This window comes from Fundulus heteroclitus, chromosome 9 (genome assembly GCF_011125445.2).
Source record: "Fundulus heteroclitus isolate FHET01 chromosome 9, MU-UCD_Fhet_4.1, whole genome shotgun sequence".
In the NCBI taxonomy this organism is placed as follows: Eukaryota; Metazoa; Chordata; class Actinopteri; order Cyprinodontiformes; family Fundulidae; genus Fundulus; species Fundulus heteroclitus.
The window spans coordinates 22,330,978-22,403,066 of NC_046369.1; the positions used below are offsets into that span (position 1 = coordinate 22,330,978).

At 40.1% G+C, this 72,089-nt stretch overlaps 3 protein-coding genes across 3 annotated transcripts in view; 1 reads left to right on the plus strand and 2 right to left on the minus strand.

Annotated features, from left to right (window-relative positions):
• The first annotated feature begins 4,530 nt into the window (after positions 1–4,530).
• si:ch1073-396h14.1 (disintegrin and metalloproteinase domain-containing protein 10) lies at positions 4,531–42,591 on the plus strand. The gene is made up of 15 exons (XM_012877852.3): positions 4,531–4,753; positions 6,925–7,072; positions 7,587–7,705; positions 8,155–8,310; positions 14,522–14,601; positions 15,401–15,523; positions 17,557–17,649; positions 17,967–18,135; positions 27,481–27,644; positions 32,456–32,627; positions 32,713–32,857; positions 34,130–34,313; positions 37,434–37,533; positions 37,871–38,091; positions 42,445–42,591. The coding sequence occupies exons 1-15, from the start codon at positions 4,693–4,695 to the stop codon at positions 42,547–42,549; spliced, it is 2,040 nt and encodes a 679-aa protein (XP_012733306.2). The 5' UTR covers positions 4,531–4,692; the 3' UTR covers positions 42,550–42,591.
• A 3,053-nt stretch (positions 42,592–45,644) lies between these two features.
• LOC105936851 (lipoprotein lipase) lies at positions 45,645–54,855 on the minus strand. Its single transcript, XM_012877853.3, has 10 exons — positions 54,553–54,855; positions 53,036–53,232; positions 52,728–52,907; positions 50,273–50,384; positions 49,927–50,160; positions 47,891–48,133; positions 47,505–47,625; positions 47,032–47,244; positions 45,882–45,986; positions 45,645–45,797 (listed from the first exon to the last, which is right to left on the minus strand). The coding sequence occupies exons 1-10, from the start codon at positions 54,650–54,652 to the stop codon at positions 45,776–45,778; spliced, it is 1,527 nt and encodes a 508-aa protein (XP_012733307.2). The 5' UTR covers positions 54,653–54,855; the 3' UTR covers positions 45,645–45,775.
• A 14,445-nt stretch (positions 54,856–69,300) lies between these two features.
• The window catches only part of lpl (lipoprotein lipase), an 8,258-nt gene continuing 5,469 nt past the window's right edge, over positions 69,301–72,089 (minus strand). The window contains exons 8-10 of the mRNA XM_012877826.3: positions 70,890–71,072; positions 70,685–70,792; positions 69,301–70,592 (exon numbers count right to left, since the gene is read on the minus strand). Coding sequence (XP_012733280.2) covers positions 70,541–70,592; positions 70,685–70,792; positions 70,890–71,072 — 343 coding nt within the window. The 3' untranslated portion in view covers positions 69,301–70,540. The remainder of the gene's footprint in view (positions 70,593–70,684; positions 70,793–70,889; positions 71,073–72,089) is intronic.

Sequence of the window (72,089 nt, forward strand, 5' to 3'; positions counted from 1 at the left end):
ACATCTTGCAGGTATTCATTGTACAAGCGAGAGATTTACATTTATGTAGCTTGAGATAACGGCAGAAGTAAAGGCAGGACTCACTAAAATTGTTCATCAGTTGAGCAACAAAATATGAGTTTCACTTCTTTTTACAAAAAGGGCAAGTAAAGCCACGTAATGCGCTAATATGGAATCATATTTGTACGTGTGTGTGTGGGTGGGGGTGCCAGTCGGGTGAATGTGTGGCTGTGGGTGTGTCTGGATCCGGGTGATTCCTTCTCAACCAATCAGACTGAAGAGGGAGATTTTTTTTTTTTTAGGTGGGGGGTTGTCAGTGAACGATTAAAGGCTGGGGGAGGTTAAACTCTAAACCAGGCCGTAAAACGTTGACCCTCTGAAGTGAGTTGTGTAGTATGATGTCTGTCGTAGGTCTCCGGCCAACATCTTGTCTGCTTTAGCTCAAGTTTAAAATCAGTCATTAGGTTGTTACATGTGGATTAGACACCAAACTGCCCTGTTGGTACAGTATGAAAGTCCAAATAGTAGTACTGCAGACATGGATGTCACATCTCTTTCTTTCTGACCCAAAAGTCACCAAGACTATTCGATTATTTTTTTAAATCTTCCGCTGTGTGAATGTGAAAATGGATTTTTTTGTCAACTTTGATCTTGAGTTTTGACAAATTTCTGAGGAATCATAGCTTTGTTTTCACTAATTTAAAACCCAGAGCCTGTTGTTTTATTTTAGGAAGGCAGTGCACAGAAAAATTTAAGCACCTTATAAATATATTATAATATTATAAATAGAGTAACAGTGGTCGTCTGCATTGTTGATGGCGTTGCAGTAATCCCTCATACTTAGCATGCATGAAGCGACAGTGGAGAGGAAAACTCCCCTTTAACGGGAAGTAAAAACCTAAACCAGAATCAGGCTAAGGGTGAACGGTCATCTGCCTCGACCGACTGGGGGTTAGAGAAGACAGAGCAGAGACACAAAAAGCACAGAAGCACACATTGATCCAGGAATCCTTTCAATGCTATATGGTAATAGCGGATCATCTGTCTTCCCTGGATGGTGTCACAGCTAACAGAACGCCAGACCAGGTGTACCTACTATGAAGAAGAAAAAAAAAAGACAGAGAACAAAAAGGTAAAAGTTGACATAACAACAGACAATGCAAATTGGAGAACAGTAGAAATCAGCAGAGTTAGAAAAATAGGCCCTGATGTCCTCCAGCAGCCTAAGCCTATAGCAGCATAACTATAGAGGTAACTCAAGGTAACATGAGCCGCTCTAACTATAAGCTTTGTCAAAAAGGAAAGTTTTAACATTAGTCTTAAAAGTAGACAGGGTGTCTGCCTCACAGACAAAAACTGGGAGTTGGTTCCACAGGAGAGGAGCCTGATAGCTAAAGGATCTGCCTCCCATTCTACTTTTAGAGACTCTAGGAACCACCAGCAGACCTGCAGTCTGAAAGCGAAGTGCTCTGTTAGGCTGTACAGAGTGTGTCAAATCCACAAAGAAGAAGAAATCTATGTTAAAATGCGCTATTCAGATAAAAGTTCTTCAATTAATCATGTATTTAGAAAATGCTGCTTCACAACAGCTGCTGAAAAAAGGAAACATCTCAGAGAATTTTATTAAAATCTTGTATATTTATTTACTGGGTTGCAAAAAAATTATATCTGCTTCTGGAGGCCAAAATACCATCAGTGATTTGCAGTGATGGTTGTGCTCACCCAAAAGCAGTGTTGGTATTGCCTTAATATGACTGATTTGACCGCCTGCTCAGGGAACCATTCATCAGGGGGCAGCATGGGTACTTGGAAAAAAATAGAAAAATCCCCTCAAAAGAGTGTTTTACAGCTTATTTGCAAGGACAGTCCCTATAGAGTGGAAGCCTCGCAGTGGGGCCACAGAGAAAGGATTTTAGGAAAGTATATGCTGCTGGGGCACAAAGCATGAAAATACTTATACCTAACTGCTTAGGCCTAACGTCTAACTTGGCTATTTCTTTCTGGCCTAAATCCCATTTTGCAAGACACATCTATAACCGTTCATCCAAACAATGATTTGTTCATTTTCATAAGAAACCATTTACCCATAAAATTATAAGGGCAATTGTTTAGCATCGTGTATGACAAACACTATCACCAGACCTTCTTATTCTTTAAATATCAATATCATATCATATTTTATTTTTGTTTTGACACAGGAGTTGTGTTTTTGAAGACCATTCATTTCAGATGCTTGTGGTGAGATGATTTTAGTTGTAAGCCGCTGAGATTTAGTGCCTTTCAGCAAGGAATCCAATTTATGAGGGAGAACCATTTCCATCCTCGCATAAAGACAAAGGAAAAGAGTTTCCATGTTGCAGGTTTACACCCCAGATGCTTATTTTACATCTTTTATTCTGAGTAGTAATCTACAGTTCCTCAGAAACGGTGACCTTTCTTGGTTTGCTCCCATCATGCCATTTTACTGTTTTTCTAACAATGACCGTTTATTGAATTGGATTGCATTTACTTTTCACTTTCTTCTTGTTTACCATTGAAAGTACTTGCCTGAACAGAGCACAGTCCACATGCCTTGTAAGAGCACACAAGTGACCTCATTGGTGCACTTTAAGATGTTAACCAGGAAGAAATAAAGTTCAGTTTCACTGGTTGTTGGTCAAACTCCTGAGTCAAAAAAACGAACATGAGGGTACATTAACGAGGAATTCAGAGCCAAGCATTGCAGTTCCACTTTATATAGACAACAACTGAATGATTTCAATGTGAAAAGGGTGAACTGAAAAGGATAATATGTCCCCTTTAATCTCTTCATAGTCATAAGTATAGAAAAATACAAAAAAAAGGAGATAGACACCCTTCATCCCAATAAACGTGCTCTATACAATACAGAAATACATCACAAGTGACTTTATACTCCGACTTCATGATTCACAAAAACATTTTGTCTCTTAATGTTTAAAACCACGTAAAACCCATTTTAGAAACACCAAAAAACTTTGTAAAATATGTGGTATACTACCATGCAACACAGAGACAGAGAGGAAAAGAAAATAATAAGTCTCCTGCCATAAATGTTAATTTGGCTGATCTAACACCTTTACGTGACTATATCTGCTCCAGTGCAGAAAAAAAAGGATGTTTGTGCTAATGAATGAAAGATGTAATGCGTTTCCTACTGTTGCAAAACATCTGCTATCTATTCCGGCTGAAAAGAAACGAGGTTTCTATAATTTAAGGTCAAAAACCTTTGTCTTACTTTTTCTTGACTTCCTTCTTTAGTCAACCGATGTCACATTTCCTCTTTTTGGTGATATTGGGACGTAATTATCCAAAAGAGTCACACTTTGTTTAGAGTGAGGCGAGAAAATACCTTTCACATAGTGTGAATCACACAACATAGTACTTCCTTATTATATTTAGAGGCATGTCAACACTTTGTCAATCAGTTATTAATCAGACGTGTAGGAAGGCTTTGTTTGACACAGGTCACGGGAAAAGAAAATAACTTTCAGAATTAGTTTTCTAAATTTTAGCATAACTTCAACTGCTTTCATTATTTTGCACTGTGGAAATTTAGTTGCAGTCAGGTAATGTCTTCAGTCTTTTCAAGACTGGTGTTTCAATGCATGCTGATAAGCAAAAGTTAACACTATACTATGATGGCATGCTTGTACTTTCTATGAAGTCCTAGATGTGTCCCAGTGCAGCTTCTCAATTTCTTAATAAGGGTCGCATGTTACTGTTTTATGCTGCCAATATGAAAGTTAAAAAGGCGTCCAATGTCTTAACCTGGAAGGCTTGTGCAATTTGAAGTCAGATGTGCGTCTAGAGCATTTTTGCAGTCTGCGGGTGACACCTCAGAAACACATTACTTTATAAACCTGCACACAACACTGCTATGTAATGTACATAAATGCTGTGCAAATGTCCTAGCATAATCTGACAGCAACCTTTCCTAATCTAGCTATGCTATGCAGACACTCTGTCTGCATTAATGAACTTTCTATCACCTCAACATGCTGAATGCTTAAAAGAGGCAAATAAATTCTATTCATTCACTTTTTGAATCTTTGACCACTTGGGGGCACATATAGACTGTATGTAGAGCATTTGGACCTTCATCTCAGCATGGTCACATAATTAATTACTGTGGAAATAAGAAAAAACAGAGGAGATGAGGAGATCATGACAAAAAATATATTTTTTGCAAGTGAGGTATTTCAAATAACTCACTATGTCTTATTTGAAACAGGGACACGTCATAAATGACTCTATAGACGTGGTGGGACAGGGATTTGGATCCACGCTGAAAAGCCCCGTGAGATTCAGCAGCCTATAAGGACAGAAACAAAGAAAAGCTGACATCAGTTTTAAAGTTGTGTGTTGCCTTTCTTTTAGTCTTTGGAGTCATCCTCCAAGTTAATTTCAAAATCTTGCTTTAACTGTGTAACATGCAGGCAAACAAGTCTGAATATGCCCAGCCGCAGCGTTGATTGTTCATTGCATCAAGTTTAGTTGTGGCTTGAATTCCTATCCAGACACATTCCAGCGTGGTAAGTCTGCAGGTATGAGACTGTTGAATAGACAGGATAGGAGAAAGGGGATGAGAAAGCAGGACCGAGACGGGCTGAGGGAGAAACAGAAAAAAATTATAAAAAAGAAGGAAGACGAAAGCACTTCAGTAAGGAGAACATGGTGGTCCAACACTACTGGCTGATGCTGCTGGTGTTCAGCTGCCATCAACGGATTACAGGTAGAGATTAGTGTGCTTGTCTGACTGCGGGGGTTTTACTCACACTTAATCTTGAATAAGTGAAGCAGTTGTTTCCACCTGCCTCTGTCTGTCTGTCTGTTTGTTGCGTGTGAGCGTGTGTGAAATGACTGTTTTGCAGCAGTTCTGGCTGACTGACCTCTTCTAGCACTGGACATGTCGCAACGTGTCCTCACAGGGGTAGAGAAAAAAAAAAAAGGACCCACGTGCAAAACTGGTCAACAAGAACTGGCACAATAATTTCCCTACGGGGCAGGGATTCAAGTCCTGCATGCACTTATTTAAGGATTTGTTCTAAGATTCACTGTGGTCAGCAAGCACCACAGCAACGTGGTCCAGAAAGTGTAAACTTCTCTGAAGGGTTTGCTTTACAGCTGACTAAATCAACTAACACATCTGTATGTTTGTCAGATTAGTTTCTAGACTGACAAATGTTTTAAATTACTAAAAGTTTGCAACTTTTGTAGCAGTGATTAGATCTTTTTGTCAGATTTTTCTATGATATACTGGGGTTGAATAGTTGATATTTAATTAGTTCAAAAGGGATTTTATTGAAAAATACGTAAAATGTTTTCAAAGAATCAACATTTACAGTCAGTCTTTCTTGTATAGGAGTTCTTCGATCTCCCCTGCAGAACGGAATATTAGCTTCTGGGCAAAATCCTGACAAATGGGGGCTTATGCTTGATTTATTGATATTTGGAATGACAATTTATTATTGTTTACTCACTTTAGGTTTCACCTTTTCAACGGATATAATGACTTTACGCCACTTGTGTGCAGTTCATCCTCATACTTGCTGTAGAACAGGGTTTTGTCAGACTCCAGCTCTTTAACTTTTAGATGTGTTTCTGGTCCAACACACCAGAATCAAATCAAGTGTGCAGTCAAGTTTTCCAGACCCCTGCTAATGACCCAGTTATCTGACTCAGGTGTGTTGGACCAGCGACACAGAAAAGTTGCGGGACTCCAGTCCTCTAGGACTGGAGTTTGACACCCCTGCGTGTAGAATGTCAGTCTAGCCTTTATGTGTTTTTTTGGAGAGTTGCTTCTTTAATACCCTTCTTGAAACCAGGTCAGCATCTAAAAGTATTTGTTTCCCCATGCCTGCAAAAAAAAAAAAACTCACATCTGTCTGCTGCCAATTCTGAGCAAGTTCTGCAGTGGCGGCAAACGGGTCCATTTAAAAATAAATTCTCTTCATGAGACGTCCTGGTATTAGTCGGTCTTTCTTGGGTGGTTTGAATCTTTCCTTGCTAGTGAGTAAAAAAAAAGCACACCTTGCTGGTGTGCTATTGTTTAAAGTAGGTAAATTAGATTGTTTAGCAACCAGATTGTAGATGCCGCTGCAGACTTTAGACAATCTCGGTTGATTTCAGCTTTAATGAGTTCTACTCGTGTCTGAGTGCTCTTCCTCTTTTTCATAATTCCTGAATAATCCACCATCTGTCACTGCAAGATAAATATTTTCAAAATATGTTGTGATAATTACCTTTGGATTAAGGTCACTGACAAATGTTTCTATTCTTAGGCTTCACAATATTAGGAAGACAAGTAATGGCAATATCGTAGTTTAGTAAAGTGATTATCATATCACTTGTTATTAACCCACGTGTTTCCTTGTTATTCTTGTTTTCCATCACTACTATTACCCACCACTTTTTGTGAAATAAAGCATCTTGTCAAATCTGTATTAGGTTTGTGCCTCAAGGGGAGTGAAAAGTCTCTCCAATTTACCAAATATGCATGTTAAATGCATTCAAAGTATTGATGTCCCTTAAAATATACTGATCAAATATCCTATCCAATTTATACATGTATATCACACACAGATGATTACAATTCAATGTATTGAGCAGCCCTACTACATACGCTTTTTCTACTTCTGTTTAAATGTTAATTTCTCTTCATATTTCATGTCCTATTTTTTAGTTTTTACCAGTACTCCTAGTGCTGAGTTGACCCTTTGATCTCACTTAAAGCTGTGTTTCCCTGTAAATTATATTTGAATAACAATTATGTTTGTATAAAAAAAAAGAGATTGGTAATTGGAAAGTTGAAGTCGACGCCTGGGTATGAAAACAGCAGTGAATCAGTTGTGGTTGTATTTGCTCTGCATGAATTAGGAAATAATGTTTATTTTTTTCTTCCAGGTACTGGAGTTAGCATCAGTCCTTTTATAAAGCATTACGAAGTCTTGTCATATGACAGAGGGGATCTCCACAGGAAACACTTAAGAGCCAGGAGGGCCACGCATCCTCAGAACTATACACTGGATTTGGACTTTACTGCTTTTCATCGGTAGCTTCACATTTTATTTTCATTATTTATTGTTGTTTAATAATTAAAAGCTTGTGGAAGTAAAACTCTAATTTCTAATAGCATCGAGGCACATCCTGTAGCACAGAATACAATGCAATCATTGGAAAGAGTTAACAATTAATGACAAAAACACTTTCAAAGATTAGGACCAGTAAATAAAAAGTGAAACTGAAAACAATTGCTGTAAAGAAAGAGTTTAAAGCTTTGTTGCAACACATTCCTGATAGCCGAAAGGCAGATTTTCCCTGAATGCTTGAGTATATGAGCCATGGCGTTACAGGAATGCAGATGTTTAAAATTTTGCTTAAGAACTAAACCTCAAAGTTATCAATCTACGTGTTTTAACACTAGCATCGCCGATCATTGAGTTATCGGTCCCTTTTTTCCAGCTAATGAATGATTTGCACGCTTGGCATTACACCACAAGGCTTTGACCACATCTGCTAACTCTTTGTGTTGTTTTTTTTTGTGTTTTTCTTTTTGTTGCTGTCAGAACCTTTCGCCTGCTTCTGAGGCAGGATTCTGGTGGCTTTTCCGAAGAATTCACAGTGTTCGGTGAAAATGGCCCGGCATCGGTCGACCTGTCCCACTTATACTCAGGAACAGTTGAAGGTTGGTGTGATATGAAGCCTCCAGACAGTCGACTTTTAAATCACAAACCCTGCGATCAGACCAGTAAGAGAACTAAAAGTTTGAGGCCATTGTGCAGAAACAACATGGACCGAGTCCACTGAATGTTTATCGATGGGTAGGACAAAAGATCTGGATGAAGATATATATATTTACAAAGGTACTGCTTATGAGGCTGAGTTTACCTACAACTCTTCAGACGGATTCTCTCGGAGGAACTGTTACGTTTTTATTTTTTTCTACCGGGATTATTGAGATACATCAGGACACATTTACATTTACTGACTGACCTAACATACATAATGCATAAAAAAAAATCAAATCTTCACAACTTGCTGTGTGAAATAACACTCATAACACTCCACTTTTATGTCCCCTCTCACAATTTCTCTGACGGTGCCTTTTTATCTCCCCCTTCCTCCGTCTTGCAGGCGAGTCCGGGTCGTCTTGCCACGGCTCTGTATTACAGGGACAGTTTGAGGGAACCATCCATTCGCACAACGGCACTTACCACATAGAGCCTCTTGACAGATACGTCAGCAGCGCCACAGAACACCACTCCATAATCTACCACGAAGAGGATGTGGGTAAGGCCCATTGGGTTGAAAAAGAAAGCTTTCTGGGTGCGTTCAGGTTCCAGATGGCTCTCCAGCTGCTGTCAGTCAGCATCCAGGGCTGATCTATGTGCATCTAGAGGTAGAACGCGTCCAAGCTGCGGTCCAGATCCCATCGCAGATGACGGGAAAGAGTGCAAACAGACATTCTTTGCTACATTAAATATAATTTATATCAGCAGCATTCTTGGAGGATTCATTAAAATCCAAATAAGCAGCCCAATATAACATCTTCCCCTGCTGTTACATGCATCAAATGCAGGGGTATTCACCTTTAACATTTGCCACTGGCTTCAGCTTGATCTTACGTGACAAGATGTGTAAAAGAGTGTGAATATTTATGCTCCAGTATTATGCAGGGCTTGCAGGCGACAGCGCCAGCCCAGCCTAGGTTACTGGGGGTCAGTGAACTGGGTAGCAGGGGAGGAGTTACAGGGTGCCAGCGGTGCCTGCACAGGGCTCCAAGTTAATTTGGAGGCTCTCTCCATCTGGACGCCGGCCAAAGAAGAGATAAATTGTAGATGTTGTAATTTCTGTAGGAGGAGGAGGAGGAGTGAAGACACGAGAAGTACTGCTGTGCAGAGGAATAAGAGGAAAACACATTGTAATGTGAGTTGATAAAACAAAGAGGAAACATAGGAATGAGCAGCATGTGAAGCTTCTGCAGGCTTAAGACACAGTTTCTACACCAGAATGAAATTAAATGTCACTTTCAGTTGTTCTCATGACTTATCCAGACGAGAGCGATTAGGAAACATCAGGATGTAAAGTCCATGTCGGTCTTAACGTGCGTGGGATTCTTTGGCTCCACACGCGTGTTTGCATTCATTTAACCTGAGCTCCAAGAACGCATTTTACTGGAAACGCCGTGCGGGCTGTGCCAGAACCCCCCCCCCCCACCCCCCACCCCCAACTCCCACATGTTTGTCCCTCAATCTACTCTGCCTCTGCCTTCCTCTCCACTCCTCCCACAACTTCTTCACGCCGAGGTGTAGTAAAACCTCGCTTTGGTTTGCCGGCAACATCCTGTTCCCTCAGTCGCAGGGCGGCATATCTGCAGGAAACTGGGAAAGATTTACCATGTGATACTACAGTAAACAATCAGGACCTCCACAGAGAATGCAAGATTGGGACTCAAGATGGTGACATAATGTGTGTATTCTCACTTCCTGCAGTTGTCGTCTAGAGGCCTGAGTTTTGATCGAGCAGCTTTTGTTCTCCTGAGGGACGATGGATGTCATGAGGTCCATTAGATGTGGGACAAAGGCTACGGCAAAAATATCCTCATACCTGGACAGATTGAACTCACACCAACAAGTCTTTTTATCATACAGCGAACAAGAAAACATGTTTTTTGAAGTTATTATCTTATTAGTTATTAGAATAAAAAAGCAGTTTTCAGATGGGGATTAATGCTTTGAGGGGTAAAAACAGAGTTGCCTTCTAAACAAGTTGCATAACCCTTAGTAGCAGCAACTGCCACCGAGCATTTACAATAAAAGGCAATAAGTCTTTTACAACACAGTGAAGAAAAAACGTGGCCATCTTTTCTACGCATAATTGTTTTAATTCAAGAACACTGGATGACTTTTAAGCATGAATGGCCTGTTTAAGGCCATGCCTTGGCACCTCAATCAGATTTAAGTCTGAATTCTGGCCAGGATTCACTAAAACCATGCCACTCAAAAATAAAAGCCTGAGTAAATTTAAACTGTTTAATATGCACTCTTTCTTTGAGTGACATCGTTTTTTTTAGATGATCCGAAACATTTGCAGATTGCTCAAGCACGAGCCACCAGAATTGACAAAGACTCCTGGATAGGTGTCCAAACGTTTTCAGATTTAAGCCTGTTTGCTGTTGCGATGACCTGGATAACTGAGAACTGGCACAGGCACGTTGATTAGGATTAAAAAGCAAAGACAGAATATATTGGTAAGGGGTTAACAGTTTTTAATGGCAGTGTTCATTTCTGCACAAAAGTGAGCTCCCAGACTTTATCTATTATAGCAAATTGCCGCCTTCAAGCTCACGGAAATCTTTGCTGCTGCACACATGGACAGGCCAAATGTCTCCCAGAGAAACTCTTGATGCTCAGATGAGACAAAGATGAAGCTAACAAGTGCATTGATGCTTCGTAAAGGTGAATATAAAGTGGATCTCCAGATTCTTCAACTTCACTTGAAATCTACAACCAGATGGCGGAAACTTGGACACAACTTGATGATCAGAGACAGATGCCGAGCCACATCAAAAATGGTATTATAATGGATGAAGAGAAGGCTAATGTTGAACCTCTGGCCCTGAAATCAAATCTTTGAAGAATGCATGGCCGGTCCTTAAAAACCAGTCATCTGCCAGGAAACTAACTAGTTAAAATAAATGTATCATTTCTAATGAGTTTAGAAATCAAAAAGCCAGAAACTTGTTTGGTGGTGGCGATGAAGATCGTTGTTAATAAAATCCAAATTTTTGCACCAATTTTGTGTTTAAGCTTTTTAATTTAATTTCATTCACAAAAAGCATGCTTTAAGTAAACCATTAAAATCTAAAATTGAATGTGACATTACAAACATCTGAAGCCACAAATCCATCATTGGTAAACAGCTACTTTGTCAGTTTAAAGTAAAACTGTTTTTATAGCCAGGAAAAAAACAAACTAAAGCACAGGTCTTCATCTATCACAACATTAACCTGTCCACCGTGTAAAAGCCTCTTTCAGATTCCTATTCCTTCATATTTCGTGCTTGAGAAATGGTTCAGGCGCTCGCTGCCCTTTCAGTGTTGCGAGAACAAGAAGCTTATCGGTGTTTCTGGAGTTGTTCCCAGCTTGCAACCAGGCAATAGATCACACACAAGAACAAAAGAATCAGGTTGTCAAAGATAAAAGGATATCTTCGTGAATCGTTCCACAATTATAGAGCAAACTGGAAGGCTACTTCGTGTGCAGGAAATCCCTGTGAGGCTGGCTCTCTTTCTGAAATATGCAAACTGTATGTTTGAACTGTCATGGGGAATCTGCTAAGAAAGAAACCTCTTTGACACAAACCTGTTTTCTTGCAATTCAGGGTCTTTTAAACTGGCAGTAAAAAAAAGCATTAGGTGGATTGACTGATGAGACATTTAAACTGTTGTGGAGATTTATTTCTGGGTTAAATAAATGCACTTACCCCAACAAAGAAAACAAGCTTTTTCTTTTTTTTACCAGCATCAAATGACCCCTAAATGTTGCATAAGAGTACCAGTTCACCTTTTTATGTTTTGGTGAGACATTCTCCAGACTTTATAGCCAAAGCTGCTTTGAGACTTGAGGTTTTGGCATCAACGTTCTGCACCACGCTGCTCAGCAGGAACGGCTTTTCAACAGCTGCTGGAAACATGACTCCTGCAGCTCGTATGTGTCCGATTCCTCGTGTGGGAGGAATCCCTTTTCTTTTACATTTAGAAGAAGGAAACAGACTCCATAATTAATCTCAGATTAGCGACCGTCACGGGCCTCCAGACTCAGGCACAGTTTTCTGCTTGCCACAGATCACATTTCTGATTTGTTTGGAAATGTTTGACTTCACAGGACAGAAAGACTGGATTCCTGTTGCAGGGGGGGAACAGGGGGGGGGGGGGGGCAAACTGAGAGTAAGAGAGCAGACATGAAGAAATGTTCTGGAAGCAATTCTGGGTCAACAACACCCAGCATTTAGGGCCTCCACATCCATCCCCCTCCCCCACTCAGGCCATACATAGACTTTACTGCGGGGATTGTGATTGGCTGAGGGGCTTCGGGAGGATGGCGTGATCTGGTCATGTGCTGCCTTGTCTTTTGCTGAGTGCAACAGGCCAGGAAGACTGAACTGATTCAACACAAAACAAGTTACTTTTAGTCAATAGTTGTTGTTAAATGCATTTGCTGCTCCATCATTATCACACCTGAAAGTAACACTTAGGTCCTGTGATTCATGACAGTAGAAATGCATCTTATAATCTTACTTTCTCCATGTTTCTGCACACGAGGAATCCTCTCACACACTGAACGTAACCCTGATCAACTCTGTTGCAAAGCCTTGCATTTTTTGTGCAACCCTTCTCCAGGACAAGTTTCTTAAGACCCCGGTGTGATCTGGGTTACATCAGTCCTAAATGAAACAGAAGTCTCTTGGGTATTGCAAATCACAGACGACCGTCGGTGAAATCCAACCAGCAGAGCATCTCCGCCAGCGTCTGCCAGAGCTTCGGCTTGCGGTCTGCTGCGCTGATTTCACAATGAACGGGATCACGGTTCATAAATGTCTGAGAATGTGGAGATATCTGCTCTCAAAGGTTGTCGCCTTTAGCTAATCGCGCTTGTTCTGTCAGTGCTGCTGGCTGTGTGTGCCTGTAAAACCGAACGGACGCAGGCTTATTTCCGGATCAGGTTTTAATGGCTCATCTCGCCCCTCTAGCTTCTTTCTGGCACAGTAAACCTGTAATTTAGTTATTTTGGTCAATGACTGTAATAAAAGGCTTTGAATTTATTTTAAGCACAAATATATAGATAAGAAAGTCCACTAATGACGGGCTTTTCACACATGAACGAATGAGACCTTTAATGTGACATTTGACATATATTATTTAGCTGAAAGATGAATTTGTTACAGGACAAAATAAGTATATGCTGATAAACAGCGCAGTAGCCTGGTTTGGAGAGGATGTATAGCTTTATGATACTTTATTAAAGCCCCTTTTAGATCCCGTTCAGCATGAAGTCTTCTTTGCTACGAGTCTGACAGCAACTCGGTAATATTTGCTCCTAATCTATCCGATCGTGAGGTTGTGAGGGCTTCTCTCGTCCGCTGCCCTCTTTGAGTAAATCCCACAAAGTTCGTGTTAAATTAGCTTCAGCTTTGTCATTCTGAAGCTTTGGTGTTCTTTTCGTAAAGTCGTTCTTCTGTTGAATTGAATATGTTTGGACTTTAAAAATGAAATCCCCTTTTATCAACGCCTTTTGTTGTAGAAAATGAAAGGTTTCAAGAAAAAACTGACTCCTACTCAGATTTCTTCATAATGTCCTCAAAGTTACCAAAAAACACAGGTCCATGAGATAAAGCGTCTCATGGACTGCACACTGGGGAGCAGGTCCATCAGAAAATGATGCATTCTCTCGCAACGTTTTTGGAGATTTTAGCTGAGCTCTAATGTTTTTCTTTGGACAAAAATGCTTCTGTCTTCACACCCTGCTCCTCATTCCTGACATATATAGAGAATACAGGAGACCAGTATGTCCTGCAGCTAATCCAGGGTTGTGTTGGATCTCTTGGCAGCTTCACTGCTCAGTGTCCATCATGTCTTTTGTTGAGTTATGGAGAAACATCCAGTTTCTTTAATGAATCTTTTTCCCTAAATACTCTGTAGCTACTGATGACCTCCTGTACTGTTTCATCATAAATGTAGCAGTCTGAGAATCTTGAATGTTGTTTTTTGTGGACATCCCCTGACTGATACCTTTGTAACCCATATTTTATTCCTCCTATGATTTCTGTAAACTGAATGGCTTTAGCTAAAGTATGGAAATGCTAAATAAAGTCCTACCAAAATATATTTTCCATTTCTGCCATATCAGGTCCACTATAAATGACAGCAGGCGATTGTTCCCTCAGTTTCTTTTTTAGTTGAATTGTAATGGATGTGATGTGTTAAGATCGAGAAAAGATCAACATCTCAAAAAAACAATCATTTTGACAGGGATGTGTAAACTATTTTGATCCCCAACAGATTAACTTGCCTTTGAGTGCAACGATTTGTCTTCTGTTAGCAACAGATCTAAACTTGAAAGTGAACACTGTGTACCAAATCTAAACTTGGGTAGAAAGAAACTGGAAACCTAACAGAAATTTAAAAAAAGAGACATTTACAACATATTTTAATAGAAATCAACAAAGCTTGTTGCGGTGAAACAAATTTACACATTTTTTAAATGTTTTTCTCCATAAAATTAACAGTTTTAACTGAACCAAGCTCTCTTTTGATCTGCTTTTAATGTTTCCTTCATGGTTTGTGAACATTAAAGAAAATATTCAGGGTCTTACTCGAGGCTGTGTTTACTGCTCTGCCGCATTTGTGGCAACAGTGAGAAGGCCGAGGAGAGCAAATATTTCCACATGTGTGCAACTTTAAACATCTGTGTTTTGTTTTGTTTTGTTTTGTTTTGTCCAGTCCTTCCACACATGATGTCCCGCACTGATGGATTCTGCGGTGCCGATCATCTTAGCGCCATCAACAAAAACTTCATCCAGGTACAGAAAAGATCTCTCTGCCATTCGCTCTCTTTTTTTTCCTCATCACTGACGAGTGTTCCTTCTCTGAAACTATTTATAACCAAAAAAAAAAACTTGCAAGTCACTGATGAATAACAGAGGAAGTTCACTTGTGTGTCTGATTTATCATTTGCACCTGATCTTTGCACACACGTTCGTGTGGTCACACTTATTACCCCCGTTGAGTCAGTGGGAACAACATGGCTGTAAAGTGGGCAGCAGGATGTTGTGATGCTGTAACAATAGCATGTACTGTAAGTCACAAAGCAGAGACCTGGCTCCTGGCGGACAGCCTTGACTGTGTCGCAAAACGATAAAAGCAACGTAAAAAACCCACATCTGCCGCATGTATTAGGCTAATATCCCCCCTGGGTTCACTCCTAATCATTAACCTTTGACCAGCATGGGGAAGGGGTGCCTCAGCGTCTATTGTGAAGAGTGGATGTTGGGACGTAGCCCTGGATCCATTTTTAGCGACATGCCTGCTGATGGAGATCATTTCCACTGTTTGGTTATTAAATGCCCTGAGCAGATGTTTTTTTCTGTTGTTGTTTTTTTCTTGACGATTGTCCAAGGAGTGTTCCTGCTGTAGCACACCAGCCCTGCGTCAATATTTATCTTCGAGCAGGCTACAGTTTTTGGTTTTGCTTTCATCTGAAGACTAGTTTTTGATGCAAAAAAAAAAAATTTTGTTCCCTTGAATCTGAACTGACACCAATCATTTAAAAATGGCAAACGGTTGTGATCCCGTATGTGCTTACTTTTGCCCCCACCACAGGAGGCGCCAGTGAGCCGGTCGAGGAGAACGGTGGACGAGTCGAAGACCAGCTGTCTGCTCCACTTCCACGTCGACCTGCTCTACTACAAGAAGTTCAAATCTGTTAAAGCTGTTGTGGCTCAGGTCAAAAATTTAATCTCATGCTTTTTAGATGTTATTCGTTCTTAGATATATATAAGTGGTTGGGATTCAAGATTAAAAGATTAAAAGGATCCAGCCTGAATAGACATCTTATGTTGTCAATGTGTTAAATAGAGCTCACAAACTGAATCTAGATGTTCCTGTGTATTAGTCAGTGGCTATATTGCTAGCCCCGTGCTCTCAGACTCACAAAGATAGACGTATTCTAATAGATCCCGGAGCGCAGTGTGGTGCACAGACCTGTCCTCAAATTTATCACCCTGGATTTTGTTTACGTTTTACTCCAATGAAAGTTGAACTCAGTGGTTTACTAATGCTGCAATATATCTGTAATGTTTTGGTTTTTTTATTAGGCCTCTTTTCAAACAAATGTGCAGTGTCATTAGTTATTAATCAGGGGCTCCCTAGTTCGTTTTCTACTGGTTTTGTTTAATCAGTGGGTATGGGGGCCGAATTATGGTGTCCATTACTGTACCTGTTGCCACTTAAGCTTTTGTCTGATTCAATTTTAATGAATTAGTGCTATACTTAAGGGCTATTTCAATGCTGTTGAGGTTTTCTGGACTACATGTTTCCTTTTCTAAAGGAAACTCTTAAAATCTGAACGAATGTCAACTGTTTTTTTTCTACACTGCTCAGGAAATCTTTAAAAAGCTATTTTCATATCTGTGGGAACACAAAATAGGGCATTTTTCCGTGCTTTCTTGGCACTAGTTTGATTGAGAGATGGATGAAAAGCACTTTAGTTGTGATTGACTCATCAAACAGGAGTATCTCTAAACCCTAGGACTTGGGGAAAGTCATCATTTGTGTATTTGTGAAAGCAGCAGAAGGAGGGCATCAGCCCAGAGCAGTTTTTGTGGATGAACTGCGACTGTCAGGAGCTGGGCTTTTGTCCACATGGGGACGAACGTCAATAAGTCATCCTCAGCTGTTTTCTGTGGTCAGACTGAGCGCTTGCTCCTGTCGCCTATTCTTTCATCAACTCATCTGGCCCTCTTCATATTCTTTCCACCTCACACTTGTTGTTGCTGCTGGTACAAAGCCAGACTCCTGTTGGGCCGGGCCAAGGAGTGTTAGGTAAGCAATGCCGTGACGGAGTATAAATAAACAAAGTGCAGTTCAGAGTCTCTACTGACCTGATTCCGGGTGTGCATCTTTACATTTGTGGAAATTTCCGAAGAGGCTCTCCCATTCATACGTATCCTGCTGTAAAGAGACACTCCTCTGCATGGATTTTCACGTGCAGCAATGGGGACGCTGCGGTACCCGTACTTCATGCAGAAAGACCCCAGACTGGGATTCAAACCCAGACTGAAGGAGGCTAGTTTGTGCATCACATTGTTTATACAGAAGTCAATATTTCCAATCTTAAAGTTTAAAATATAAACATATAAAGTCAAAATTCCCATTGTGAATATCTGAGGTTTCTTGCAGACCCCAACCTTAAAATCCAATATGGCTGTTGCACATTAAAACATTGCGATAACTAAACACGCATCGGCTTATTTGAACCTCTTGCAGTTTTCACATTGTTTTGTGCTTTGTGCGCACAGTTCTGAACAGTTCTTGAGAACATGTTAAGCCAATATTTAAGTACATAAAATTAAATATATATAATAGCAGTTAGCTTATTACTGAATACTGCATACTATAAAGGTTTGCCCACTTGTGACTGGAACGTGGCTAAATGAGGTTTGGGATTAGTCCACATCTTAGGTCCAACATCAGAGGTAAATAGGCTACTCTTGTCCATCTTATTTCACACTGGGTGCTTTTGGTAAAGCCCCTCTACGCTGGTCTTTTATTGTAGTTTCTATTTAAAGTGGCAATTCATTTGTTTGAAGAACTCCTTTTTTTTGCTATATAGCTTTGTAAAGGATTGGTTGCAAACCTTTTGGCTATCACTGAAGGCCACACACCTACCTTCAGTTTGAAAGCCTGGGCACTAAAACTCTCCACCAAGAGTTTTTGTTATTGCTAATTTGTCTACTTGTTTCCTGTGTCTTTTTCAGGTAGCCTCTTATATGCGGGCTGTGAACGACATCTACGACAAGGTGGAGTTTGAAGGAATAAAGCTGATCAACTTCAAAGTCCAATCCCTCAATGTGAGTTTGGCGCACGGACAAGTGGCCAAAGAAGTTTCTGTGATTCAGGCTCCAAGTTTGGTTTGTGTAATTTTATAGGAGTATAGTTTAAAAGAACAAAACAAAACTCTGAAGAACTACAGTAATGTTTTTTTTTCTTCACACATGCACATCCAATTCCTAATACGTCGGAGACTATAATAATGTTTGTGGACATTTAACAGCAGAAAGAGGTTAAAAACCTATTTTAGTTTAGGAGACAGCTTAAAAAAGTGAGGATCAGAGATTAATAGTTTATGGCCATGCCTGAGCAGTAAATTAAGTAAATCTCCCTCCAGGTGGTGACGACAGCGAACGAGAAGGGTCCTCTCGATCCTCTATTTATTGGGCCGGAGAAGCTGTTGAGTCTTTTCTCTGAGAACAACTGGGGAAACTTCTGCTTGTCCTATCTGCTCACCAACCGGGACTACAGCGGGGTGCTGGGGCTCGCCTGGGAAGGCAAAACTGGTAAGCTGCAAAAGTAGCACACGACACAGTCAGAAGCGGTGTGTTGGTTCCAGAAACACACCAGGCATTACAGATTCCTGCATTCGGCTCTGCGGGGGCCTAAGAAAATATACTTTGCCTCAAGGGAGATTTCAGACAACGGGTTGCTGGAATAACAAGAGTAGTCACACTTGAGCTGTTTCCTCAGCATGATTTTAGCCTCATGTATCAACTCTCAGAGCAGGCTGAAAGATTTCTTGAATAGGACGCTTGCATGGCTCTTTTAGGTATAGTTGTTGATTCTACCGTAATACTCTTATACTATTATTGCTGTCAGAGAACATATCACTCATAGAGATTGGGATACAGAGAACCTCTTTCCAATTTTTCTGCAGCTCATCACCTTTTGAGTTTAACTGAGCTTGGGGAGTGGGGGGGGGGGGGGTCTGTACTGGTTTTGCAGGCTGGGAATCAGTTCTCTAAGTCTCAACCTGTCTTGACTTCAACAAAACTTTAGACAAAAAAAAGATAACAACATCCCAATTTGCATTATTTACTGACAAAACCTTTTAGATTTTTCAAAACTGTAACTTTCAGGTCTTAAACAGATGTAAAAAAAAAAAAAAAAAAAAACAGAGAGGTGATATTGTTTAGGATATTGTTTGTTCATCATCCCTTTTTAAAAAAAAAGAAAATGGAGGGTGTGTTCATAACCATACCATCTTTATTTATAAAGCGCTTAAAGAGAGCCAACAGCTGAAACAAAGTGCTGTACATTGCTACAAGCTAAAACATCCATCCATTTCCCGACACGCTTATCCCTGCTGGGGTAGCGAGGAAATACATCCCTTTAAAAGCTAAGATAAAAAGATAATGTATAGAAACCCTTAAATGAAACAATGACACCAATTTAAAATGAAAACTAAGTCTCGCTAGTGGTGAGAGCCAAAGAATAATAGTGGGTTTTAAGGCGAGTGGGCAGTGAAGGAACAACAATAACAGAAAATGTGTCCATAACTCATGCCAGACCAAACAGAAATGTGAGATAAAAACAAGACATTGAAACCTAAATCTAATAAAGTATATAATATCTTTCTCTTGTGCTTCTCTGTGTGAATCTCAGTGGGAATTTGTGTGGATCTCTGACTCCCAGGACCAGGATATTATAGCTGTGGGCTTTTCCTAACATTCATCACGCATAGCTTGCAGTTAATCACAGCAGAAATCATCGCAGCACTTATAAGATCTGTGAATTATTTGTGCAAAATTCATTTGAAAACGCTTCTACGTGTAGTTAATTTAAGGCCAAAACAACCAGATCCAAACTGCAGCAGGTTTATTTTTCTTAAATAAACTGATCAAACTCTGTGGCTCGGAGAACTTAAGTAAACACACGTTACGTTTTAATCCCGCCAGCGGCGTTTCAGCCCAAGAGTCCACAAACACTGAGGTTAAAATCAATTAAAATCAATTAAAAAATCTGCTGTAATTTGAAATGAAAATCTCTGTTTTACTGTTTCCTTCCACAGAGATTATCATTGTGTTCCAGTTATCTATTTAAATAATGTTATGCTCAATTGTTTGAACTAATGTCAGTACAGGACAGTTACAATAAAACAAGCCTCAGGTTTTCAGTGCAACATTGCTATCATCTCAAATGGAGATAAGATAAATCTTTATTGTCAAGTGTAGTAGTACAGCTAATTTGGTCTACTGACCCATATACGGCGCAAAAAGAAATGTTACATTGCTCTCTCCTTTTCCTCTCCTCTTTTCACCTTTTCTCATCTTTTTTTCTTCTTTTGCTTTTTCTACCTTCCAGTTTCTGTGTCCACTGAACGTGAAATAGACCCAGAATAAAGTCTAATAAAGCTTTTTGCATATATAAATCAAGTGGAGCACTGTGGCAGAAGCAGTAATACTCCACTTGTGAAAGTAAAATCAGTCGGGCTTTTCCTTTGGCATTAAGACATCTATTCTTAATGCTCCCCTGCCGGACAGGACAGGTAAAAAAAAAAACTCTCTTCAAAAACTATGCACAGAATAAAATATATTGCGTAAATAGTCCAGTCACACATAAAAAAAAAATTAAAATTGCTCTTGTGTATTGCACATTGCCCACTCAAAACAAGCAAGGTATTAATTAGAGTTATAGCGCTATTGTAAAAAATGGACCCTGAGTCTATAATATGCCCTTTGGAGACAGCGACCTCTGACGAGGTGCTTCATGGAGAGAAGAGGAACTCCCAGTTCCCCAAATGTACCTGCATCAAGAGTTCAGTAACCTCAGCGCATAAACTGAACAAAAACAGGTATGAGGCAACCCCACTAACATCTGCCAGCTTTGCAGAGAGGACTCTCTCTCTGTTTGTGGAGTATTATTTCTTCACAGGAGGAAGCGGCTTAGGAGGAAGTTGTCTTTCAATGACTTTATCTCACATGCAGCTTCCTATTGGTCAAACTGGGAGGGCGTGGACGCAGCAGACCAACACAGCATCATGTGATTAGGGTTCAGAGAACCTTTGTTACACACATGATCCTCATATAGAGCCTCTAGACGACTTACTGGGGATTGATGGCCGCATGCCACAGCGCTGTGGCCATGGAGACACCTCACATGGTGCACACACACACACACACACACACACAGCGTGAACATGTTGCTTAAAGTGTTGTGACTTTTCGGTTTCACGTGAATGGATTATGTCTGACCTTCGGAAACCGATAGGCTCAAACTCTCTATCTGTACTTAACCTGGTTTATTAGAGGGCTAGAGTAGTAAAAAGTCTGACCACAGGACCTTAAACTCAAACACGCCGATGTCTCCAGAAAGCACCAAACCCGAAACAGGGAATGTTACTCCTCAGATCAGCTAACTAAAGTGTTTTATTTTATTTTTTTATTACTGAATATGTTTTATATTAAGATCTTGTGGACAACAAGTGGCTCTGGGAACTTCAAGTCAAGAAAAAAAAAACATACAGAAACAGATGTTTATCCAAACCCATTTGAACACACATCAAATTCAGTTTTATTTGCCATGTTGGGTTCCTCTTTGATCTCAATAGACAGACTTTTTAAATATAAATATATGAAAATAATTACTAGGAAATAAAAACGTATTTCTATACAAAAATAATGGCTGGACTGTGGCGAGAAGGTCTTTGGTTCAGTCTGGTTTCTTTATGCATGGAGATGCATGGAAATTTCATACTTTGCAGGTTGGATTACAATTGATCAATAAATTAATAAGCTTTATCTCCACCCCCAACATGAAACTAAATATTGCTCTCTTGTTCACCTTTGTATAAGAAACATCAAACAATGAATTGCCCCTAATGGGACTAAATTGGAATAAGTAGTCAGTAATTTTTAATTGTTACCAAATTGGAAAATATCTGCACACAACAGCACAGTTAAAAATGCAATTTGTCTGAATCAGAAATGTTTTTATTTGGCTGTGATTGTACACAATCAGTGAATGTAACTTTGGTTACTGTGCTCACAGGGTCCAGACATTTGGTAGACATACGCTATATAAAGAGTATGTATGTTTTTTGCATATGTAAAGAAAATAAAAGCATGTGCGATAAGCCTATTTTGTTTTACAGCAGTGTAGCTGAATACTCAGGCTATAAGATGTTTGTTGAATCTATCAGTAGGACAACCTGGGGGAAGAAACTGTGTTAGTGGTGGCTGCTTTTTACAAATAACGCCCTGTAGCCCCGACCTGTAGGTAAAGGTCTAACCAGCTAAGTTTGTGTGCAGGATTTGAGGGGTCTGCAGAAATGTTTGCTCCCCTTTTCCTGACCCTAGACCTGTATGAGTCCTGGATGGAGAGAAGATCAGCCGTGATGATCTTCTCTGCCGACTTAATTTGTTGCAGTTTGAACTTTTCCTGTTTTGAGTGATGGACAAACGCATGACAGACTGTGAATGACGGTGGTGTGGAAGATGACCAGCGACTCCTGTAAAAGGTTGTACTTCTTGAGTTACCACAGGAAATAGTCTGCTGGGCCTTTATCTCAGCAGTACCTATATCTTCAAGCCATTATAGGCACCAAGAAATGGTGATTGCTAGTAATCAGAAGTGATCCACTGCAGACAGTGTTGTTGAGGATGGCGAGGGGGGGTAGTGTTGGGGGAGTTCCTGGAAGTCTGCTGTCATCGCCACAGTCTTGGTTAAGCTCCATATGGAGCTTAATGCAGAACCTGCATCAATATTGTAACATGCATTTCAAATAAGTGGAAGAAAATTAAATTCTGAAGTCATGACTTAGCACGGAGGCTGCAGTTGTAATGCCAGAGCAGACAGAGAACCCGATATATATACCAGACACGGTGCTGTGCTTTCAAAGGTTTATTAATGAAAACCAGATCGCTGGTGCATTAGCCAGCAGAAGGCTGGCAATGCTGAGAGCAGGCTGCTTCGCAGCAGGAGGTGATCGGCAGGATGACAGACCTATGCACATCACCGGAGGCTTGAATCACACAGACGTAGATCGAAACCAGGCAGACGATGATCGGCCCACCGATCAGCGGAGCTAAGCGAGGGTCATGGTTTCAGTATCAGTCAAGGTGGGAGAGCATGCAGACAGCCCGGCCAGAACATGACAGCTGTCCTGCCTTTGCTGATTCCCCACCACACTACAGCATGTCTGCCTTGAAATTCTACAAAGATATTTATTTATTTATTTTATAGTTAGGGGTCCACGGACCAAATGGGAATTACATTTCAATGCTCTGTGATTGCTCTCAAGTGCTCAGATAATAATCTATTATCTAATTAATCAGAAAACAGGTCAGGCTATCAGTTTTACTTTCGTTTTCACGCAATCAACATGTCAAGATGAATAAATAGCATAGGGTAATGTGAGATTAAATCGTGTTATTATTGAGTTACAGCTGCCACAATCGAGCCACAATTTCACGAACACTGTAGCTGCAGTATAATATTTGTGATACATTGGTAAGACTGCAGCGCTGTCCGATGTGCACGTATGTGCAGAGGAACATTCATGCAGCAAAAGTTTTTAACATGTCCAAAGAAAAATACACTGTAGCTTGACTTATCTGGCGGACAATTTTTCATGATCATCATAGTGCTTTGTAGGCACTTTCAGAGAAATGTTTTGTTGTGGAATAGTTTTTGCAATAGTGAATATAATGCAATAGTTTGGTTGGGGGTAATGAGCAGAAGCAAACTGTAAAGTCTATAACCTTCAATCCAAAACCACAACACTTAATTACTGAAGCACACATTTAATGGATGTGAGAGGAATTCTCCAAAAACGCAGGACTCCTTTACATTTGGACCCACATCAAACATGCTTTTATTTGCACAGACATACATCCCAAATGAAGAAACAGCTTTACCTTTCAGGGATCTCCTCTGGTTGCCCAAAAATGTGTCACTCTTTTTTAATTTGGGAGTCAAGCAGAGAAGCACCTATGGCTAACCTTGAATCTATTTTCAAGTGTTTACAGAATGAGGTGCATGCTTTGTCTTCAGCTTCCTGTTCCCACATGTACTGCACAGCAGGAGCTTATCCTTGCTGTATGCATTTTAACAACTTGACATTGGCTATATCGCTACATACTGTCCAGGAAGCAGGCTGTGACATACAAACCGTGCAGTGGATTCTCATAAATGTGTTTACAGTACATAAAGAATGGCAGGCGTCATTAAGAATAGCCGTTTGAGTGTTTGTTTCCGACACACTTGTATTGCTCATGTGGCAGCAGAAGTCCTCCACAGCCCTCAACAGGCTGCAGACACTTAAGTTTCTATTTTTCATTTTCACAGATGTTTGGTTTGTGCTTAGACACTTAAATAACTTGGATAGTTTCAGGATTTCAAACTACTTGGTTATGATTAGGGAAATTTCTTAATTTGTGCAAAAATAATCTTGTAGAACCCAAGCGTAGGTTTTGAACACCAACAGTTTAACCACAGGCAGTTTTACAGCAATTCACCCTTTGGGAAGTCTCACCAAAACAACACTCATGGCATCATTAGGGGCATGTTTGGATCATCAGTGACCCAAATGTTGGACTGAAGAGAGGACAGTGACTCACGTTTCCTAAAGGATTCATTAGTGTGATTTTTCTGACTATGTTTTATAGTAAGTTGGAAGTAACAGCATTGTTGTCCTGATGCATCTCAGTACTCCAGGTAATTGAATAGGTCTTTAAAGAAGACCTACTCCACTTTATATTTTTTGTTTATTCTGACACCATTGTCGTTACTTACAGCAATGTTCTGGAAGAAGCCTTTTGGATGAGAGGAGAAACATCTTTAAGAAACAGAAGAAGTTCAGTCGTCCCCTCTTTAAGCACTCACGACACCTTTTAGTGAATCCAGCCTGTCCTAACCTACCTTTACAGCTCAAATTAAATCATGGTTTGTTTGTGGTTCAGTTATTGCAGCATTACTGAAATCAAAAAACACAAAGAAAAAGATTCGAGTTGAGTAAGACCTTTGATGCATTCCAGACGGATTAGGCATTTTGTTTTCAACACTGGAAAGGTCATGTTAGCGTAACAAAAGAGTGGTTTAAATCCTTCTGTATTATTTTTCCTGTGAAAAGGTTAATGAACTGTAGAAACAAAGGAGAACTGTGATGGGAAGCCATCGCATGCTATTACATTATTTACAGCACGTTTGGGTGACTTCCGGAGCAGAGCTGAGGATTTGAGCTTTTGTTATCAAGTCAAAAGTTTTGCTTTGGCAGTTTTATTGTTAACCGTTTTATTTATGGACTCCAACTTCCTCCAGATGTATCTGAGGAAACACTACCATTGTTTGCCCATTTGAAGCGAAATTAGTGTAAACTGTTGTCTGTTTAAGCCCTCTGCTAAAGTTTTGTGATGCATGTTTTCAACAGATACGTGTGCAGAATGTGCAACTGATGCAGCTGACTGCTGGTGTCCGAGAATTGTGTTTATCTGTCAGAGCTAATAATAGGGAGCTTTGATTTTGGCTCCTTTTCGTGGCAAAAACAGAGAGGAGGAGACAAAAAATTGCAGACCCTTCTCTGCTAAGGCTGCCAAAACCCATAACATCTGCATCCAAAAGTCTCTTTCTAAGAAATCCAGCTCCTCGAATGGTCCATCTGGGGGTGCATTTTAGGTTGAGAGCAAGGTTTAAGTGAAACGCACACAGAGTTCCAGCTAAACATGACCAAAGGAGTCTCCCAGGAATGTTTGACTCTTGATTTTGCAACAAAGACAGTTTGCCAATGAATAACTATTAATAAGTGCCAAAGGCAGTTATTAACAGAGTTAGGAGTTTTAATCAAAGTTAACAAACCAGAGGAAATGCATGATTACCGGGGATTGTTAGCCAAATACTTCTCAGCCTCTGTCAATGATTATTTTAGGAATACCTGTCTGGTGGGGTATGGTAGTGTGGAACAATAGATGAAGGAGTGAATTTGGGGCTCTAGCACTCTCAAATAGCAAGTACTGCACACATACAGTATAATAAACATGATCTACCACTTTCCAAATACAAATACAAAATACTTTAGTCAAGAAAATCCTTAATTAGTCTAGTAATATTCATCTAAATCACTAAGTAAAAATGAGAGACAAAAACTCTTGTAATAATGAAAAAACAATAAGAAAATTGAAACCAATGACCCACAAAATGAAGCAGCAAAATCACTGTTCAGTGTGAGTATTTACTGTATTTTTAGGAACCAAGGTTTGTTTGGAGAAACTGGGATTGATTAAAAATAAAAAATATCTTTCAAAACATAGTTGAATTCTGAATAAACAACATTGAGAAAAATGGGGTACCGCGCGCGAGCTATTTTTAGAAACACAACGTCACGATGACGTCACATCACGTGGTACGCAGTGGGGCAAACTCCGGAAACCCGCCGCTGTTTTGCTGTAAAAGAGACGTGCGTAACCCTTGGTTTTACTCGGTAAACGACTGCTTTTTCCAAATCTAAGACCATGTTTTTTAAACATTGTTGCTATGGAACGGGCAACAGCGACTCGAGTTACGCTGATCAGCCGCATATGAAGGATGTTTTCTTCAAGACTGCCAAGGAGAAATGTGTGCGCTTGGCACACCGGTGCGGTCGGCCTACACAACAGTTCAACCTGGAAAAAGTTACCAAATTCAAGTACATATGTAGCAAGCATTTTGTCGGAGGAAAGGGCACAACCGAAGAACATCCTGACCCAATTCCAGCGACATCAAGTCAAGGTAAGAGTATTTTGGTGGCCGACATGTTAATAAAGTAGCGCCTGCTACCATGACAGCATATAGGCTATCATGGTAGCAGGCGCTAACATGATAGCCTGCTACCAGGATAGCTTACTCAAAAACATTTCAAATGAGACAAACATTAAACATATACCGATCCCTGGACGGTGATTACAAACAAAAAAACGGCCGACGCTGCCATGATCGCCGCGCAGGAAAAAAAACAAAGCTTACCGTTCGATCAACTCGGCCCGTTTTACGGTCTTTTTAAACCCTCGACACTCAAGCCATCGTTTGAGCTGAAGGTTGGTGTGTTCTTCGACAGTGCGACCAGTAAACCGTGTGCCTGGGACATCGTCTTGGGAAAGTTTAACGGCTATAAAGTCGGTCATTTCGCTGTTTCTGTTGCGTGTAATGGCTGGTGGCTATGGGCGTTCTCTCCTGTATGCCCTACCTAAGCGGCAAAAGGGGCGTTGCTCTTGAGACGGTGACGTCACGTGCGCGGTGCGCTATTGATTCTCCCAACACCCGGAGATGGGGCCAACATGAACCGAATGGGCCAGCCCACCAGAGCCCACCCCACAAACCACACGGCGCTGCCTCCCCCACACCCTGTCCTCCATACTTAAGCCCTTCCCCCGTATTCCTGGGGAGAGCAGAAGTGCCAGCCCTAGCCGACCCCCAGGGAGCCAACGCCCGGATAGGCGGCCCCGCTCCTCCTCCAGGCCCCAAACTCCGGATGGCAATCGGAGAATAGGGGTGTGAGAAACACCCCGAGCCTGCCTCTGCCTGCTCAAATGTCGTATTAACGCATGTTGTTCTTAAGTGCATTTAAAAACTTTAAAGATAAAATGTTTTTATCTTAACAAAAAAAAAGACCCTGTTTAAACTAGGATTCCTTGTGAGGAAATTAAACTTTAGGAATGTGATTATATGACTGGATTGTGTTGGAAAGAATTGGATTAGTTTGAACTGAATTCACATTCTAAATAACTCAGTGATTCGGACTCGCTTTTAAAGTGCCTTGAGAAGACATTTGTGGTACTCAAGTGCTATGTAAAGTGTGAGTTTAAAAGAATCAAACATTCCTCAATAAAAACAACACTTTATGTTCCTACTTCTTCTTCCTCTTCTCTTTTTATCAGGTAACTGGGGAGGGATTTGTTCCAAATACACGACCCTCCGTAACGGCCGAATGTCCACGCTGAACACTGGACTGATCACGATTCAGAACTACGGACAGTTCCTGCCTTCCCGACAGGTCCAGCTGACCTTGGCCCATGAACTGGGTCACAGCCTGGGTTCTCCGGTCAGTCCTCTCTCTTAACTCTCGTCATTTACACCTGCCCAATAACCTCATATCTGGATATTGAGTCAAACCCGATACTTAAATTTCAGCCCAGATTATACCAACAATGACAACGTGATGTACTTCATGCCTGAGTTTATAATAAAACATCCCCCCGTACAGTTTACTTCAACTTATTCACTTGTCAGTAAATGCTTGACATCAGATTTGGTTTTTGTGAATGCTAGGGTTGCATTAAATAAAAAAGAAATCTTGCAATGGCAATATTACTGGTGAATATTGCAAGGCCAATATCAGTTACAGTGTATGCCCATTTTTGTATTTCCTGTCGTTTTCATCTGTGGTTTCATCACTCAGTGAACTTTAGAATTTTGAGCAATATCAATTGTACTTAGCGTGAGTGTCTGCTGCCTTGACATAATCTGGCCAGCCAGATTGATGACATGTAGCACTCTCTGTTCTGCACATTATCAATCTGGTCCTGCTCCAATCTAATATGTTTGGGGAAAGGAGGGACAGTCAGCAGACCTCTCCAAGCTGATTGGACAAAGCAGCATGTAGTTCCTGCTTATCAAAGGTTGGTTTTTAGCCAATCACGGTATCAAATTAAAATGTTGTAAGCAGCAGATACCATTAGAAGCCACAAGAAGTTACGCTGGTCATGGTACTTCCCACTGTTCTTTAAAAGAAGAAATCATGGATTCTGACGACACAGATGTGATAGCAGTAGCTAAACACCCATCCTCCTGTGCTGCCATGTTTATTCTGGTTTGGCAGCTGTTGCTTTCGTCAGAGCAGTATGTCCACCTTAAATCATAACCCTGTGATGTGACGGACAAAGTATTGACATGGGAGCGGGACAGGATGGACTCTCGTGTGTTTGTGAATGGACAAATACAGGAAGGATTCAGCTTGCTGGCAAGGTGTTATAAGAATTATAACAGAATTCCACCCAAAACTCCCATAACACAAGGTTAGGCATGACACTCTGTCAAACTGAATAGATATTAAATTAGCATATAAAATACAAGTTCATCACGCTTGAAATATATTATCCAACAATTATGGCTCTCCAAGCAGTCCTTTGTAGTATTAGTATTGCACGCACTGATGGTAATATGTCAATATATTCACAACATTTTGTGCAGCCTTAGTGTGAGAGTGGGAAACAGCAGTTGTTTCTAACTCTGTAGCACAATAAAGCAGACGGCAGTGTAGTAAAGTGTCTTCATTTTCAAAAGCCTGATTTGCTTATCAACACTTAAGTCTTTGTCTTGTCTTGGATAGAATACTTAAACACTTTAAAATGTTAGCAAACGGAAAATCAACTAGTCTGTTCAATGTTTTCCCAGATTTTTGTTGGGCTAAAAATCTTTTCACATGTGAAATCTATTCTTTTCATTATTGTCACCTCAGTGTTTTGTTTAGGTTTTTTATTGTCTTTGAACTGCAAAAATTAGTTGTCCTTCAATCTTTCTTAATTGATACCTTAACAAGATTTCTTCAAAAAAAGTTAAAAAATAATAATAACTACTCACCATATTTTAGGAGTTTCCTTTACATTTTATTTATTCCAATGGATAGTTCATTATTCATAAATTTCATTTCTTTTGTCCACAACCATGATTTGTTTTTTATTTTACCCTCTAAAGTGCCCCTTCCTGCTAGCCCATGTTGGCATCATTAACGTTGCATTAATTAACCTGCAGAACAGCTTCAAATGAAAAACCTTTTCCCCCCTAAACAGCCACACATCCTGAATTTACTCTGCCAGATAAGTCAAAGCTGATCCATCATGAATGAGAATAAAAAAAAAAACAGGACACACAGTTCCACCTGAAACTGTGTATTGTGTAATAAAGAATGATTTGGCGTAACTGATATCATGATCAGACTCAGTCAATATTTTTATTGAGCATACGTGTGTATTTGCAGCGTGCTTGAACAAACTGTACCCAACCCGTTCACCTGAACAGACATCAGAGACTTTGGCATTTATTTATTGACTGTAGTGTCTGGTAGGGACCCCGGCGTCACTGGATGAGCGCTGATGTCATATACAAACAGTTGTTCTCTGTTTATTTTTAAAAGTCAGTTCGAGAGTCGGCATGCTACTCATCTACTCTTTGCAAAAGGGAACGCTCCCCCATTCGGAGGTGGTCTTCCTCTAACTTTCTGACATGTCATCAACACAGCAAACTAAAACCTGAGTGAAAAAAACTTGTTTTATTTGCATAAACAATTCTGATGACGGCGCTCAGTGCTTCTGCTTGTCAAACACGGGTAACACTAGATTTCAAACACTTTCGCCAGGAGGAAAACATCAGGGAATGACCTTGATCGGTCTAAACATTTTAAATACTGAAACAGGTGTCTAAAGGGAAGAGTTGATAAACCGTTAAAAAATGTGAGTGTAATGGTAATTTTATGTTTGTTCGTGAGCACAGAGCATATATCCACAGCTTTTATACTGTTAGCAGTCTTCTGTTACATTTAAAAGAAATACTTTTCCACTGTTTTTCTAATGTACTTTATTGCATTTATTACTGTCTTTCTTCAATACAGCACACTTCACAAATGTTTCAAAAACTTTTGCACATAAGTCTTCAAATTAATTGTCATGGAGGCCTACTAACAAAATGGTTTCAGAGGCCTCTGGCATAGAAACGGGGTCCACAGCATCAAAGACCTTCTGACACACCAAATAGTGGGCATGATGTCCTTTTATACATATTTATCCTGTTTGCTGCTCTGAAAGGGATCTCAAGAAATGTTTACCGACATTTACCTTTTTTGCTGTGTGTAGGAGCAAATTGCTTCAAACCATTGAATTTATGTCTTTATATGGCTTTCACTGTTGGGTTAAACAAGCAGCTATCTTATAGCCGTTCCTGACTGATCAATGCACCCTCTTCACTTGAAAAGCATGTTTAATGTCTTTTTAATTTTAAACAGTGTCTAAGAGAAATGGCCCCATGTCTCCAGACAAATTTATACCCCAGCAAAACAAGAAGTGATTGATTACAAATAATAACTTATGAACTTAAAACATTAAAGTCCACATAAAAAACACCTCCTATCAATTTCATTATACAAATGTGTTGTGTAAAAAATTGTGGCAGATTATTTTATCCAAAACAATTATCTCTTAATTGGGATGTTTTTTTTTATCTGAATAAATGCACCCCAAAAAAAGGATAAATACCTTTTTTTAGAAATCACTGTTAGACTTTGCTGCTACAATAAAAATGGTAAGTTTATCTTGAGATATTTTACAAATATTTACCATTTGTGAGGGTGCAGTATGGCTATTATGAAAATGCATAATTGTCCTTTATAGGTCTACAGGATCAAACATTCCTGCAATGATGAACACAGGAAAAAAATCACATTTGTGATTCACTTTTTTTTTATCCTGTGAAGACCGATTGTTCAATAACTGATCCCATGGTTGGTGTTAAATAATGGGCAGCCAGTAGGCAACATTTTGCACTGATGTGTTTATTATTCTGAAAAGTTAGGATTGTGGATAAATGCTAAAATATCTGATTATGAGGTCTCCTGACTCTTTATCTATAATCAATGTATTTTCTTGCAAATACATTTACCACATTTAACAACAGATAAGTGTCACTTTTACAACAGAAAAAAAACACTGAATTGCATGTACAAAGTTGTACCTTCTGAAGAAAAGCCCGGTATTTGAACAATTAACACGATGGCTGTCTTGTCGCGGATATATATTTGTAGCAACAACAAAAAAACAATGTTTAAGTGCTGAACTTGTTTAAAATCAAGAATGCTCTAACATTGATTGGATATTGCTGATAGTGATAAAAAAAATTGTAATTTCTAATAGTTTGACAGAATTTTTCAAAATGAATAAAAATGTAGTTTTCCTTTCATTGTCCCTGTGAGCTGAATTTTTTATGCATGTCTTCAACACGTTTGGGCCTCCCTACTCAGCTTCACATTTACTTTAATCTGATTCCACCATTTTTAATAAATGTGAAGGTTTGGTTTTTTTGTGGACTTTCTCTCTCACTTACTGCTCGTATACCTGTATGTCCCCAATAAAGGATTGTTCTTTTCCAATGTCTGTGAAAATATAAAATAGTGCTGTGAAATTGTAATTTAAGCAATGGTGTAGAAACACATTACGAACGATAATTCAAAAACAGAGGAAAAAAAAACAAAGGAACTATTTTAAGAAAAATGCACAAACATCTGTTGTGTCACATCATCCTCTTATTCCCCAGAGATTTAGGCTCTGACAGAACCGGAGGAGGTCATAAAACTGTCCTTTTACTACATCCATCACAGTAATCAGGAACAGAGTCAATAAAACCCACATCAAGGCTTGTTCGCTTGTTCATTTTGGGTCTTTGGACGTCTTTGTGGTCTGATGCTCAAAAGAGGATGAGTTTTACCAAATGCTGCACCAAAACAACAGCAGGAATCTTCTGCCCTGTCCTCGTCCTGCATGCGGATCATCTCATTCCTTCTTGTTTTCTTTTCTGGCACGTCAGATTTATATGTCACCGTTTGATAACTCACAATATGCTTCAAATTGCTGAAAATCAACCAAGAGCCCTACCACATCCTGCTGAGAGCGTTTTCCTGACCTGCCATGATTTTGAGGTCAAACAATAAAGCGAGTTAATCGCCTCATCTGTGATAAATATCGTGGCTGCATGGTTCCAGTTTGGTTAGATGATGCGTTTTCCCCTGCAGTTTCTGACGGCAGCTGTTTAAAGACAGAAATTCACAACAAGAGGATCTCCAAGTCTGTTATTTTGTCTGTGTTCCAGCATGATGAGGGCTCTAACTGTGGCAACCTTGGCTCTTCTGGCGGCAAAGGCCGGTACCTGATGTTTCCACAAGCTACGGATGAGGTGCGCGAAAACAATGACAAGTTCTCGCCCTGCAGTATCAAACATATCAGCAAGCTGCTGAATCTGAAGAAAGACAACTGCTTCGTGGGTGAGACTCAAATACCGGGTCCATGTCTACGGTCCATTCTGGGACTTTCAGACTGTATTGATTTCAAGGTTATTTCTTTCCTCAGTCAGCAATCAGCCCATCTGTGGAAACAACATTGTAGAGGAAGGTGAGGAGTGCGATGTCAGTCACAACGACACGGACCTCTGCTGCTACAGCGCCAGAGAGGCTGCAGGAGTCCAGTGTCGACTTAAGCCTGGTAAAACCTGCAGGTACTTGCTGCTTAAACTGTGTACATCTTACCTCTCAGGTTGAATCCCCTGAGCTCTTCTTTAACCAATCTATAAAGACTGTATCTAGAGCCCTGAAAAACCATTGATATTACATTAACTTGGTCACATTTTGTCATGTTACGGCCACAAACCTTTGTGCAGTGGAAGGAGGTTTTTTTTAATCGTAACAATGGGGAGTGGTATTCTAGTGGTTTGACAGCAGGGCGCCTGCATCCTGGAGAGGCTGCAAGGTTCCAGGTTCGGCTCCCACAGACTGCCACTCTGGGCTCCTGAGCAAGACTCTCATCCCCAGAATGCTCCCTGAGCGCTGCACAGCTGCAGCCCACTGCCTCACTCAGGGATGGGTTAAATGTGGAGATCTAGTTTCACTGGAATGTATGTTGCAGCGTTAATAAAGATTATTATTATTATATGATAGATACATATACTTCCCTTCTTCCCTTCATCTCTGCTCATCTTCCTGGGCCCTTTTGAAGACAACCACAGCCACAGCATGATGCTGCCCCCTCCATGTTACACCATGGGAAAGTGTGTTCAGGGGGATTTCCTTGTAGGCACAAAAGTTGAGTTATGGTTTCATCTGACCCGAGCACGTTCTTCCACACGTTTGCCTCCAAACAGGACATCTTCAGGTTTTTTTCGATGTCATTGTCCTGTCTTCAGATTCTCCTGACCCAGCCGTGGATCTCTGCAGCTTGTGCAGAGCTACCAAAAGCCTAATGGCTGCCTCTCTAATTACTGCTCTCCTCACAAGACCCATCAAATTAGCTGGATGGCATTGTCTTGGTAGGTTTGCTGTTGCGCCATCTTTGTGGTTTCAGAAGAGCAGTACTTCATGCTGAGACAATTTAACTTGGGACAATGCTTTAGAAACCAGCCCCGCTTTTTGTGCTATCCCATAACGCTCTCCCTGAACTGTCTGCTGTGTCCCTTGGTTTCCGTGATGTTGTTTGTTATCTAACATAACTCGGAGGTTTTCACAGAACAGCTGGATTTACACTGAGAAAGAGATTACACCCATGTGGACTCTTTTTGTCTTTTTAGATGATTTATTAGGTGACTTCTGAAGACACACTTCCCAGATTTTCACTTGTAAAAGATCTTGGAAATCTATGTAATAAACTGTTGCATTTAAAATGCAGATAAAATGCTGTCTAATGTGACAATATGTGCAAAAGTTCAAGGGGTAGAAATATCTTTGAGACAGTTTGTATGTGCATTGAGATTTTTTTTCCCCTGTCCCTCCATCAGTCCGAGTCAGGGCTTGTGCTGTGGCCAGAACTGTGAGCTTAAACCTTTGGGCCAGATGTGCGACGAGGACACAGACTGTCTGAAAGAGAGCCAATGCTCAGGCCTCTCGCCGGTCTGCCCCACACCGGACCCCAAGGAAAACCTGACCGTCTGCAGCGAGGGCACGCGCGTCTGTCTGAACGGGGTGAGGCACAGCCACACTTCACAATGTGACTCATTCTTTCTCCATTAGCCGACAAATCAGCCAACATTTGCAAGCGTGCAGCAATCCTGCAAAAGCTGGTCTGCAAAGAGAAATGCTTAACCTTTGGAGCTGCTATGTGAACAAAACAGTCATCGTAAGCACATTTTAATGTACCCAGACACAAAAGGTCACGGCATGCATGTTAAACTTAAACCTAAACTATCATTTGAATTATCGTTATCATTAAACTTTTATTTAAACAGATCGTCTCATTGAGACACACGTTCTCATTTACAAGAAAGACTTGTTTATTTGGTCATTAATTTCACACATTTGATTTCTAATAACAAGCCAAGTAGTTCCTAGTTTAGTTCCAGCTCAAATTACTTCAAAAACCATCTGGGGTTAATCACACGAACCACAGCGCAACTTTATTTGCAAACAAATGTGTCATCACAACATAAAATGACTGGGAAAATGATTGAATCCATCTAACCACACCTCCACGGTCCTGCAGCATCTGATGCACTTTTCTTTCTTGGGGAATTTGCTCCAGCTGTGGTCGTTGCTCCATCCCTCTCCAGATGCGCAAATTGTGCTAATCTCTGATGACCTGGTTCAGGAAAAAGAAATGCAGTACCTGGAAAAGGCTTCTGGGAAATATAATACCGAAATAAGGAAATAACAAAAGGTGTTCAGATGTTTCAGGGTTTCTCTTCTTTATTCCATGGTGTAGAATATTTATCTAGATACAAAAACGGCAAATTATCAGCAAATCAGAACCAGGTATGAGCGTAGACCAGAAACCACAGCTGACAGGGAACAGACCGTGGAAAAACAACACGAAACCAATGTAACAAACAAAACAAAGATGATTCAAACAAAACCAGATGATAAATTCAAATCCATGAAACACAATCAACTTCTAAACAAAAATAGTAAAAACTCCATGACCATGACCGGATTAAATGGCTCAGTTTGCCTTCTTTGCCAATTCATACCCACACAGTGTTGTTTTCTTTCTTACTTTCATTTGGGAATGTAAAAAAAACTAACAAAAAAAAAACATTTTTGTACCAATTGCACAATATTTCCTCTACAGTTGTTTAATAAAAGTTGGATACCCCAATAAATATACATTTTTGGGTCAAATTATATTCCCATCTGCAATAGATTGGCGACCTGTCCAGGGTGTGCCCCGCCTCTCACCCATTTACAGCTGGAGATAGAAAGCAGCACCCCTCACGACCCCACAAGGGATAGGTGTGTTAGAAAATGGATGGATTAATGGATGGATGGATGGATGGATTATATTCCCATGTTGAGGTCAAATCTAATTTCTTTTTCTCTGGAAATAATGATTTAAAGGGTACCTATTATGCTAAATTCAATTTCTGCATAGCTTTGTACTTCCACTTGGGTATCTTTTGCTTCTAGAAACAATCCAAGAGCTAAAGAAAAACACCCAGCCATTTTTTGGCTATAAGTACATTTTTTGGTGGTGTCTGGGAAACATGCAGTTTCATGAACCGCCCAATTATTGAGTCACAATCGTCAGGAACAGTCCCTTACCCAGCAACCTAAGTGGAGCTCTGCCCGCTTCATCAGCTGGTTTCATCGCTGTATGCGCTGTGCAATGGCTGTTTGGCATGAACATGGTTTTTCCTTTAGCCCAAGCTAACGCAAACAATAAGCTACCGATAGCCCAGTAAATGGGTTCTGAAACAAACCATTCACAACCCATTTGCTGCATCTTTGTTGGTTGTGCCATGGGCGCCACCAGGGGCCACCCCACTGGCCAGTAAAAGTTGTAGCATCAGTTTAGCATTTCATCCCATTATGCACAGCCAGCAAGGCAGCCACTCTTCCTGACCCTCTATCGCGCTTTTATTTGTATCTGCCAGTATCTACTCTCCCCTAGTAACGGTTTTGTTTTCCAAAAAAATAATAAATGTACATCAAAATGTAAAACTGTACTGTTATTGGTCTATGCACATTAGATCATTAGGAACGTTAAAATTTCAGAAAACCATTAAAAACCAAAAGATATTAGTAGGCGTTTACTTAAGTCTTTCCGATAGTTTTCTCCTTGCAGCTTTACTACAACAGTAGAATAAAATCCTGAAATTACAACTTTTAGTTTCAGTGCCACCCCCAAGAGTTTAAGTAGCCACCCCTACGAAATATTTCTAGAGGCTCCACTGTTTTCTGCTTCTGGGTCTGACCTGTAGCATTGTCCATCTGTTTGTAGCCATTTTCACCTCTATAAAGTGGGAGTGTAACTATTGAGTTAGAGGGTGTGGTCGGCTACGGCTTATTTGCATAAAGGTGACAGAGCCCTAAAAGTGGGGAGGTGAAATTTCATCATCTAAAAATAATTTGGTGCAAAACATGCAATGAACATGTTTTGTACAGCCCTTTAATAAGGAAGCATAATAGGTTCCCTTTTAAATGTCTTCCGCAGCAAAGATACACATTCATCAAACAAGTGATACCAACAAAACACGTTTTTTGTAGCGCTATGCTCCCTTTGTCCCTTTGTAAGAAACCTGTGCATGATTTTAGCAAATTTAAGTAGAAATAAAGGGGCATTTTCCTAATTAATTCTTCACCAATTCTTCAGTTGTTGTTCTTTGATCATATTGATTAACTAACTGGATATCAATTATCCATAAAAATAATTCCAAATAATTTAATAAGGTTTACAATTGTTTCACGTGACACACTTTCTATCGTTGATGATTGGTGATACATTTCAAATACTGTGTTTAACACGACTAGCTTTACAGTTTACCAACCCATGGGCTCTAAAACCAAGAGTCTGACTCTTTACATGAAAGTAATTATTGAAAACATCAAAAATCCTTGAAATCTCTGAACACATTAAGCTGAAGATCGTTTGCAGCTGGTTTTGGGGGACAGTTTCAGTCCTTGCTTGTAAATAAATAGCTGTGTGACTCTAGATCAGGTAATTGAAGTTGACGTGGTGCAACCAGAGCTTGAGGCTCAAACTTACTCCTTCAATCAGTTTGAACAACGTTTTAATTACGCTCGTTTAATTACACTCTCACCTTTCTTCACCTGTGGGGACGAGTTGTGAGTGTCCGGTTGTCTCCGCAGGTCTGCGCTGAGTCCGTGTGCGTGAAGCACGGCCTGCAGCAGTGTGACTGTCCAGGGACCAACATGAAGGAGAAATGCCACATGTGCTGCCAGCAGCCTGGTAAACACAGAACCATGTGTCCTCCTCCATCGCTGAGCAACATGTTTACAACTCTGTGTCCCAATAGTGTGTCAGTTCATCCAGATGTTACCTCCTTCTCTCCCCATGTTTTTTTGGTCTATAAATCAAGTGGTGTTTTTACTGTAAACAGAATTTTAGTTTTTAGTTTTTACAGCTAATGAACTGAGAATTAAACCATACGTACATTTGTATCTATATATGTTCAGGAAAGCGGAACATATGTAGACACTCTGTATGTATTTATCATGTAATTCATGCCAGGAAACCTGACTGTGTGCAGTAAATTTTACACATCCCGACTGTGTGTATACTTCAGGTAAGCCAGACACGTGTGCCAGCACCTCCTCCTCCGTACTGTCTCGTCACTTCCAGAAAAAGTTGTTGCCCCTGGTTGGAGGCGCTCCGTGCTCAGAGAACCAGGGATACTGCGACAAATTTCATGTGTGTCGCCTCCTGGATGCAGACGGCCCCATCGCCAGGCTCAAGAACTCTTTCCTTCATTTGGATGATTTTGACGACTTGGGGGAGTGGATGAAGGTGATTACTGAAAACTTTTTTTTTTTTTTTTTACAGATGGTGACATGATAAAACATTTGCCCACCAGAGCAGAATTGCTTAAAAAAAACAGACAGAAAAGCATCTTTTCCATCTAGACAATGATTAAAGAATGTTGAAAATGGACTAATAAATTTACATCAGCATTTTGATATCTGAATGTGGTCGGAAAGTTTTAGCCCTCATCAATTTTCTGGCTGGATATTTAACCACTTTGGTTGATTTGCTGAGATAGAGTCAGCTTTTAAGCAAAGCCACAAATTTTTATTATTACTGAGGATAGAGCCTTTCCAAGCTTGACGTTGCTGACACTGGAGCAGGCTCTTCTTTCTAACAGCCCATGCTGATGTTAAACCTGTTTCAGTTTAGATAGTGGTGCTGAGGATTCAGTAATTTCCAGTTCATGGGGGAAAGTTTGGGTCAGATGGAAAAATCTTGGAAGAAATTGGAGACACCAACAAGACAACGGTCTCAAACAAACAGCGAAAGTTGTTCTGCGACAGACCAACAGACTTTTGGAAAGCCCCAACTTCAACCTTCCTGAAGTTGTAGACATGATTTAAAGCTTCCAGTAAATTATGAATTTAATTTAAAAAAAAACAGGCTTATAGGTACACAGGGAATACAGGATCAAGGAACATGGTGAATAAAGACCAGAACAGGGTGCATTCATGAATCAAGGAGGAGGACTTGACAAAGTGTCTGACAGAGAGAGCTGAACTTAAAGGGGAAGAGAGGGAAGGAAGCAATGGGTGCAGGAAAGGAGGGACAATGATCTGACTGTAGCAGAGGGAGAACTGAAGCTAAATGGAGAATAGGATAATGAGTCAGGCATAGAGAAAGGATCTAACTACAAGAACATGTAGCAGAACTACAGAAATAATAATGCCATAAGCCAACTAAGGCTGTCAACAAGAATACACAAATAATCTAAATATCACAACAGAAACTGAACTAAGAGGAGCAAGCATAAAATAAGGATCTAACAGGACTACTAAAATAATGATGAACACAGCTAACCAGACCGAACCGAATCTAACAACCACCTGAATCTATAATGAACAGAAATGCTGATCACAAACTACGCTAAAGACAAACACGAGGATGTAAGGATAAGCATAACAAAATGACCGGGTGGCAGGATCCCCAGGGAGCTAACATGAGTAATTCTGGCAAGGGCTGTGGCAGGAAACCGACTACTTTAAACAAATCCACCAATTCTGATAAGAAAGTGGTGATATATCAAGGCAGAGCTCTGCCAGGAGTTTGTTGCCTGCTGAAAAAAAATGTGTGTTGTCGAGAGGCAGCATGTTAAGAGACTTTTAAGTATTAGTGCAATGCGGTACCGCGCGCAAGCTATTTTTAGAAACACAACGTCACGATGACGTCACATCACGTGGTACGCAGTGGGGCAAACTCCTGAAACCCGTCGCTGTTTTGCTGTAAAAGAGCTGTGCGTTACCCTTGCTTTTACTCGGTAAAACGACTGCTTTTTCCAAATCTAAAACCATGGTTTTTAAACATTGTTGCTATGGAACGGGCAACAGCGACTCGAGGTACGCTGATCGGCCACATATGAAGGATGTTTTCTTCAAGACTGCCAAGGAGAAATGTGTGTGCTTGGAACACCGGGCCGTCGGCCTACACAACAGTTCAACCCGGAAAAAGTTACCAAATTCAAGTACATATGTAGCAAGCATTTTGTCGGAGGAAAGGGCACAACCGAAGAACATCCTGACCCAATTCCAGCGACATCAAGTCAAGGTAAGAGTATTTTGGTGGCCGACATGTTAATAAAGTAGCGCCTGCTACCATGACAGCATATAGGCTATCATGGTAGCAGGCGCTAACATGATACCCTGCTACCAGGATAGCTTACTCAAAAACATTTCAAATGAGACAAACATTAAACATATACCCATTCCTGGACGGTGATTGCAAACAACAACAACAACAAAAAACGTCCGACGCTGCCATGATCGCCGCGCAGGAAAAAAAAACAAAGCTTACCGTTCATCAACTCGGCCAGTTTTCCAGTCTTTTTAAGCCCTCGACACTCAAGCCATCGTTTGAGCTGAAGGTTGGTGTGTTCTTCGACAGTGCGACCAGTAAACCGTGTGCCTGGGACATCGTCTTGGGAAAGTTTAACGGCTGTAAAGTCGGTCATATCGCTGGTTCTGTTGCGCTTGTAATAGCTGGGTTATCCGTGCGTTCTCTCCTGTGTGCCCTACCTAAGCGGCAAAAGGGGCGTTGCTCTTGAGACGGTGACGTCACGTGCGCGGTACCGCATTGTATGTATTTACATGCCTTTGAAATTCATAAAAAGTTGTATGTTTTCCTATTTTCCCCATTATAAAAACTGTTCCTAGTTGGATAAAACTGTCTTTAAAATTGGTTTTGGGAGCCTTACAGAGTGCAGTGATGTACCAAAGACACAAGGGAAACTTAAGTGAACAGCTCTAATCCACCCACCGAGGAAAAATCTCCTGGAGTCTTTTCAGTGATTCAGTGAATAAGCAGCTTCATTGTTTTAGAAAAGCTACAGAGACCTTGTTACAGACCTTGGTTTGTAACAAGCACCTGCAGTGTGTCATCACATGAAGCGGCAACATTATTCTCCTCCTCCTGAGCAACATACTTTCACTTTGAGGTTACATCGTAGGATGATTGGATGAAACGTTGAACTGTAAGGCAACATTTTGCCGAGCAGGTTTCTTGTTATTTCTCGGGTCCACACTACTTTCAAATACATAATGATTGACATCAAAGATGGAACAGTAGTAACTGTCAGTATTTTTATATGTTTTCAGTTTTCCGTGGTTGGTTTAGAGGAAAATAAGCAAATGTCAGCCTGTTTGCATCCTGATTCCTGTTTGTTTGATGTCGTTTTACCACATTCTTTTATGAAATCAAGAACAAAAAAGGACTCAATAAAGACTCTGACATTCCAGCTAGTAAAATAACTTTTTTCCCTCAGACAGATTGTTTGTAGGTCTCATTTATGACAGCAAAATTAGGTTTAGCAGATGTTTCGTTCTATAAAACATGTTAGTGTTTATATCATGTGTGAAATACGGTTTTAACTTGAAGTTCAGCCATTACACCTGTTTTGTTTTAGCTATCATCAAGCCTTGCTCACATCAACCCATTCAGCTCCTGATGGTATCATGTGTTGTTGTTTTTTCGTGCTTGCATGATAATTATCTAAACAGACAAAAATGACACCTTTAGGCATCTGGAAATTATAACCAAAGAAGAATTAGACGTATGGAGCCCCACAATTTTCTTCCTGCTATTCTGTCTTATTTCTTTTGATTTTCTATGACGCCACAGATTAACTCAGAAGTTTCAATAGATAGATAGATAGATAGATAGATAGATAGATAGATAGATAGATAGCTTTATTACAGACTCAAGGTCCAAATTACAAAAAAGAAAAACCAATAAAAGAATAAAAGTACATTAAAAAAGAAAAAGAAAACTCCTAGCCTTTCAAAAGGCAATCATACCAATGTCTCCAGAGTACAGATGAGTATTTTACTGCACTATATTTAACATTAGTCAACAGTTGGATAATACTATTATTGGACTCATTTAAACGACAGATAAATTTATACATAAGCTTCCTTTAAACAGCCATTAAAGTGCTGACTCGAGCAGATACAAACAGTTCACTAGCACTGGTCCATCTGGGTTTGTTTAACAAAAGTCTTAATGCGTCATTATAGGCCACCTTCAATCTTTGAAGACTGGCTTTTTTAAAGTTGCCCTACAAATGTGGGGCAACTTTGATATCATTGGGAAATGATGATATCATTGGGAAAGCCCAATGATATCATCATTTGGGCTTTCCTGAAAATGCTTTGCTCCACAGCAATCTCATGTAGATTTCGGACTCGGAAGAACATATCGATAATTTCTCACTTTATTCTGGCATTTCAAAAACAGAAAGGTCCTGCTAATCCTAGCTGACCTAAACATAGGAACGTTTAGTCTGATCTAATGTCAGATAGTGAAAAAAATTGTTGTTAGTAGTTTATGTAAAGTTCTGGTTTCAACTGTGTTTTTGTTTTCACTTTCCTTGCTTCTTATTGCACTGTGCTACATTTTAGCTATGAACTAATTCCCATGCTCCAGGGTCAAAGCATGGGCAAAACGCAGATATATAGACAAAGACATGAAAGGAAGAATGGGTTAAAAAGTTCATCTAGACTGCAAGAATAGTCAACCTTTGTTCTTAAATTGTTAATTGAAATACTCCTCTCCTGCAAATTAGCATTAATGAAGAATGTAATATATTTAATTCTGAAAGAATATTTTTTTTCTTCTCTGCAGGCTCATTGGTGGGCTATCCTGATTGCTATACTAGCGCTATCTGGAGTGATGGGCTGCACAGTCCTCCTGTGTGGCAGGACCCTGAACACTCGGAACCTGGAATGAGCCTTACTGTCACTTCAAGGAATAAACGTTGTTGATGAAAAATATTTATCTTTTTTTTTTTTTTTTTTGCCTATTTGAACCACACTAAAATGATGCCTTTAGGCAGCCTTGTGTTGCAATCTGAGATCTGCAATAACCTCTGTGGGTGCTGAGCACCTGCTCAGCTCTCCTCGTACTAGTTGGTCACCGGATATCTTTGTACGTCATATTGTTTCTGCCTTTAGTTATCCTTGGGGAGCTGATTCGCAGTAAGGCTCCTCTGATACATGTGCTCCGAAAGAATGTTTCCAGCAATTGTGGGCCGGTGCAGAGTTCCTCAAAGGGTGCCGCAGGCTGTGCCTCTTCAAGTTGGCAGTGATGGCACCTGTTTCTGCAAATGCTGCAGTGAAGTGAGTGTATTTCAGCTTTGGACACCCTCCAGCTTTCCCTCTTAGTGCAAATTAATGAGCACATGGACAGGATGTCTGGGTTTGGTGCTTCTAATTGTGGACAAGAAACACAACTCACCAAGCAGTTCTGTTTAATATTGTGCTCTGCAGATCCATGCAAAAACATTCAGACTCTTGGAACATTTTATATTTTTCTCACATGAAATTGGGAGTTTATGTGATAAAACAACACAAAGTCGCCGACCATTGTGAACTAAAAAGGAAAACGATAGACAACCCTCGGTATTCGTTCCAAAAAATAGTTGAAAAGAATGGCCTGCATTTGTATTCAGCCCCTATCACACTGATACTCCTAAATAAAAAAAACCTCTAACCCATCGTCACCTTTCGCTGGTTACGTAGGTTGCAAAGATTTGTCACAGAACAAACAAAAGCTTTCCTGGAAATTTCCTGTTAAAAGACTTGAGAACAGTGCAGAGGTTCACCGTTTAGCAAGGCAATGACCCCTATGTGTTAGAATGGCCTAGTCAAACCTAAATCTAATTGAGAATCTGTGGGAAAACACAAAAGTTTAGCTATTTTTCCAATAGTATGGGCTCCAGTTAGCTTAATACAAATGAACAGCAAACCATTCAGATTTTTCTTGGTTAAATTTTTAGTTTGACTTTCGTTGCACCTTGCAATGATGCCCTACTACTACTGCCTAAATTCACAATAAAACACGCAAATATTGGGCATGAACAATTTGCAAGGCATTGTACCTGTAATCTAATACAAATCTGATAGAATATCCTGGGGAATATTGGAAGTAAAACCTAGTTTAAGTGTAAAAACCCCAGGTTTGCATCCATTTAGGTCCTACCTTAAAAAAGACAGAGATTTGTGAGTCTCCAGCTGGCCGTGCCGTTAACTCAAGTGAACCCTCTCAGTGTCACCTTGACACAATCAGCACCAGAGAAAAGTGCGTCACAACTGCAGGAACATGAAGAAATAATGCTTCTCGTTTCGAGTTGTTTGCTGCTCTCCTGTATCAGGAGTGGCTGTGTGAGAGTTTAAAATGTCCCTCTTTGAATGAAAAACAGATTTGTTTTCTGGTAATAAAGTAAAACTCAGCGGAGGTTAAAGGAAATATTTTCACCATCACAATCCTAAAACCAATGTCAGACTTTGGCAAAACATAGTTTATTAAAGAGTTTATACAGTACAGTGCTTGACTTTTTTTTTTAACAACTATTTACAAAAATGACAGAGAAGCACATTGTACAAATAACATTTATCTGTGGACAAAAATATATATGCCTTTAACAGAGGTTTTAAGTAAAAATATACATTATATTTACTGTAATATGCAGTTACATATATTTACAGTACAAAACAACCATCCCCCTTTTCTGTGCAAATGTAAAACATATTTAAAGTCACAATGGTAACAGTACCGATCTCTGTAGAGTTGTGGATCACATTTAGTTAAAAAAATAACAGAAACGAAGAAAAATGAGCCAAAGAACACAGAGAAAATATTCATATTTGCCAAACGCTTTACCTCACAGCAGGAATCACATGCTTAGAAAATACTTTGATATATTATTACTAGTTTGACACGTCTTTTGAGTTGTATTGTACCACGATTCAGAGCTATACAGTAGCAGCACAAACTATGCAAAAAGCAACACCAAACAGCTGTGGAGGTTTCTTCAATAAAAATCCAACATTTTAAATGACAAAATGTCTGTTTGTGGCTGTTTACGCTCAGGCTCCCTGATACAGGTCCTGCAGTCGCCTACAGCACTGAGAGCCACAGTGGTGAATGCTTAGTTTCACTGTGTATATGGTACAACACATACAGGAAAAACAAATGTACCATACTGCCATTAGAGACCCTTTAGGAGCTCATCTAAAAAAAAACATGATTTGACAAGCACCTGCTGCATGCCCATTTTCTTTCAGGGGTTTCTTCAATGCTATATTCAATGCTATATTTTATGACAATATAGCCTTCAGATCCCCAACATGCTAAATCAAGACCTCAGATTAACTTGAGAGATCCTTTAAAGTACAAAATCACATTTGCTTTGTGATTAGGCTTTATCAGAGCGAAACAGCCTTTTCTAAAGCAAAGATATTTGCTTAGGATGAAAAGTAAAAACTAATTGAAAATTAACCATTTCCTTCGTGTACAGGAACCACAAATAACTTGTTGTCCTTCAATGACAGAGATACAGTTATGCGTTACAAAAAACGCTTTCTGCAAAGTATTTTAGGGCATCCACATGAACTTGCTTTCGTAAAACATGCATCTGTAGATATGTATACAAGTTTTTATGCCTGATAGATGTAAGTAGAGTAATAAATTATTTCCTCAGTGGTATAAAAAAGAAGTCATTTAACGTTGTCTTTTCTTCATCATAGGGCTGGACGATATAGAAAAACAGCATGTTGATAAAATAGAAATCATATTGATCGATATCGATAATTATCAACAAATTCAAAACATATATTTTAAGTGGCCTGGCCATTTTATGCTCCTGCTTAGAAACCTAATTTTAGATACAGAACACACAAACACTGAATTCAACCTCAACCCTTTATTCAACCAAATTTTGACCAAAACTGCAAGTTTTTAAAAAAGAAAAAAGAAGGTGTGCTCTCTGAACTTTTTGAAGGGGGCGGAGCTTGGTTCCTGGGTCTACGTTGTGATTGGTTGGGGGGATTGGCTAGAATGCAAAAGGAAAACTGTTCTTCTGTTGAACTTTTTATTGACCCTTTTTCTATCATCAATATACGTCTGTTGATCGACATATATTGTTATTGGATTATCGTCCAGCCCTACTTCATCATCAGTCGTTCTTCAGAGTTACTCTGCAGAATAAAGAATGGTTACTAATCAGCTATACAGAAATGTAACGATAGCAAATGATAACTAACAAACAAAGACCAACTTACTTTGATATTTTTTTTGGTTTCCTCCTCCACTCATCTTTACATTTAACAAATGTGACCTCCCCAGGTTGGCTGCGTGCATCAGGGTCTTTCAAACAGAAAACCATCCTGCAAAGTTAACATTTTTGAGAGACAGTTCATTTGATGAGGCGCTTTATCAATCTTCATCAACAGGTTTCGAGCTAAACACACGTGGGCTCTGAAACACAGAGCTGCTTGAATCCATTTCTCCTCAGAAGTGGACATTTCTGACTTCTGAGGCAGAAGAATAAAAAAAGCTGCTGCTGGTTTCTCAACAACCTCAACCCAAAATCCAAAATGGCACCCTCTCATGTTAAAAGCTCAAGTAATAAACTATTCCCTACCACTTCTGTTACTTTGTATCTAACTGAATCAGTTGCACAGATAGTAATTTACAACACTACTGTCAATAACTGAGTTACCAAAGTGTTTTTTATGCATACATATCTGAGACATATGTTTTGTCAAGCTAATAGTAGTTAGCCTTTGAAGAAGCTAATCCTAAAGCTTGTCTAACTTATTCAGCTGGATCTAAAGTTGTTGTGAGCTTCCACTTCCCAGATAAATTAAACCTATTTCTTAAAGCTAATGCTGGTAGATTCCCAGGAGTTTTTCTGTTCTCCCCAAGTATGCGTGGGTTCTCTCTAGGTACTCCAGCTTTCAAGCAAAAGCCAAAAATGTGCACGTTAAGTTAAGTGGTCCCTCTAAATTGCCCTTAGGGGTAAGTGTGTGCATGCATGGTTATTCGTTCTCTTTTCTTATGTGTTTCCTTGTGATATTTGATTAAAATGTAAAGTGCATTACAAATTAAATGTATTATTATTTATTATAATAGGCTGGCCCACCTTTCAACCAATCACTGTGGGAGAGGCACTTTCATTAATGACACGTTGGACCATAGCCCTCCTTCTGCTATCTCACAAGAAACCAAACACAACCCAGTCCAACCAACCCAATGTAAATAAAAATACTTTGTATTACATATACAAGATTAAGATTAAGACCTACAAATGATTGGTGCAATATCATGGGATACAGACGGATCAGATTAATGTGGGTTTCAACAATATTTTAGAAAAACAGATTTTCCCGTGTTTTACATATAGTAGAGGCTTCACTATTCTCAACTTACTTTTGTTGCGTCTCGCCAGATCTGATGCGTATTTTGTGAACCTCCACACCGTCGGAGCTACCAGACCACCAGGAGGAAACCATCCTTAACAGGTTGGAGAGGGACCAGCTGTTTGTCTCCTTCCACTGAAACGTTAGCATCAGCAGGTCGCCGATATCCGCTTCAGTCACCAGAAGGAATGAATGTGTCTTGTTTGTCTCAAGTCTTTCCTCCCTGAGAAAAGCAATAAGAAATGCTACTGCTAATAAAATGTTGTCTTTATCTCAGGCTTGTGAAATATGCATCGTAAAAGATGATAGTGCTGATGAAAACAAAACCTAGTAAGGATGAGTTAATGTGTGCGTGATTATATCGCTGTTTATTGTTTCTGTCTCAAGCTACTGTTTGGGTTACAAAATTGCACATAAGTTGCAAAAAATGCAAATCGCGGTGCAATAAATCCCTTAGATAAAGCGGCCAAAGTGCAGACTCACAGCATGAGCTCCAGATTTTCAGACTCTCCTTTGGTTCCATACAGGGAGACGGTGAGAGACGGCTCCATCTCCGAGGTGTTCACAATGCTGGAGAAGTGCATCTTTAGCTGGTAATGGTAAACTGCAAAAACAGTGAGAGAAAATTAGATTTATTAAAGTTTAAAACGTGCATCACACCCGATCAAATTACTCTTCAAGTCATCATGGTTTCGCAACCAAAAATCCCAACTACCACTAATCTCTTCTCCAAACAAATATGACTTACATTCTGGATTAGATTTGTTTCTGTAATGCTATTAGCACATTTAACCCAGGCAGTAGAAATGCATTCAAACACCACTCGCATCGCTTCTGTTGACCTGCTTCACACATGACGGTTTGCTGACCTCTGAAAGGCATGGAGGCTCTCGTCTTGGTGTACATCTGAGCGCTGCGAGGCCTGAGGACTTTGCTCGTGCCGTAGCCCACCGTGTTGCAGCGGCCCCTGCGGCAGCTCAGACACACGCCGCGGTCGAACATGTCGTTGCTGCCGCAGCGGTAGGCCTTGGCGGGTTCCCGCTCGTTCAGCAGCGAGTCGATGAACAGATGGACGGAGCGTTCGTGCTCGCACCTCACTGCGTCGTTGATAGCTGAGGAGACAAGAGGAGCGAGGGATAAAGCAGAGACATGACAGGTTGCTCCATTTGCACTTGTTGACAGACAACGCTACCAGCACAGTTTGTCTGACCTTTTCTTAGCTATGTTGTTGTGGGGCAGGTCTTTATTTTGATACCACGGTTCCACTGACATTCATTCACAACGATAACAACACACTGACATACTATCATGTTTTATAACCAACCTAATGATCCGACATGAGCATCGAATGGCATACGAAGTCACAAGTGTCACATTTTGTCAAGTTACAACCCCAAACATTGATGTATTTTCTTGGAACTTTACTCGAAAGACAAACACAAAGTGGAGCATAAATATGTGATGGAAAGAAAAGAGAGCCTTTGTTTTAAATATCTGAAATGTTTGCAGCACATTCATATTGGCTCAGTCAACCACATTAAGCTGCAAATGCAACTGCAGGTCTTTTGGGTCACGTCTCTAACACTGCACGAGAAGTGGGACTTTTGTTGACGGCACATTAAGTTGTTGTGGAGGTTCAGGTTAACATTTGGTCAGCATAGAACTGGTGGACATACCCCGAGTCTAACAGAGGCGCACAAATCTGAAGGAAATGGCTGTGAGCCGTACAAATTTAAATCATGTGAGCCATTTTCAATCAAAATATGTGGCCTTTTTTGTCTATTCTTCTTTGCAAATTAGCTCAGGCTGCGTTGAGATTGCGCAGACATTGATTTCCAAAGAGTCTCTACTGGACTTTGAAGGGGCCATGCTGTGATCTAAATGTTTCATCCGTATCTCTGGCTGTATGTTTTGGGCTGATGTCCTGCTGGAGGCTGAACCTCCGCGCCCATGGTAGGGTTTTTCTTCCAGCATTGCCTTGGATTTAACTCCCATCATTTTCCTGTAACTCTCTCCACCTTCCCTGTCAACGCTGAAGAAAAGCAACCCTCTAGCATGATATTGCCACCGCTATGTTTCACAATGGGGATGGTGTGTAAATGGTGATGTGTTAAATAGCATTCTGCATGTAGGCAACAGTTTATCATCTGCTTAGACCATCAGATTATCATTCTACATGCTTTCCAGTCTGACTAATGTTTGAATTTTTTTTTTTTATCCATTTAATATCTATATTTTAGCAGCTCTTTATTTTATGCTTCTGCTTTATTTGCTGTCGATGTAAAGCACCTTGGATGGTCTTGTGTATGAATGAAAATAAACTGGCTTCGCCTTTTCTCTGATCTGCCGCCTGTGACCTGTGACCTGTGACCTTCATGTTTGGTCACTAATGTTCTCCAACAAACCTTCACAGAACAATAAACATAATGAGATTAAATTAAACACATGTGGACTCTGTTTACTAAAGCTGTCTTCTGGAGACAAATGGTGGCACTGGGTTTTATTTGTGGGGTATCAAACTAAAGGGCCTGAATAGACGTCCATATTTTTCATATGTATGTTTGTGAAAACATTTTCAAAACAATGCATATTTTCCTTAAGATTTACAATTATTCTCTACTTTGTGCTGGTCTAGCTCATAGAAATCAAATACACTGAAGTCTTTGGTTGTAACATGAAAAAATGATAAAAAGTTCGACTGGTGTAAATTAATTTACCACTATTAAACTTAGTAGCTGTTAAATATTGTCCTTTTTTTATCAAGATGTGCAACGTCAAGTTGTCCTAAGTACAAAAATATTTGTAAAACAAAAGTGTGACTTTCATCAAGCATTAAAAAAGACAAATATATAAACAGGCAATGATAAAGTAGCAAAAAGCAAATAGGTGTAAGCAGAATCTTTACCAAATATCCCAAAGTTAGCGATTTTCTCCAAGGCCCCCCTCAGGTTGCAGCCCGGCTGGAAGCTGCCCCCGTTGGGGTAAATGTCCACATGTCCGATGGGCTGCTGCATCCCGATGCTGAGACCCAGGGAGCCCCGGCTGAAGGTGTGGAGGACGTCCACAAAGTGGGCGTCGTCTGGAGAGAGGCGCCTGTGGGCGTGTTCACCTTCAAAGTCCGGTCCGGCTGGATCCAGACCTACAGAGAAGGAAAAGAAGCATCAGTAAATCAGAGACATTGGTATAAGTAAAAGAAAAGAAAATCTTACTTTTTAAAACAAAAAATATATATTTTAATTTGGTTTGTTTACCAGTGATTCGTCCAATTTTATTGCTGGCATGGCTGCCGGCGAAGCCTGCCACATGAGCCCCAAGGCTGTAGCCGATCAGGTGGAGCTGGTCAAGAGGCATGTTGGTGGTTTCCTTTTAGCAAGATACATAATAAACAAAAACTGTTTTAGTTGAGACATGCTTTGGCTGACTGTGTAAAACCGAAAGCCTCAATGGGTTTATTGCTTTTCCACCAGCAAGTTGAGCTGTGTTGAGAGCTCAATGCAAATATGACAACAAGATGTGCTCCTTTGACACATTTAGATGTTTCAGATCATGAAACAAGTTTTAATTTGAGACAAATATAACCTGAGTACCCTTTTGATATATATATATATATATATATATATATATATATATATATATATATATATATATATATATATATATATTAGAATTACTTCAACTGGATGTTGGCATTGTTGCAAAACAGGAATTCACAGCTTGAGAAATGTTAAATTATCTATGCAACATTTAATTGTCCACTTCTTTGGACTTTTCCCCTTGAACTGAACTCTGAACATCATCCTCTAGTGAACAAAGATCTGACTCTCAAACAAAACACATGACATATGTCATCTGTCATCCAATCTTTTTAATTCATCACTGATTTACCGACCTATAAACAAGTGGCAAAAGGGTAGTCAGGTTATTTGTTGAATGACAAAAGTTATCCAAACCAACTTGGACCTGTGTGAAAAGGTAACTTCCACCAGCACATGATGCTCTGATCTAAAGGATAAATAAACTGTTTGACATTCATCAGCCTGGAAAAGGTTACAAATCCATGTCTAAGGTTTGGAACTCAGGTAAATCTCAAATGAGAGCCATTTTTCACAAGCAGAGAAAACGTGGAACTGTGCAACCTTCACGGGATTGAACGTCCTGCTAAAATTATGAGAGGTAGAAGAGCATAAACGCTTCATCCAGGAGGACACACAGGAACCCAGAACAATATCTGAAGCTCTGCAGGCCTTGTTCTTGATTCAATGATAAGAAAGAGACTGGGCAGAATGGCATCTAACCCTCTGCTGACCAAAAAGAACACAAAGACCCAACTTACATTTGCCAGAAAACATATTGATGATCCCCAAGACCATTGGGGGAATATTCTGAGAACTGATAGCATCCCATCCCATCTGGTGTGAAACCAGCACATTTTAGAAAACAACCATCAGGTTGACAGTCAAAGACAGTGGTGATGGTGGTGAGATGGTCTGCTTTTGCTGCTCCTGGACCTAAACGACTTCTTGTAATGACGAGGCCGTCAATTCTGCTCTCTGCCCGTCAATCATGAAATTGAATGTCTGCCTATCAAACTGTTCACCTTATTCTCGAGCAAGCTTTGGTTATGCAGCAGGGCGGAGGCCTGGAACACACCAGCAGGTCCACCTTTGAGTGGTTAAAAAAAAAGCTAAATGAAGGCTTCTGAGTAGCATACTGAAAGTTCAGACTTAAATCTCATTGGGATGCTTCACAGGACCTTGAAGAGACTTGGAAATATGGCTGATGAGAACAATTCAGCAAAGAGGAGTAGGCTGAAATTCCTCATCCTCATGCAAAAAGACTAATCGGCCGTTTTCTCCAAGGGTTACACAACTAGTTATTAGGTACACAGGAAAATTACTTCTTCACATAGGACCAGGTTGGTATGAATACTTTTTTTGTCTATTATTTGTAGGCTGCATTTTGTTAATCTTCAGCCGATATTAAAGTGTTTAATAGTTTTAAAAAAAATTATGTCTATTAAAAACCAAAACCAGAAAAAAACCTGTAAGAAGGAAATGTACTTTTTCATTGCAAAGCAACTTGTTAAAATGGTGAGTCATAATCTGAGAAGGGCTAACTAACACTGAGACTATTAAAGACGCACAAACTGAACATCTGTCTAGTGCAGGGGCCTGCAACCTTTACAGTATAAAGAGCCATTTTGCCTACAGACCAGTTTAATTAAACTCGTTCAGAGCCGAAAATGTAGCCTGGCCTTTTGAAAAAAGACAAGTTATAATTTTTGATAAAGATCTACCGTAGGAAATATGTTGTCATTGTTAAAGAAATGCCCTTTTATGTCTATTTTGAGGTTTAAAAAAAGAGGATGGACGGGATGTTTGTGGATAATGATATATAAAAAAAATCAGTTTCCAACATACTAAAAAAATATTGATTTAAAATTAAATATTACTGGCACTTTTATCATCATTCTGTTGTAAAAATTAAAAGCAATTATTCCAAGAAAAAACTGCTAAAACCTGCATTTATTATCATTATTACCTTCAAATACCATAATAAAAATATGATTTGTAGCCAAAGTTATTAAGAGCCACTGTGGAAGGTCCAATGAGCCACAGGTTGCAGACCCATGATCTAGTGCAACGAAAGATATTATACACAAAGTCAATCATACAAATTGTGAAAGTGATTCTCAGGACCACTCACCTCCATCCAGTCAATGAAGCGCGCGATCTCCCTTCCCACTGCTTTGGTTTTCTGCGCTGCGACTGCATAATGGTTCTGAGCCGAGCTGAGCCAGTCCACCACGATGACGTTGGCCGTCCGCTCCCTCTCATACAGCGCCGACACTAACTTCGGCATCCAGCTCTCAAACATGCCGCTCAGCTGTTGGCAGCGCGGTCAAAGGTTAATTTACACCTCCTCTAAAACCAAGTCTGGTTTAATGAAATCTAGCAAACCTCAGCAACTTTTAAATAAAGTCTAGCCGGGGTTTTCACGGCCGCTGAGCTCACCGTCCATCCGTGGATCACCAGGAAGGTTTTGGATGTTCTGTTGAAGGCGCAGGCAGCTAGGGTTTCTGGTTGGCCGGGAATAATGTAGCAGAGATCATCGTCGGGATGGGATGGATTACGCAGGGAGAATTTTGCAACAGATCCACGACGGCCATCCTTGTCATCGAACAAATCTTTCACAGGGTCAAGGGAGTTGCCTGAATGAGGAGATTACGGTAATAGGATTTAGCCTTAACAAATATTTAGGAGATATCCTGAAGGCAGAAAGCCTAAATAAATGACTAACTACAAAAAAAAAAAAAAAACTGCACTTCAGAGTGCCTCAGTAAAGAGCTGTTAGATTAGATAAGATGAGAGATGAGGGGTTACAGTGGTTCATTTGGCCAGGACAGACTTCCACATACTCTACTGATGTTTCTTTCCCACCTTTGTTCCTGCCGTCTGCCACACTATAATTACTCCGGCCTCAGTGATCCTTGTATGCTCATCTTACCCAACAAAGCTCAGGGTGGGCTGATTTTCAGAGTTACAACCCCAGACAAGGATTGCACGGAAAGGCTGGACATAAATCACCTTTGTACATCTAAAGACTGAAATCGGTGCCATTTTTCTTTGCAAAATGGTTCAAACTCAATCATACTGGATGACAGAAAGAAGACAAACCACCAGTTTTCAAGTCTTACAGATTCTTAATTGGATTTAGGTCCAGAGATTGATTCCCTTCGTACAGATGAATATGCTTTGATCTAAATCCTTCTCCCACTGCTGCTCTGACTGTATGATTGGTGCTGCTGTCCTGCTGGACGGTGAATCTCAGATCCAGTCTAATATCTATTTTAACTTTTACCAGTTTTTTTTTTTTTTTCTTAGGGGGTGGGGACCATTATCAACTCTGACCAGTTTCCCCCCACAGCACCATGCTGCCACCACCATATTTCACAGTAGGGACGGTATATACAGAGATGTGTGCACCAGCATGTCAGCAAAAAATTTAAAAAAATAAATAAAAAAATACATTTTGGTGTCAACTAAATCAGAGCAGAATTATGCAAAGTTAATGAATTTAATTGATATTGTTAATGTACCATCACTGGGCACTTTATCAGGAAAATAACCACACTGCACAGTTATTAACTACTTTGTGCTGGTCCCTCTTAAAAAGTGTTTTTTAACATCATAAAAATGTGAAAACGTTCAAAGGATTTTTAAAGCTTTTGCAAGACTCTCTCTAAACTTCTTGGATCATTCAGACACCGATTAAATAATGAAACTGATTCACTGATATCCTTTTATTTATTTATTTGAAAATAAGTTTGGAGTAGTTGTAACAGGGTAAAAGGGTTTGTTTAGGCATCGACAGGTGATTATAGATTAAAGTTTGTGGTACAATAAATCATCGTGACTGAGGCGACTGAATTCACAGTCCTAGACATTTAATTGCTCATCTTGTTACTTTCCCTGCTTTATATGTATGAAGGCGCGTGTGCGTGTGCGCATCAGAGTGGACGTGGACTCACCAAACGCGGAATCAGTCAGATCTTCTTCCAAGGAAGTTACTTTTTGCGCATCTGCGTTCAACACCACGAAGCAAAGAAACCAAAGTTGCCAGGCTCTCATCTCTTCGCAAATCCTTTCAGAGAAATCCTCTTATTAATGTCAGTCTCACACCGAAGTAGACTCTATGAACTGTAGCTTCCGTCCTGCTGGGCGCGCAGCGTTGTTATCTGAGCCACCTTGGACCGAATGCGTCTTAAATAGCGCAAGTGAACTTCTGCCCCGTCATTGGCTGCGGACCTCCGGGCGGGAGGTAAATGGTTGCGCTGCTTCGTGTGGAGACCCGGGTGCGGAGGAGGAAATATAGCCTTTTATAACCAGCATAAAGCCGCGTTTACTGTAGGCTATGAGATGCTTTTTAGTTTTGTACAAGTCTTTGTCAATGAATCAGTCAGTTGTGTAATTTTAGGGATATAATAGCCTAAAATTTCACATGAAACCTTTTCATTCTGGCTTTTTATACAGCAGCAAATGTTATCTCACAGTAAAGACAAAACAGGTCCAATGTCAGTCATACAGAATCTTATTTTAGGCCTGACTCCATTCAGCTAAATTCAGTGAAATACAATCAAACAGCCAAGCTTAGATCACAAGGGGTTCAATTTCGTTTTTTATGATAAAAAGAGGTCAAGTTCAGTTGATAACTTGTTGCTTTTTTTTGTAGAAGTTCACCTGTTTCAGGAAGCCCAGATGATTTTATTTGGTAACTGAGTTTGGGACAGTTCCTGGCTCTTAGCAAGCATGTGGAAACAGTGGAAAGAAACCATTACCTGTCAAGAGATGAAACACTGAACCTCGTTTTGTATGAGCAATCATTTGCTTCTATTGGCTGGAAGTTGTGAGCATAGCAAGGCAACAGAAGAAAAACAGGGCGGTGAGCCAGGGGAACTTTCTATGCCAAGAAAAGGCAAAGTGCATGCACAGTTTGTGAAAGCGGTACAGCTCAGCCAAAGACTCATCTGGGATAAAACTGACACACCAAGCTAGACATATCTTTTATTAAAACGAAAAATGAAGAGACAGCTTAATTAGTTATCTTTTAGTAGGTTAGTGGAAGACATACAATGCTGAAATTGAGTTTTAGAAGAAACTTGAGTAGAAAGTGATAAGTATATTCTCTTGTGGCCCTCTAAGCCTATAGCAGCATAATGACTGATAGTCTGGGATAACCTAAGCCACTCTAATTACAGACTTGATCAAAAAGGAAAGTTTTAAGCCTTGTCTCAAAAGTAGACAGGGTGTCTGCCTCATGTACAAAAAGTGGGCTCTGGTTCCACACCCTGATTACTAAAAAATATCTTTCTCCCATTCTACTTTTAGAAACTATAGCGATCACCAACCTGCAGTCTGGGAGCAAACGACTCTGTTGTCTATCCATTCTTTGTATGGAGGATAATTTAATTCTATTAAATATGTTTAGGGGATTCACTGAAAAGAAGGAACAAAGATTGAAGACAAAAAATAGAGAAACGAAGGTGCGGTAAAATCCCACAAAGAGGCAAATCAATTAGATAGTCAATGCATGCAACAATACAAATAAACCCCAACAACTAACAGTCAATGTGACCAAATAGACAACAGAATGAGTCACAGGACTAAATACACTAAATGAGTCCCAAGCTGAGTCACATATGTAAAAGTGATGCTAAACCACTGAAGTGTAACACAAAATCCACAAAAACAATAAGAAGTATCATGAGACTTGAAGAATAGTAAACAATCAATGAAACAATGGATAAATATACAAACCAAAGGTTTTGCTCCTTTGCTAGGAAAAACAATGCTCTTTGAAAATTTTGTTTTAGGCACCCAATGTTATATAATCCAGATGACTCAATGTAAATACGACAACAAGATCAACATTGATGAGTATGCCATGATTGTGTCCTCCTACGCCAAGACTGTGTCAGCCAACATCAACAAATGCACTGAGGACTTCAGCACCACTAAGAACATCATCACCCAGGCCAACCAACAACCCTGGATGGCTGAGGAGGTTCGACAAACGCTAAAAGCACGTTTGTCGAAGTCTGGCGAGAAGGAGGCACTGAGGACAGCAAGAGCCAACTTGAACCGTGCCATTAGGCTAGCAAACTGAAGCCACAGACCAAAAATCCAGGATCTTTTCCACGACGCCAGCAACACCAGGAGCATGTGGCAAGGCATACGGGCGATCACAGACTACAACACACCCTACCCCCCAGTGGGTGAAGCTGATGCTGACTTCCTTAACCGATTAAATAACTTTGTTGGGAGGTTTGAGGCACTAAACAGCACTCCAGCAGTGAAAGCTGTTCCCCACCAGGAAGAGGAGGTCCTCTGCCTTGACACCGCTGACATGTGGAAGACTCTGAGGAGAGTTAACCCGCGGAAGGCCCCAGGTCCAGACAACATACCTGGGCGGGTCCTCAAGGAGTGTGCAGGTCAGCTGGCTGGTGTCCTCACAGACATTTTTAACACCTCGCTGGACCAAGCCACAGTGCCAGCATGCTTCAAGTCTGCCTCCATCATCCCGGTGCCGAAGAAACTTCAAGTCACCTGCTTTAATGACTGCCGGCCTGTTACACTGACTCCCATCATGATGAAGTGCTTTGAAAGGCTGGTGAAAGATCACATCGTCTCCAGTCTCCCCCCAACATTCAACCCGTTCCAGTTTGCCTACCGGCGGAACCGCTCCACTGAGGACACCATCTCCTCTGCTCTTCACCTGAGCCTAGCACACCTGATGGAGAAGAACATGCACGTGCGGATGCTAGTCCTGGAATTTAGTTCAGCGTTTAACACCATCATCCCACAACATCTGGTGGAAAACTGGAACATCTGGGCTTCAGCACCCCCTTCGCAACTGGCTGCTAGACTTTCTCACCAACAGACCTCAGTCAATCCGGGTCGGACAGAACACCTCTGATGTCATCACCCTCAGCACGGGCTCCCCTCAGGGCTGCGTCCTGAGCCCCCTGCTCATTCACATTTTGTGGAGTTTGCAAAGATCCATCTTGTAGAAAACTACCCTATCTTTCAATTCTTGAGAGAAATAAGAAAAACAATACAAACTGTGCACATTAGAAATCCTAGTCTTGTCCAACTGAAGTGAAACATACAGTCAAACAAGGCTCAGTTTGCATCACTTCAAAACCCACAGCCTTTGATTTATTACGGAAAGCATTTTACTAGAGACAAAAATGCAGTTGCATGCCGAGGAGAGAAAACAAACTCACAGATGAGCGAGAGTACTTGGATTCATTGCTGCTAATTTAGTTTCTCAGAGCTCTGGCACTGGATGCCAAGACATGCTGGGCAGGAGGCCAATGAGGTGATGGTTGAGGCCCCCCAGTTATTGTCATGAAGGTCAGCTGAGCATAAATGTTCTTATGATTACACCTAGACACTGGCAAGAGCTATCAGCTGACTGGGTCTGGGGGGATCACAGAAACAATAACAAATCAAGTTAAAGAATTTTTTTCAGATGAGTGACATTTAAAGGATCTGACATGAATAGGCAACATATACTCATTTATAAATGTACTTGTTTACACTGAATAATGGTCTTATAAGGATATATACAGGTACAACTAAAAAATAAGAATATCATGGAAAGGTCTAACATTTATGGTCAATGATTTTAGAAAATGAAAGTCTTATTGCATATTTGTAATTCAATTGCAATCTTCCGTTTTATTTATGTCGCTCCAATTCACAACACATGTCATCTAAAGGCAATTTACAAAGTCAAATTCAATCAAATCATACACACAGATTGGTCAAAGTTTCCTCTCTAAGGAAATCCAGCAGATTGCATCGAGTCTTTGACAAGCAGCATTCACTCCTCCTGAAAGAGCGCGGAGCCACAGTGGACAGTCGTCTGCATTGTCCATGGCTTTGCAGCAAGCATGCATGTGGCGACAGTGGAGAGGAAAACTCCCCTTTAGCAGGAAGAAACCTCCAGCAGAATCAGGCTCAGTGTGAACGGCCATCTAGCACGACCAACTGGAGGTTTCAGAAGACAGAAGAGAGATACAAAAAAATTATAAAATACAGAAGCATTGATCCAGGAATCCTTTCTATTTTATAGGGTAATGACAGATGATCTGCCCCCCGCCCCTCCCCCCAGATGGTGTCACAGCTAACAGAACGCCAGGCCAGATGCACCTACTGCAAAACAAGGGATCCGACAAGGAGTGAGAGGAAACCAGGAAGGACAGAGGGGAAGCCAGGTGAAGGTAATTAGCACAGGTGAATGATATGACGGTAATGAGCTGAGATGACAGAGACAAGAAGGAAAACAGAACCTAACAAGAACACAAAGCCTGCAATGGAGAGAGAGACACTTTAACTAAATAAACCTACTAAAGACTAAACAGAATACAGAAGCTAAGTGCACAGGTAAACAATGATCGAATAGAACTATAATTAACTAAATCCATAATGACCAGAATACTATGACAGGAAACAAGAAAGAAGAAACAGAATCTACAGACTAATAAAATATATACTAAATGAGGCTTACAGAATGCACGATCCCCAGGAACATGAACATAAGCCTGAGGATCACAACATTAACACAAGAGGGCTAAGGATATATGGATCATGAACCACTGTGTATAGTCGAATCCTACCCATGGGCCACATGCGTATTACTTGCATCTTACCTGGGCCAAGAAGTAAAAAAGGTTTTCTGAGGACATTCTTAGTACTTCATGGTTCCTTCTGCTGACAATCTTTATGGAGAAGCTGATTTACCTTTCCAGCAGGACACCCTGCCAAACGTAACAGAATTCAATGACCATGGTGTTGCCAGAAAACTGCCCTGGACTGAACCCCATAGCAAACCTATGGAGTATTGTTAAGACGAAGAAGAGACACCAAACACAACAATGCAGATGACCTGAAGGCCACTGTCAAAAAAACCTGGGTATCCATTACACCTGAGCAGAACCACAGGGTGATCTACTCCTGGCCACGTTGTATTTATGCAGTAATTCACACAATCAGAGGCTCAACCATGTAGAGTGCATAGAAATAATGTCCTTTTCAGAATCCTGACATTTCTATTCAAAATATCTTTTTTCATTGATCTTAGCAGCAAACAGGCTTAAATCGGAGGCAACCGGACTTTCGTTCAGTTTTTTCTAAAAACGTTTCAACACCGATCCAGAAGCTTTTGTCAATTCTGGTGGCTCACACTTGAGCAACCTGCGGTTGGTGCGCTGCTGTTTTTAAGGACATGGAGGTCCATGCAAATCAGTGACCCACCCGCCACTGTCCTGGGTCGTTAGAGGCTATTGAATTGCTTATATTCAATAGCTTCTAACAATCAAGGATCATTTAAGCCTGTTTGCTCTTGCGATGACCAGGATAACTGAGAATTTGCACGGGCATCTTATGTAATATTCTGTTTTACTGAGCCCATGAGTTTTGATTTTTCTTTATCTGTAAGCCATGATCATGAAAGCGACAAGAAATAAAGAAAATATTACAATCTATGTATAATGAATATATATATATATATATATGAGTATCACTTTTAGAGATGGGTGACCGAAATTATTGAACTTTTTCATGGTATTCCGGTTTTTCAAGATGCACCTGTACTGTTTCCAGCTAGTGGCGTTGAAGTTACAGACGACATTGGTATCCAGTTAATAACTGATTTATACACCAGATAATTACCCCGAACCTCTTTGCAGCATGATGCTAAAAAGAATAAATAAATAAAACAAAACAGAATATTTGACTTGACCTTGAAATACAAAACATGTGCTCTAAAGTTAAAATATGTGTGAAAAATATGTCCCTGGTAGAGAGAAAAAAATCTTTGGCTTGTTTACGTGTTAATGTAATACATTAAACACTCACTTGCACCAACCTGACACAAAACATCTGAGATAATTAGCATGTTGTCATCACAAAGCTGCTGGATGCACGATTTTGAAACTGAGACCTCTACGCTTTTGTACTTACATTTGAAGAAGTTAAGTTCACAAATGAAAGCTGTTCCTCTCACATTTCAGAAGTTGCTCCCAGTGAGCGACAGCTGGCTGATGAGCTGTTACCCTTCTTCGAACATGACAGCACTTTCCTTGAAAAGCAGTGACAGCATTTGTTTTTCCACCCTTGGTGCTGAAGATCAGATGCGGTCGTTCTGGCCTTTGCAGGGGAGAGACTTTGACTCGATGAAGAGGAGAGGAGGAGGAGGAGGGTGAATCCGATGCCAGAGGGCCACGGCAGAGATTTACAGGCTCCAGGAGAGAGGAAAGAACGGCGATTGGCAGCAACTCGTCTCAAGTTTGCAGAAACTGTCTGTAATTCTTATGTTCTTCCAGGACTTATTTCCAAATCTTTTTTCGAGGAATGGCTTATTATTATTGTTTTGCACAAATCTGATCCAGTGAGTACAGAGAGAAATAAAGTATATTTATGAGTTTCATAACTGGTGTTTCTCACAGACACTCTTTGTAGAAAGTAACAAGTTTGACAAAAGTTCACACAGCTGGGAGTTTAGTTTGGTTTTTCTAATCAGACACAGTGAAGCTCAAAATTATTCATACCTGACAGATTTATCTTAAAGCAGTCTTTAAATTTGACCAACATGTTTCTTCACACTGAAAGTAAGATTAACGTTTTTAAAGTGGCCAAGCCGGATTACTGACTTAAATTTGATGAAGAATCTGTGAAGGCAACTAAAGATTAGGGTTATGGCAAGAAGCCTTTCCAACCTCAAAGACCTGGAGCTAATCACCGAAGATAAATTGCAAAATACTGGTGGAAACATAAAAAAAATAGCTGGTCAAAAATTTAAAAAAAGGAACTGAGTGCTGTGATACTAATGAAGCTTTTTTTCCCCGTGGATTTTGAGGAAAGCATGAAAATTGTTGACATGCCATTTTTATAGGACGTAATTTAAATCAGATAAATATTTTTAACAAAAACAACATGTTTGATTATTTTTATCAGAGGTCTGTCTCATTTCCTATTAGACACAAACTGAATACCCAGATATATGGTATATATAAAATTATAAATTTACATCTAAACCTGCCAGGGGTATAAAGAGTTTGGGTTTAACTGCAGGTATGTGGGCTGGTCATCGCCAAAGAGGTTTGAAAAGTAGTCTTTGTCAATAAAATAGCATCTATTAAAAACCACCACAGAGATTGTCTCCAAAATTACTCATTTTGGAATCTCAATAAATGCAAATGTATTCATATCTCTTAAAAAAAAAAAATGTATTATTTTGGACCAGAAGATTCAGTGCAGTTTATTGATATTTTATAAGATGGACAAACACCATGCCGCCTGCCCTGATTATAAGTTTTGACCTAGACTGCATTTTTCACAGATTTTCCTGTTTTGCCGAGCCTCAGTCTGGCATCTACGCTGCCTTCAGTATTCTGGACGACACAGACTGATCTCACGACTACGAGCCTTGCCCAGCTCTTCGGATCTGTCTTCTCTGTCCAGCCTTACGTTAATGACTCACGCCTGTCCTACGGATCTGATCCAAGCCTCCGGTCATCTGCGGATATCCTTCATCCCGCCGATGATCTCCTGCTGCCAGCAGTCTGCGCTCTGCATCGCCGGGCATCAGATTTTCTGTTTTTCTTAAATAAACCTTTTAAAATGCAGCACTGTGTTTGGCTGGAAAAAATCCTACTAAAAACATTAGAGTTTGTGGTTATAATATGACAAATGTGAAATGTTCCAGGTTTGAGATTATTTTTCAAGTGTATATAAGTGTATGCATATTAAAGATACTTCACTTTACTGCTTGTATTCCCGGCTCCTTGTCTGTCTCCTGTGCACAGCAGTCTTGCTTCTCTTATTGAGATGAATTTTATATCTGAATCTGACAAACAGGTCACTGGTCTGTGCAGGTTGATGCTGTCAGTCTGTCGCCTAACAGCACGATTTCTTTTTTTTTACGTTTTTACATTTTAAATTTTGAATGTCCCTTCCCATTCATGTGGGGATGTTTGTTATAGTGAAGTAGTGAATGTGAGTCTGCATGACTGTCCCTCTGTTTGGCTTGTGGTAGACTGACAGGCTGGTTCGGGGTTTTGCTCCAACTCTTACCCACAGTTGGGATGGAGCAAAGAAAAATAAAACAGAACAATCACTCATTGTTTAAGGCAATCATGGTGAGCTGGAGCGATGGTTTGTACTGGTCCACATTGAAGCAGAGCTAAAAAAGTCTCCAAGTACCGCTTCTTTTTTTGACATCCATTTTTTTGACATCCACTGTTTGCAATCTGAAGTAAATTTAGAAAGCTGTTGTATTGCTCACTAAACTTGACCAATAATTGAATCTCCAGGGCTTTCTTGATGTGGGATGTTAGAGCAGTCAGTTGTTGAATGCAGGCAGATACTGGAAAGGACGTCTACCACATCTTTGTAGCACTTTAGGACCAGGGGGATGAAAAGATTTGGCCCAGCAAGCCGTCAGTCTGGCTGCTTCTTGGCCACTTAAAGCATAGAAACACTTCCTTTAAACTTATAGGACATTTGACAGAATTGTTTTTATACGTGTCATTTCTGTTGACTTGTGAATTTTTAGTAAAAGCTTTTAAAATCATAAAATCCAGATTTATAAAGTAAAATGAGCAGAAAGATGAATGGAAAATCTTTTAGAGATGGGATTAAGACATGGTCAGATGTCTTTTATCTTTTTTGGAGTTATTTCTCCCAGTATCCAGGCTTAGAAAAACAGATCAAGCCATGTGAACGTTTTTGTCTGGATGATATAATCACTCGAGGATATGATCAGCTCCAAAACATCTGTCAGCTGAGGGTTGGGTCTCACTTTGAGTTTCCAGACCACCAGGTTCTGCCAATGTAAATAAGACTTTAATGAGTTTTTTTTTTTTTTTTTTTAATCAAATTTCAGCTCATTAACTTCCTCCAGATCTCAAGTGTTACTCTGTAACTTTCCAGCTTTTCCACAGCTCGTTGGGAATCTCTTTAACGGGAACTAATCTGCACCCTCAAAGCTTTAGAAACACAACATGTTGTTTATTGCGAGCCCTACCATGGTCTGGGTTACAGTTACGTAATCTGTTTTCAACAACAATCAGTTGTATCCTTTCGCAGTAAGACATGACCCAACCAGACATTTGTAAGCCTCAAGAGCAGAATCTGGCATTTGATTGTGCAATTTTTAAAAAAAACAATATGCTGTTGTTATAAGTTGTTCACGTTTCTGCCCATTTAGTGATGCATGTGATTTTACTAAGAACCCTAACAAAACAGAAAAAAGTTGTCCTATTATTATAGGTCCCATGCATTAACTTTAGTTTTGAAGCAGATGTAAATCCAGACAGCGTTTGTAGTTTTGATTTGTAGACTCAGGCTACAAATACACCCTGTTCAAATCAATTTAACAATACATGCCAAAGGGTAATTACATGTTGTTGTAACTCATATCACACAGGTTTCTTCAAAGAGTTGTTGCAGAATGGGATGGTTGTGTGCAGGAAGGCTCTCCTGTAGTGGTCTGCATTACAGTGAGTCTGAAGAAGCCTCTGACTGAAGACTCACTTAGAAATTAATGGTATTTTGGGACAACTTGACATGACATTGACAATTGGAGGGAATTTCTTAAATATCCTTCTGTGTCTCATGGTGAGAAATATCTTTTCATTACAGTATCTTTCTCCGCAGTACAAACTTCAGGGAGCTGAAAATAGTTGGTTCTGTTTTCTGCCTTAACTTTGAACCTATTAAAAAAAAATCCTCTGTGTTTCAGTGTCTGTGTGTAATAGAGGAAGACTAGAGCGCAGTTTCAAAGATGGCATTAAATAAAAACAGACCAGACTGTGGCTGAGTGAGAACTCAATGGGATGTTCTGTGAAGCAGTGATTGTCTTACCTGTGCTAGTAGCTATTATGCCTGCAGTCTGGAGAAACAGGGACAATTTGTAAGAGCATAGAGTCACAGAGAAAAGAGGAGGAAGAGGAGGAGGACAGACATTACTGAAGAAACTCCAGGAGACATTGTGGCACACCAGACTCTAAGTTATCAACATATCCGTTTTTGATAACCTTTGTTTTCTCACAGTGTGAACCATCATGATGGAACCCGTCACAAAGTTTGACATTTTAGGCTAATTAGGTGACTTATCTATCATTACTCACAGGGTGGCTAATCTACCCTCTGTCATCAATGAGGTAATGTAGCGCCAAGACCCTCCTTCCTTTACCCAAAGATCTTCTCCAGCTGCCCTTGTTGTATTCAGGGTCATCTCCCAGTGGGAATAATTTGGGAAACCACCAAAGAGAGACAGCCAAGGTGAATCCCAATCTGATGCCCCAACCACCTTAACGATTTGCCTGTCAGCGAGGGAGACGTCTTCCCATACGATTCCCACTCACTTTATCTCAAAGGCCGAGTTAAGCCTGTTACAATCCTTAGGTTTTTGAGTTATGGGTTTCTTTTTGTCTCCACTTCTTCATTGTTTTTTTAAGTTCTCTAGTTGCTGCCATTTTTTGTTTTTCTCTGTTAACTGCACTCCTCCCATCAGCTCATCTGCCTTCATTAATCTCAGATGTTCCTCATCTCCACCTGATTGCTCTTACCTGTCCCTGCTAACAGCGAGGATGACAAACGTTTGTGGAAAAGGTCTGCAGCCCAGGTGCTGGATTTTATACACCTGTGGAAGTGAAGGCCCTGATTTTCATTATTTGGATGGGTGAGCGAACACGTCCGGCAGCTTGATTTTGATTATTTCATTACTTCTTAATTCCTATTAAGGAAAGGAGGAATGTAGACCTCGAGTAGTGGAAGCTAGTAGAAGGTAGATGAGGCAAGAATCACATTTTTGGGACACTGATGAGCAACGTTTCTGGGATTAGAGGAGCAACATTTGTCAAACAAAATGAGCAAACCCTGTTTATGGTAATTGTTTAAAAATCGCACAATGTTCAATTATTTATTTTAGCAAAGTACAGTTTTTCTTTGCTCTGTTTTTGAGACTGCGAACAATAATAAAAATAAAAAAAAACAGGTAAATGGACTCTGCAAATTTCTTGTTTATTTCAGATTCATTTAAAAATGAAGCCTGCAATCAGAGGACTGGTGCAACATTTTCTTTACTGTTTTAATATGAAATTGTTTAAAAATGAGACTTTTTTCTGAGGAAACTTAAACTGTTTATGGGCCTGGAGAAAGCCCAGATGTTTCAAGATGCTAACAACGAGAATGACTGAAGGCCTATTGTCACCCTTGTGGTTCTGTTGACTAAGAGTTGTTAAACAACTCAGCAATTAACACCACTTGCTTTGTTAAATTTTTACAATAAGAGTTGCCTGTTCGGAAAGTCAAAATAACCTTTCCCATATCTCAATTGGCAAAATCCACTGCTTGATACTAAGACTTCTAGTGAGCAATAAAAGCGCTAATTTGGATAATTATTTATATTGATTCACTCTGGTTTGTCCACCCTAGTTACAATGTGCAGGAGTATTTTATGTGTGTTTTTATTCTTTCAATTAACGTCCTGGTGTGTTTATAACTTCCCCAGTAAGAGTTAAATGCATTGCATGTTTCCTGTGGGTTATATTGTCAGGGAACATTATGAACATGTCAACTGCTGTGGTGATAATAGCCAGCTTTATTTACATATTAGCTAGACAATTCTCAAGATGGTTTTATAGATTCAAATTATGTTGTAGGTCTTTGTTTTTCCAAAGAGTGGTATTTTTATTTTTTTACATTGACTTAGTTTCATATAATTGACGTAATCAGCAGGCGTTCAAAAAAGCTTGCTTTCATTGTATGTTAACAAAATTTCAAGGCTCCTGGAACAAACAAAAACTAAAGTAATGTTTGATTACACGGCACTGTAAAATAATATGCCTACCGCCTTGTTTTAACAACTTTTTTAATGTTTTTTTTGTCATATCAAATCATCAAATACTTATATTGGACAAATATAACCACAATAAATGTTACGGAGGATTGGTTTATATGCAGTTGTGCAGATTTTAGTAGTGTGTTAGTTTTATGTCCAGTTTACGTTTAATTTTTGTTGCACAGTCTTGGATTAGTTTTAACATCTTGAATGTTTTTTATGGTTTTTATGCATGAAATCATTTAAATCCTCTGTTAGGCTTATTGCACAAGAACAATTTAGGGACAGTCCCTAATTTAGTGTGGATGTTCCCTGGGTGGCATGTCAGCTGCCAAACAGGCCGGGGAAACTGGCTGAACAGCTAAATTCAGCAGGACATAGACTGCAGCAGGAGGGGAAGGAGCATGGGAGGACACCGAAGTCATACATTTTATCCTTATATCCTATATTCCTATATTGTCGGTTTTTAAATTTTGCCGTTTCATATTTTCTGTCTTCATAGTAGAGCCATGCCTGTAATCTTGTACCCTGTAAAGTCCTTTTATTCTTAGTATAAAAGGTGCCGTAAAAACATGGTAAAACAAATGCCCATTTCTTTAGTTTAAATGTTTTATTAAATTGAAATTTGTAATAAATATTTTGTCAGGGTGTTCAGGGTCATCAAAACTTTTGCAGTCTTAATAAGGGTTTTTATCGTGTCCGTGGCCTTGTTCTGTTTTTCGGGATTATGCATATCTGGGTCTATTTCCATGTTTTTGTGGAGCTCATCATAATTTCTGCTTAGTGCTTTTGTTTCACGTTCTTGTTTTTTGTTTTTGTTTTTCCAGCTTGCCCTTTTTTTTTCTTTTTCTTTTTTTCAGGTTTGTTTCTGCGCAGTGTGGTTGAGCTGGAGCCTTTCTGTGTGGAGTTTATATGTTGTCGCTCGTGAGTGTGTGTGTCTTAGTTTTCTCCAGGTATTTCAGCAGTTCACAAATGTGCATTTCCAGTCAATTCTTCATTCGGACTGGAAACAGCTGTTTTTATTTTTGTTTGTTAGTTTTTTCATGTTCAATTGACCTCATCCATCTATATATGTTTTTAATCCCAATTCAGTTTATCTTATTGTTGCTTTCATCATACCCAGTCAGCGCCTACAGAGGCACCAGGCCCCCTACAACCCTACATGGAGAATTAGGGATGGATGGATGGATGGATGGATGGATGGATGGATGGATGGATGGATGGATGGATGGATGGATGGATGGATGGATGGATGGATGGATGGATGGATGGATGGATGGATGGATGGATGTTAAGTGGAACCTTTGTAAAAAGAAAGCTGAGCACTGATCAGACTGTGAAATAATCATATATACTATACATGTGACTGAGGAGAGATATGTTTTTAAAGTTCAAACTATCATCTGGGTGGGGAACAGGATTTAAATAACCAAAGATCTTCTTTCTTAAGAATTGGCGAATGCTTTACAACGATATTCACGTTTCTTAACATAAATGTGAAGCAATCGGTCTTTAATCTGTCATTTACTTAACTCTATGTTAGCAGCGCTCCAAGTAAGTTATTGTAGCGGTCCTGGGTATGCAGCTGCTAGATCTTCACACGGCGCTGCTCTGGCAGCTTTCTTTGAGCACATGAAATAAAATCACTATGCCAATAAACAAACACAATGGCAATAAACACAATGCGTCTCATGGAGATCAATATGTGCTGGTTTTGGAACCAGAACCGGGCTTTCAGCTGTACAGAAGCGTGCGCATATCCAAATTGAACATAGAACGATTGCTAGGAGATGAGAGGAAGTTGTGAATATCTCAGGCTGCAGCTCGTGTTCAATGCAAAGAAAAATCCTCTTTTACGAAACATTTCCATTTCAAATCGGCAAAAATAAGGCACCCTCTGTGCTCCCTTTTTCTGTTTATGAATCATAAGTGGATACGCCTATGTCCTGCACGGCTGTGAAAATATATAGCCTGCTTTGTGAGGAAACAGGATAGGAGGTCTGCACAACGCAAAATTCTGCTTCCTAAGTCTCCCCATACCATTCCTATCAAAACGATAATGGAAGACAAACTCATTGTCGCGATCCTGTTTTACGCTTGTAAATCCTGCCGCTAGCTTGTCCCTGGACCCGTGCACCCGACTCACCCGATAGAAGCACATCAATGCCGGCCTGTGAACAAAACACGTGGTGAGTTGGGACCGGAGGGGTTCTGACTTCCACCTCCTTCACCACATCGGTCCATTCACAAAACACATGGAGACGCTTAAAAGGGTCTTTAATCCTGCCTTGATATGTGTTGTGAAAAGGGTTAATGTGAAAGTGTAAGCTTCTATGAACTGTTGCAAACCTGATTCATAACCAGGCACCAGTTTTTGTCTGTAATTGTAAAGCTTAGCCCAATAATCATGGGTTAAGACCCTACGTTTAGGGAACGCCTTTTTCCAACCCCAACACAGATTTTCAAGTCAAGATAGCATGATGGCCCCATTAGTATCTTCAAGGACTTCTTCTTAAACCGAGCCTTGATGAGCTTCCTTACAAATTTCCAGTTTTAAGGACAAATGACACCCATCTTGCCTTCCTTGTTTTGCTTAGGGTTGCAGGAGTTGTTTGTGAGAGGACGGGTACGTTCAGGACTGGTTTTCAGGTCTTCACTGGTTCAGCAGCGTGTGACGATGCATACTCACATTTCCTAACAAGTTAGGGCCTGGTTCATCAATTATAGAAGAAAACCAGAGTCCACCTGATGGAAACACCAGTCGGACAGACCCCTAGCCAAGTTTTTTGCGTAAACCCCACAGTTCAAAGTGTTTATAAATTCAATAATTGTTCAAAAGCAACTTGAGCATGAAGGGATATCTTGATGTGGGGTGTAGCTCTTTATTAAACCATTCCTGGCCTCTTTCTCTTAAACAGTGCACCGGATTCCAGTTCATTAAAAAAGAGTCAATGCACCCCAAGGCTGGCATTGAGCTCAATCTAATCATTGCTTCAAAAGCCTTAAACATTTAAAAATACTTCATTTATGGAAATACAAACAGCAATGCAAGCCTGCCAACATATATTACAGCTCCATATACAAATATATAAATGTACAATCAATAAATACAGTACGAAGTCTTCTTCTCGAGATGTGTGGTGGACCTTATTTTAGCCGGTCCATCATATATTTCAAAGGCTTGCTTGGTGATTTTCTTTTAAGATCAATTTGTGGTCCGAACTGAGGTATGCTGTGAGACGGGACTCGTTTTCTGGATGATTAATTGTGGGCTGTGATTCACTATGATTAAAAAAATAATAACAAAATGGAAGAATGCAAATCCCTAGTAAGACTGCAATCTGACCAGTCTTCAAATCTAAATGGTGATAAGTGACACAAAAACCAGCACAATCAAAGAACAAACAAGACTTCAAGAGGTTAGGTGTTAACACGTGGCTCATGTTGAAAAAGAAAGAATTTCTGATGCTGATTACAGTATTTACAAGGAACGCTGTGATCGACTTCAGTAGATAGGAAAAGTTTCTTTGGTCCCTGTTGATTGTTGGTAATCAGTGGCTTTAAAAAAAAAATACGGTGGACTCATAATGATTAGAAAACAAAAACACAGAAATGTGCCGTGATTATGCCTTATCGCTATGAATCATTTACATATTACCAATAATTCAAGGTCACATAGGCAAAGGAAACGCATAATTTCAGGCTTCTGAAATACAACAAAGTCGATAAAAACAGTACATACAGGATACACGAGCAGTAACAATGATTACAAAGCAGCGGACGCTGCTTAAAGTGGACAGTTGTTTTAAAAAAACATTGAGCACATCATCAAAAATGAAACCAGCAACATTCTTGAAGCAGGAGAAATTGAAAGTAGACGCAGGGATTCAGGAGAATACTGCTTTCATAGACTGTGGATGAGGTTGGGTTGGTTTAATTGGGAGCTCAGGGGGGGGGAAACAGGAAGAAAGGGACATTCAGTAAAGTGTCCAGGTTTCTGAAAAACAAAAAAAAAAGGATTCCCCAGTGTGTCTCTGTGTGCTGTCCATCTTTGGCTATGCAAGTAGAGATGGATGATGCGTCTGGTGAGTAACTTCAAGTTTCCTTCAAGCGTCATTCTCACTGAAAAGGCTGCCCTGTGTCTTGAGTCTGTGCATCCTGATGGGAGAAAAAGAGGAAAACGTCAGACACGATGCTACCGGGGGTCCATCAGGACCGGGTCTGTTGAGAGCTCAGTGATGGTAACTTACTGTCTTTCTTTACGGCTCACTTTGTCTTCTTTGGACTTGACAAAGACTGCATTTTCCCCTCCCCTGACAAGGTAAGCAAACTCTCCTTCCTTTGCATTGAAGATCACCCTGTAACCGTATAGCAAACACATTTTAAGTCGGCGAGCTTCTCTTGTAATATAACTATTAGGTGCTTTGTGTTTTAATGAGGTGACCAGGAACTCACTTGGACTGAGTCTCTCCACACTTGATGCGGAGCTTGCGGAGGTGAAAGTTGCTGCTGCCCCAAAAGTCGGACCAGCTGAAGAGTGCGTCCTTCTCCCAGCGAATCTTGACAATCATCAGGTCACCGATGTCCACGTCGGTGGTGATCAGGAAGGAGAAGGTTTTGTTGCTATCCAGGATGGGCCTGGTAGGTTAAAGGAGGAAATATGTTCAGAGCTGGCCCAGCAGATTAGTGTTACTACATCTTTGATTTTATGCTTAGCTGGCCTTGGCAAGCCAGAGCCTAAAAAACTATCAGGTCGAGCTGAGCACAATACTCTTCAGTGTGGAAGTTGTGGCTGAAGAAAGAAGACTTAAAGTTAGCTATTTTTAGTATCAACAAGTTGCTGAAGTCAGAAAAGGCCCAAAAGGTGCAACAAGCTTCTAGAGGTTTGCTGTGAGACGTGCTGTGCATGAAAATATTGGCAGTTTTGAGTTAATCTCACAGTCAAGGTCAAGGTCCACCTTTGCTACGGGGACAATAAATAGACTGCTGATTGCGTTCGGTTATGTTAGCCAAGCTAACTGTTCAAATGTGCTAAAGACAGTTTTAATCACTCCCATTTTGTTTTTGTTTGGAAATGTTAGTTAAATCCTGTTTAACTGCAGAGCTGTGAAACAACATCCACTCTCTAACTCACACAGTGTGACGTCCCCTTTGGTCCTGGTGTGAATTATTTGCAATTGAACATAGAAAACGCGGCTAAAGACTCCTATATAGTCACAATAAAGAATGAATGGTTTGACTAACACGTGACGGTAAATCAGACCTATTTGTTCTTAAATAAAAATTTGGACACCGCACTTGTTTAATGGATTTTTAAGGAAAAAAAAGATCATATATTTTGAGGTATGCAATGTACAAAACTGCAACGACAAAGATTATCATTGCACATAAAAAACATAAGCAAGCTATATGTCTTGTCAATGTCAAAATTAGATATTGTATTATATATAATCTATTATATCTATATTCTATATTTTACTCTGATTTGACTAAAGGAGAATACTTGAATGTATTTGTGGATTTTCAGTGATATAATGAACTGGCTCTTTAACGTTTTGTGGCTTTTGAAAACTGTGTTGTCTTATTTTACTTATGAGCATTTTATTGTTTATCACACACTTTCAGATTATAAAAATAGGGAAAACAGTTATTCAC

Coding starts and splice junctions, on each gene's coding strand:
- si:ch1073-396h14.1 (XM_012877852.3), top strand. CDS start 4,693: ATGGTGGTCCAACACTACTGGCTGATGCTGCTGGTGTTCAGCTGCCAT. Junction 18,136..27,480: donor CGCCTGGGAAGGCAAAACTG/GTAAGCTGCAAA, acceptor TCTTTTTATCAG/GTAACTGGGGAGGGATTTGT. Junction 27,645..32,455: donor GTCACAGCCTGGGTTCTCCG/GTCAGTCCTCTC, acceptor TCTGTGTTCCAG/CATGATGAGGGCTCTAACTG.
- LOC105936851 (XM_012877853.3), bottom strand. CDS start 54,652: ATGAGAGCCTGGCAACTTTGGTTTCTTTGCTTCGTGGTGTTGAACGCA. Junction 52,908..53,035: donor TGGTGATCCACGGATGGACG/GTGAGCTCAGCG, acceptor CGCTGCCAACAG/CTGAGCGGCATGTTTGAGAG. Junction 50,161..50,272: donor TAAAATTGGACGAATCACTG/GTAAACAAACCA, acceptor CCTTCTCTGTAG/GTCTGGATCCAGCCGGACCG.